Source organism: Papaver somniferum, chromosome 7, assembly GCF_003573695.1.
Source record: "Papaver somniferum cultivar HN1 chromosome 7, ASM357369v1, whole genome shotgun sequence".
NCBI classification, from domain to species: Eukaryota; Viridiplantae; Streptophyta; class Magnoliopsida; order Ranunculales; family Papaveraceae; genus Papaver; species Papaver somniferum.
In genome coordinates this window covers 158,811,963-158,884,051 of record NC_039364.1, presented here as the reverse complement: position 1 = coordinate 158,884,051, position 72,089 = coordinate 158,811,963, and the positions used below count along the sequence as shown (strand labels likewise).

Here is a 72,089-nt window from a genome sequence, read left to right as displayed (position 1 = left end):
TCCTCCCATTAGAAGTCCCGATGCATCTCCACCGGGGGGTGATCCGTCTAGATCTTCGCAGCCAGATCTTCATTCCTATAGAACCTCTTCGTCGTCTGGTCCTAAAGCTTCTTCTTATAAGAAAGGGTAACAACCAAGGGGTTCTCGTTATGCGGTTAATCGTCCTGTCGATAAATTTTGCTCCCAGCGTTCAGAGCCGTTGGATGTTCAACCCATCCGTTTAGTGGCTCCTCCTACTCAAAAACCTAAGGCTTCGCTGAGGACTTCCAATTTGAAAGAAACTCCTCTTCAAAATCCTTCATCTACAGGGATAAATATGACGAGAAATTTATCGACGAAGAGTAAGGCTTCGATATAAGTCCGCCGAAGAAATTGTCGTTAAACAAGGATGCGTCTATGGGGGCTGCCTCTTCTGTGCGAACCACTCCTGCTTCGAAGAAGAAGAAAATTTCCTCCAAAAAAATTAACCTTGAAGATTTTAAGGTGAGACATGGCCTTGAGTGCTTCGACGTTCGTTTCTATGATCAAGGTGATGATCTTACTTATGATATGGTCTCGAATTATAAATACGATGCGTTTCATCTTCTGAAAACGGTGGGGGCCTTCGAGGCTGGTCTAATGCTGCCATTGTATAAATCGGGGGATTCCTTTTATTATGACGTCTTGGCTTGTCGTGAGGGTTCTACTTCTCATACTCACAGTCGTTCTGTAGCACAGCTGAGTGGAAATTACCTTCGAACTCTTCGAGAAAGCTATCTTCGGAGTAAGGGTGATACGCTGATGACGTGTTACATTTCCAATCCCGAAGAGAAGAGTCTATATACGCCTGCGAACTTTAATGCTTCCTTCGGGGATTACGTTAATGGAAGGAACCGAAAGCCGTGGAGTGTTGGTCTTCGTACGATGGCTGCTTCTCAAGGTGAAGTTCGTCTCTTGAGTGAGGTGAGTGATTCGAAGCTTCAGTTCGTCTCTGGTACCGAAGGTACAGAAAATACAGAATTTTTTTCCCTCCAAGGAGCGTCTCAAACGTGATCACGACTATAAGTGGCATGATACTCCCATTAAAGTCATTGGTCCTTGGGCTCATGGTTGAGTCCCTGGTCCAGATGGATGAAAACCCACTGCCGATAGCAAGGCTCGTGAAGGTGCTCTGTCTCGCTATGAAGATTTCTGCCCTTGGAAGTTAAATTTTGAAGGCATGAACTTTGATTATACTGTCGATGTTGCTGATGCTGAGGACGGTGAGGGTTCTGATGCCACTCTTCCTTCGAAGGGTATTGCTACTATTAAGGTATGATTCCTTGTGAGATTGTAGTATATGTATGCTTTCCCCTGTAATCATAGATTAATTGTCATACCTTTTAGGTTTCGAAGAAAAAAAAGATTGGACCGGTTCAGTCCTCTACTGCCGTTGTTGAGGAAGCAGAAATTCCCGATGAGGTCACTAGTCCGGTAAACGATGAGTATGTTGAAGAAGAAGAAGATACTGATGATGAGGAGCGTACAGAGACTTCGCCTCACCTTCATGGAGACGGTGAAGATATTGGTGGTGAAGCTAATGGAGGAAGGGTTGCCCCTGGGGGTCAAAGAGACGTTCCCGTTACCGACCCTGAGCATTCTCCTTCCCCACGCCGGAGGAACGAAGATGTTGATCTTCAATCAACAATCCCCTCTGAATCGGTTTAGGTGTTCTCTTTCGGCAATATATATTCATCTGGTGGGCAGGTTGATATAGGTGCTGGTGAGGTTTTAAAAGAACCTACAACTACACCTGCAAGTATACAGGGTTGTTGTAGATAGGTGGAGTAAGAAAGGGTTTGTCCTCAGACACAAGGTGGGTGCATGGTGTTGTTTTCCTAATCAATTTTCTAAAGTTTTCCTCGAGATTTCTAAATGACAGTGATATGGGAAAGGTCTAGGACATTGAATCCACCCTAACCTATGCTAAGTCATTCTTATATCAATACTCTTCTTGTCCCTGGCTTAGATAACAGCAAGCTTCTAGGCTTGCTGACTATCTAGATGACAATTGAGGTTCTAGCCTGCTGTGCATCTGAGGGTGTTTATAGGAGAATCAATTAGGGTCACTAAGCTGATTCTAATCTTAGTAATAATTACTTTCTCACAAGGTAAATATCCTAATGATAAGCTACTTAGGTGAACTAATAAATCCTAAAGGATGTTATAATTGCAACTAAAGTGTCTCTCATAAGCACTAATTGTCTAGTTAAAGTACAACTAGTCTAAGGATAAAACAACAAGCATTTACACATGAGTTGGAGCATGATTAACATGGTGTTTTCCTAACTACAGTGGGTACATGATACACACTGTGAGAGTAAGATGTTAATCTACTCAATATTATATATATCCATGAATTTATAGCATAACAAGAAGATTATTAATACTTGAATCAAACTCAGTAGTGAGGTAAGGGTTTCATCAACATCCTAGTGATGAACTAAAACATGCGAAACATCAATGTTGGAACAAAAGAAAAGGAATAAACATCACTGTGAATTGAAGTTGGAATCACAATACAAAGTGAGAACCTAAAATTAACCTACAGACGCACTGGCTAGCCCAGGCATGCCTTATACAACAACCCAAGGTCTCAATTTATAGTTACACAAACTAACCCTAAAAATCCCCAATTTCAGAATTAGGGTTTCATAAAAAATAAAATTAACTCTTACCTAATCTCTGAAAACACTCAATCATCTTCACCCATGCTTCTATTGCTTCTTGTCGTCCAATTGCTGCTCCAATTGCGTGCTATTTCTCAACCTAATTTACTAATCTCACACGCCTAGGGTTTCTGAGAAGAGGCGTGAAAAATTAGTGAATTAGGTTGCTGAAATGGTTGAGGAAGTAGGTAATGATGGTGGTAGTGATGGGTTATAGTGGTTGATGGATTTGATGGCTTTGGTGGTGGTTGGAGAAGTGGCAGGAGGAGTTGGTGGCGGAGGCGTGGGTTTCTGCAGAGAAGAGATGGGATGAAGAAGAAGAACCCGATGAGTTTTAGGGGTTGTTTGTTTTGGGTGAAATAGATTTGGGTGTTGTGGTGTTGAGCGGGATCATCAAGTTTTGATGATTGGTGAGGGGAATCCGTAGGATGAGAAGATGATGGATTGATCCAACGGCGCGATGGAAATGGGTTTGGGGCGACTGTTGGATGTGATATACATCAAAACTGACGGTCCAAGATGTAGTTAGGTACTATGATGTTAGATAGGAACTTCAAAGCTCGATGTACTCTGATGAAGCGACCGTTAGATGATGGAATGGATCCAATCTGACGGTTAAGAAGGGAAACGGGTTTGTGTTTTGAATTTAGGCTTAGGAAATGGATTTGAGTTTGGGAAATGAGTTTGGGCTTGTGATAAGCTGATCCCACTTCTTCTTTAAGAACAATTTCTTCCTTTTTAATCCCATTTTTATCCTTGAGTCTTCCATAACACATTCTTCACTTCTTTTCCGCTAGAGTTTCCACCGGCTTTCTCCCGTGTCTTTGCTCTTTTGGCTCCGTAACTCATCTAGTCTTTATTTATCACCTAAAAATACAAAATTAAACAATATTAAGTAATTATCCTTGAGGAGAGTAAAATACAGAATTCCTTATAAACGGCTAATTAATGGTATGCAAAATGGGATAAGTGCCAATAAAATGATAAGAAATAATGCAATATTTGGCACCTATCAAATACCCCTAAACCTGAATTTTACTTGTCCTCAAGTAAAACAGAAACTAAGGAAATCCTAACTATACCACTGTCGCTGGTCTCTCGATTGCATTTAGCGAATGCAATAAGCCTTTTGAACCACTAAGTGTCCCTAGTGGACGAGTTGAAGTCTCGTGGGGGTTTGCTTAGAACATACCCACAAAGTTCTAGGCCAAAATATAAGCTCAGATTCCATCAAATGTGACATGTGCAAGACAGTAGAAGCTCACAGCAAAATGGAGATGTCAATCTAGCTATCAAAGGCACAATCCTAGCACTGATAACAAATAAAGACATGTGATAAGAGTGTAAAGTGTATCTACACATGTGTAAAGAAAGATCGGAAGTTATGACTACTAATCACCAAGAGATAGTTTTTTAGGCTAAGAACCGAGGTCGAAATCTAGCTAGCTGTCCGGCTTTATGAGAATTGTGAATGAGTTGGAGGTATTTCACAATTACTCGCGTTATACATCAATGGCATACACCCTTCCTTGCTTATTACAATAAAACAATAAAAGATGACTCTTTACATGACTCTTATTTACATTGAATACTCTCTTTTATTTTTGGAACAAGAGAGAACTATTGTCTTTACATGACACATATGGAATTGATAAATACTTGATATATTTTTTTATTTTATTTTTTTGATATTTTTATGAATATATACGTCATTTTTTTTTTAACATGGTAACACTTTTGATACATATACAAAAGGAAACAAAAAATTACATGACTCTTAGCAAGAGGTAACCCTTTTTGATGCACCCAGTTAAATTCGATGGTTGTTTTTCTTAACGTAACCTCCACCTTCTATCCCAACCAACCAAAGAACAATCTAGTCAAGTCTCGTTCAGTATTCTAAAGTGATTGGCAACTAAAACTTCCGATAGAACACCTCAAGGTTGAGGCTATACATGTATTGGTAGATCGTGCGTGTGCGAATTTCTTATCACGATGTAAATTGTGCTAGAATCAGGGATGCCTTTATTTCTAGACTAAGATTCCCAATATTACATATTTGCACATGAGTCAACATTTCAAGGTAAATGAGCTCCATTTTTATGTTTTTATCATTTTCTATTTTTTTATTTTCATTTTTCATTTTTTTTTTCAAAAAGAAAGAGTTCTATTTTTCGATTATAGCATGTTATCAAAGTATCTACTTTTCACCCCCAAACCTAAACTAAACATTGTCCTCAATGTTTCAAAAGATAAACATGATTATAACACATACCATGAGAACGATGCTAAGTGTAGAAAAAGGAAAGAGATTACCGAGTATTGGCGAAAGCAAGTTTTGAACTCCATTATTCAAGGCAAAACCCAACAGTAACTCAACTGAATTCACATTAGGTTAGCACAATATATACAAGAAACATATGATTCCACTAAAAATTACCTACCAGATTATATACAAACAATTCACTATATACATACAGTCTAAAGAGTTGAGGATCAACCCAAAAGACAAAGTGTTGAAACATAGACAGTTTCAAACAACTATAGTTGAACTGAAATGCGAGTGAGAGTGAAAAAGCAAATGAGCTACCCCTAAACCTGGATTTTACACTAGATATACTATTGGATACAAAATCTCGCAGTTTTGGGGGTTCATCATGCACAAGGTCTAACTCGAAATGGGCTTTGCTAGGGACGGGCAAACATGCATATTCCAACTGTGGCTCCTTAAAGGTATTGTATTTAGATGCAAAATAGTCCAAGAGGACTTGGGAGGCACACAGTTCCAGGCCTAGATTAGGTATTCTCAGAAAAGTTGGTTTTACAATATTGTTACAAACCAAATCTAGGTTGGGTAGAAGGCTATCAGATTGTGACTTAAGTAGGAAGGTGACATCTAAGTTTCTCACATGCATGAGATCAAGAGTACCAATATTATCAGTCACATCAGCATTTTCTAAGTCATAATCAAGTTGTGTAGCATGCTTATCATCACAAAACAATTGCACAAGTCCAAATTCAGAATCATGGTTATCCGAAATATCCAAATCAGCATCAAAAGAAGCAATATATTGTGGCTTAAGTATGGAATCAGACACATCAACTATATTTTCATGCATAGGATCATTAGTGTCAACAAAAGATTCAACATTACCTAAGTCATGCTCTTCACAGGATAACTGCACAATATCTAAATCAGTAGCCTCATCACATGTATATGGAATACTAGAAGAAACATCATTCATGAAGGTCGGGGTAGAAAAGCCTAATGTATTTCAACCCAAAGGTTCCATAACATTTTCAGCATAGACATGTTCTTCTAACATAACATCATCATCATCATCATCATCATCACAAATACGTGAAAATCCTACTTTGTCAAAACCATTAGTGTTTTTCGTCCATACATCTGCCTCTAAAATAGGTGAATATGGATTGACATTTTCATCAATAAGGTATGAAACACTATATCCAGAATTAAGCTCATTGGGAAAATCAACATCTGACTCATGGTGATTACCCATATCATGTGGCATGGTCCTGGTTTCTCTATAGGTTTCCCACTGATGGGTTTTCTCTGCAACTTCAGCTAGAAATGACCATGCATCATCCACAGTTTTATCAATGAACTCACCATTACACATAGATTCAACCAAGGCTCGAGACTGAAAGTCTAGTCCCTCATAAAGAATGGCAACCAGTCTCCACTTCTCAAGGCCATGGTGAGGACACTCAAACAACAAATCATTAAACCGTTCAAAATAATGAAAAAGTGTCTCTCCATATAACTGGACAAAACAATTAATACTTTGACGAATAGAGATGGTCCTATGATGGGGAAAGAACTTTTTGACAAATTGATTTGTGAGTTGGTCCTAAGTGGTGATTGACTGCGGTCTCAGACTGTAAAACCATGTTTTATCCCTTTCCTTTAAAGAAAATGTAAACAAACGCAATTTCAAAGAGTCTTCAGACATATAGTCAGGTTGTATAGCCCGGACAATTTTTTCAAACTCTCTTACATGATTATAGGGATTCTCAGAATCGAACCCTCGAAATATAGGAAGTATTTGTATCATGCTTGCGTTTAGTTCAAATGGGCCATCAGTCTGGGGTAAGACGATACATGATAACTGACTTATTCTGTTGAGTACATGTATTCATGGAGACTACGGGGTTTATTCACATACTCCATTGTTTTCAGAAAAATTTGGTTTTGATGGGTTTTGAAAATTTTGGATTTGTTGGGTTTTGAAAAGAAAATTTGGTTTGAATGTGGGAAAAAAAATTTGGTTATTGGGAGAAAATTTGGTTTTAAAATTGGGAGCAATCCCACATTGGTGGGAGAATGCACAACCCACTAGAAGTTTGAAAAACAGCCTACAGCTGTGAATTTGGATGAAGTTTGAACAGGCCCAGTTGGTATTTTAACAGGTCCCAAAGCATAGCCCAGTAGTCTTCAGGAGGCCCAACAGGTTATTTGGAAAGTGAGGAGCCCAACAGGAGTTTTTGAAATTGGAAAACTTGATAGATTTTCAAAGATTTTAAGCCCACTGTTCTCAAAGTTCCAAAGTTGCTGTTTTGAGTACAAGGCCCAGTTAATGTTCAAAGTTATAAGCCCACAGTCCAATTAAAATAACAAGCCCAAAAGTCCAAAAACACAAGCCCACTGTTGGGTTTAAAATAATATTACAAGCCCAGAAAAAAATATAAACCCCACAGACAATAAAGAAGGCCCAGTTGGGCTTTTCTAATGGGTTCAGGCTTACTTGTTTTTGGAGGGAAGCCCAGTTGGGCTTTTATCCCCTTTTCTTTTGTTGCACAGCCCAGTTGGGCCTTGTTCAATCTTTCAACTCCAACAGCAGCAGGATCACCTCTTCAGTGGCAGTAAGCTAGCTCACAGCCCACAGCAGCAACAGGTCATGGTCTTTGGCCCAACAGCAGAAGAGAAGGACCAAGATCAGCTTAAGAGTTAAGAATGGAGATGCACTGCTAAGATGGAGTGAAAACAGTGCAAGAACAAGTTGACAGTGCAAATGACAGATGAAGAGTATGTAATGAATGGGATGCAAGATGTAACAGGATGCAAGTAGAGCAAAATGCAACAGCAAAAGAAGATGCAAGCAGTGACAGGAGTGAGATGGAGCAAGTGAGATGAAGGTGAAAGAAACAACAGGTTATGCGGGAATGATGCAAATGTATTTACAAGTTATGCTAAATGAAATGAAATGATTTTTTGTAAACAACAAAGAATATGCTACCAGAATGCAATAGAAGCATGGGATGAATAGATGCAAGAAAATGATGCAGTGAAGACTGCAAGATGATATAATGCAAATAAGATGCAAGAAATAGCAAGACAAGGGAATGTACAACAAGAACAGAACAGTAAAGATCAAGATCAAGAGCAAACAGTGAGCAAAGAGTGAACAACATATGCGCCGCCACCGAGTCCCCGGCAGCGGCGACAAAAACTTGGTGAGGTTTTAAAAGAACCTACAACTACACCGCAAGTATACAGGGTTGTTGTAGATAGGTGGAGTAAGAAAGGGTTTGTCCTCAGGGACAAGGTGGGTGCATGGTGTTGTTTTCCTAATCAATTTTCTAAAGTTTTCCTAGAGATTTCTAAATGACAGTGATATGGGAAAGGTCTAGGACATTGAATCCACCCTAACCTATGCTAAGTCATTCTTATATCAATACTCTTCTTGTCCCTGGCTTAGATAACATCAAGCTTCTAGGCTTGCTGACTATCTAGATGACAGTTGAGGTTCTAGCCTGCTGTGCATTTGAGGGTGTTTATAGGAGAATCAATTAGGGTCACTAAGCTGATTCTAATATTAGTAATAGTTACTTTCTCACAAGGTAACTATCCTAATGATATGCTACTTAGGTGAACTAATAAATCCTAAAGGATGTTATAATTGCAACTAAAGTGTCTCTCCTAAGCACTAATTGTCTAGTTAAAGTACAACTAGTCTAAGGATAAAACAACAAGCATTTACACATGAGTTGGAGCATGATTAACATGGTGTTTTCCTAACTACAGTGGGTACATGATACACACTGTGAGAGTAAGATGTTAATCTACTCAATATTATTTATATCCATGAATTTATAGCATAACAAGAAGATTATTAATACTTGAATCAAACTCAGTAGTGAGGTAAGGGTTTCATCAACATCCTAGTGATGAACTAAAACATGCTAAACATCAATGTTGGAACAAAAGAAAAGGAATAAACATCACTGTGAATTGAAGTTGGAATCACAATACAAAGTGAGAACCTAAAATTAACCTACAGACGCACTGGCTAGCCCAGGCATGCCTTATACAACAACCCAAGGTCTCAATTTATAGTTACACAAACTAACCCTAAAAATCCCCAATTTCAGAATTAGGGTTTCATAAAAAATAAAATTAACTCTTACCTAATCTCTGAAAACACTCAATCATCTTCACCCATGCTTCTATTGCTTCTTGTCGTCCAATTGATGCTCCAATTGCGTGCTATTTCTCAACCTAATTTACTAATCTCACACGCCTAGGGTTTCTGAGAAGAGGCGTGAAAAATTAGTGAATTAGGTTGCTGAAATGGTTGAGGAAGTAGGTAATGATGGTGGTAGTGATGGTTTATAGTGGTTGATGGATTTGATGGCTTTGGTGGTGGTTGGAGAAGCGGCAGGAGGAGTTGGTGGCGGAGGCGTGGGTTTCTGCAGAGAAGAGATAAGATGAAGAAGAAGAACCCGATGGGTTTTAGGGGTTGTTTGTTTTGGGTGAAATAGATTTGGGTGTTGTGGTGTTGATCGGGATCATCAAGTTTTGATGATTGGAGAGAGGAATCCGTAGGATGAGAAGATGATGGATTGATCCAACGGCGCGATGGAAATGGGTTTGGGGGGACCGTTGGATGTGATATACATCAAAAATGACGGTCCAAGATGGAGTTAGGTACTATGATGTTATACCGGAACTTCAAAGATCGATGTACTCTGATGAAGAGACCGTTAGATAATGGAATGGATCCAATCTGACGGTTAAGAAGGGAAACGGGTTTGGGTTTTGAATTTAGGATTAGGAAATGGATTTGAGTTTGGGAAATGAGTTTGGGCTTGGGATAAGCTGAGCCCACTTCTTCTTTAAGAACAATTTCTTCCTTTTTAAGCCCATTTTTATCCTTGAGTCTTCCATAACACATTCTTCACTTCTTTTCCGCTAGAGTTTCCGCCGGCTTTCTCCCGTGTCTTTGCTCTTTTGGCTCTGTAACTCATCTAGTCTTTATTTATCACCTAAAAATACAAAATTAAACAATATTAGGTAATTATCCTTGAGGAGAGTAAAATACAGAATTCCTTATAAACGGCTAATTAATGGTATGAAAAATGGGATAAGTGCCAATAGAATGGTAAGAAACAATGCAATATTTGGCACCTATCAGGTGCTGCCATGGGGATTGCATCCTATTTCTCACTATTTTCTTCTAACGATAATTGGGAAGTCGAGGCCGAGGATGCCGTTGGGCAAGGGATTGAGGAGAATGATAGTTCTGATGGAGAGGATGTTGAACTTCGTGCCAACAGGGAAGCCGAAGGGAGAAAATCTGCCGCTGCTGCTCGTGCCGATGCTGGCAACGAGGCCGATGCTGGTATAGAGACCGAAGCCGGTGAAAGGTCCACTGCTGGTAAGGAGACCACTGCTGGTGCGTCTTCCGAAGGGTTCGTCAATGTTGTACTGCGTGAAGGAGACGAAGAGACCTTTGACTGGTTAAAGAAAATGGTATTAATGAATGTGCCTCATCCCGCCACTTTAATACATGGGGAGAGGGACTCCGATGCTTTTACTCGCCAGCGGATGCAACTATCTTCTCGTGAAAGGGTCGCTGAGATGTGGGAACGAGATTTGAGTCCTTTTACTTCAAATCTTTTGACTAATCTTCCTTCGTCCATTTCTGACATGATGGCAGTGGATGATGGGTTCCAGTATGGCTTTCCTCAGCAGGGCATCCTCGAGGTACTGTGTTTAATTTGTTTTGACAAATTTTAGCCATGCGTTATATTTCTTTAATGGCCTGTTTGCCCCCTGCTGTAATAGTTGGCGACTAGCGAGCATTGCAACCATACTCTGTACCAATTTTTTAGAGCAAAGTTACTGAAGCTAGAGGCAAAGCTTCGCCAAAGGGATGATGAGTTGTTCAACGCCCAAGAATCTCTAGGTGTCAAGGATAAAGAAATACTGGAATTGAAGAACCAATTAAAGGAAAAGGAGCAGGTTGGCGCTACCGAAGAAAAGCTTCGTCTGGAAGTTGCTTCTCTTCGTGGTGAATTGGAGAAGGCTTGTGTCGAGGCTTCGTCTTCTAAAGGTTTGTCTCTCCTCCTCTTATTCCCCTTTCGCCTTCTTTAGTGTGCTGTCTGAGTCTCCCAACCCTGTCTTCAGCGGGCGATGCCAGAGAATTAATATGGCTTCGGGATGAAAGGACTCGTCAAGCTTCCCAGATTAGAGAATTGGTATCGAAGATTAAAGACAAAGCTGAAAAGTGGAACTTCCGGGCCGATGAGCATAATGAATTGACGGCTCGGTATCGAGAGAGACGGGAGCAGATGGTTGATATGCAGAATAATATGAACGCTGATCGTCGTCAGTTCAATGGTGCTTTATTATGGACTCCTGAGAATCTGCGTGAGGCGCGTGAGGATATCTCTCGCTTAGAAATCAAAGTAGCAAACTTGGAAGAAGAGATTCGCCAAGCTCGTTCATCCCATGATCCTTAAGTTCAGGATTATATACAACGGCTCGTTCGGGAGAGGGACAATGCTAGAGCAGAGGCCCATGCCCTTGGTAATGCTTTAAGTGCTTCTCGGTCCGATGTTGATCGTCTGGTGGAATCCGAGAAGGACTTAAAGGTTAATATGTACATGCTCACTAAGGGGATCGAAGGGATGACTAATGAAGTCAATCGCCTCCAACACTTAGATTCTATGAAGCAGGTAGAGTTAGATGAGTGTCAATATGCTTTTGAGAATCTTCAACTTGATTATAAGAAACTTTCTAGTGAATACGATTTTCTCGATGAATCCCGGGACGCAATAGTAAATGAATATGAGATAACTTCGGCTAATATCGAAGGTCTAGCTTCGTTTAGTCGTGGCTGCCCATTTGTTTCAACCTTCTAATGTTTTTTTTTTCTTTTTGTTACAGAGATCGAGGGACAACTTGGCCTTGCAAATGCGAAGCTTGAAGAGGCTCAATCTGACTTAGTAAAGCAGTAGGGACAAACTAAGTATTATGAAGCGCTGGGAGGGTCTCGGGATGAAGCGGCGAAAGCATCATCCAAGGAGATTGATCGACTGAAGACCTTGCTGTCAGAATTCGAGCTCAAGGATGACGTCATTGCTCATAAGGCTCTTTTCCAGCTTGCAGAGGAAGTTAACAAGACTCTGACCGGGGTGGAGAAGAGTCTCTTGAAGAAGCATGGCCTCGTTAAGAAGTACAAGCGTCGTCCTGCCCCTGAGCCCTTTAAGTGCACCTCTGACCCATCTTCTGGGGTAGTGTTCCTTCCTCTCAAAAGGAGCAGCTTACTGGCCACGTCGAGCCTTTGGGGGAGAAGTAGGTCTCTGTGATGGGGTAGAAAGTTGATCTTTGTTGATTACTTGGCTTCGAGTATTTTTGTATTTTTTGCTCAGTTCCCCAAAACGTGTAATCAGCTTTATTGGAATGGATTACTTGCTGTTTTAGTATGTACAACTGTAGTTTTTTTTTCTGCAATGCAAATTTTTCATATTTTAATTTACCTGTTGGAGCGTAGTAATGAAAAAGAAAGTGTTTGGGAAATAACGAAGGCATGTACCTTCGTTACTTATATTGGACCTGTCACCCCGTCGGCCAATCCTTGGCCAGAGGATTACCAAACGGTGGGGGTTGAAGCAGCGTTCTCGGTTATGTGATGCTTTATTGCATTATTTACATGCATCCATCTAGCCGAACCACTGCTTTGAGTTTGATTGGGTATCTCTTTCTGATGGAATCCTTCCCCATGGTCATACACTCATAGACACTGATAGGGGAGTTCGGAGAGATTGTACTTAGGTACTTTCCCCAATGTTAAAGTTTGTGACGGATCGTTTTCTGATTCTTCGCTATCTGTCGATGGATAAGATTAAGACAAAAGATTCCCATTTGATTGATATGGTGAGGTCTGCTATTCCTCTGCCAGAGATAGAAACACATCGAGCGGGTACGCCGTCTTCTTCTTCTTCTGGTACTCTTCATGCAGATGCAGAACCGCATTGCTTCATGGATAGTATGGCTTGAGGTATTTTGCGTTCCAGGGGTGCCTGAGAACTTCTCCTTTTAGATTACGCAGATAGTAGGATCCGTTCCTTGCGATGTCATGTATCACAAATGGCCCTCCCCAAGTTGGTGCTAATTTCCCCCACTTTTTCTCTCGTTGATATTGCGGTATAGTTCTTAGCACATACTGTCCTTCTACAAAATTTCTAAGCTTAACCTTTTTATTGTATTCTCTTGCTAATCTTCGTTGGTAGTTCTCCATTCTTTGTAACGCTGTCTCCCTCCTTTCTTCTATATTATCGAGCCTTTTCCAACATCATATCCGCTGTAAGGTTCTTTTCCCATGCTTCATTCTTCGTGGTTGGCATGATGATCTCTGTCGGGATGACTGCTTCGGCTCCATAAGTGAGGAGGAACGGAGATCACCAGTAGCGGACCCTCAGGTGGTTCGGTATGACCATAATGCATTGTGTAGCTATTCACACCATCGGCCCTTGTGTTCATCCAATGATTTCTTGAAGATAAGAGCGAGAGTCTTATTTATGGCTTCAGCTTGTCAGTTGCTCTGGGGGTAGATGGGAGTCAATTTGTTTTTCCTGATCTTAAAGGTGCCAAAGAGCATATCTATGTTCTTTCCTTGTAATTGCTTTCCGTTGTCGGAGACAATTTCTGTGGGGATGCCAAACCTGCAAATGATATTTTGAAAAATGAAGGTAAATACATCTACATTTATGATTCTTGCTAGAGCTTTGGGTTCCACCCATTTGCTAAAATAATCCGTGGCCACAATCAAGAATCGTCTTTTCCTCGATCCTTTGACCAGGGGTCCGACTATATCTATGCCCAATTTTGCGGATGGTCAGGGACTATCTACTGAGTTTAGCTTCGTTGTTGGGGCATGGATTCTCTTAGCGAAACACTGACATTCTTCGAATCTTCTAGACATCCTGGCCGCGTCTTGTATCATCTTTGGCCAGTAATATCCTTGCATCTTAGCTTTATCGGCTAATGATCTCATCCCGCTGTGGTTGTTTGCGTCTCCGTAGTGGATGTCCTTCAGAATACGATGACATTCCTCTCTAGATAAGCAACGTAACAAGGGACCGAGGAAAGATTTCTTGTAAAGAACTCTGTCTCGAAGATCGTATCTCCCTGCCTTTGATTGTATTTTTCGAGCTTGCTTCAGGTCTGCGGGCTGCGTTCCTTCTTTAAGAAAAAGATGAACTTCGGTTATCCAGTCCTCTTCGTTGCTGAAATCTTCGTTCTCGTTTGCTCTTGATAAGATATCATCTTCGACAAAGTCATCGGTGATATCTTCCCCTACATCATCGTCAACAATGTCCTCCCCTACATCGTATTCACGATTTGTAGCGAAGGATTGTTGTGGAGTGACCGAAGGCTCATATACTCTTGTTATCTTGATGGCCTTAACGCTCATCCTTTAGCATAGACGATATGTATGGTAAGGCATCAGCATGCCTGAGGTCTTTTCTACATAGATGTCGGAACTTGATGTTAGGTACTTGTGATGCTAGGGTTTGGACCAAAGCCATATATGCTGAGAGGGTCTCATCATAAACATTATATTCTAGTTCTACTTGCCGAATGAATAGTTGTGAATCACTTGTTAGGCGTACATATGTTATTCCCATTTATATTATCAAACGAAGGGCATGTAGTACGACTTCGTATTCCACGATGTTGTTGGTGTGCCCCTTGAATTCCAATCTTAGTGCATGCACGATCCTATCTCCAGTTGGGGTGGTAATTACGATACATATGCTTGCACCTTCTCTATTCCTTGATCCATAGACGAAGACCTCCCATCTTCTTTGGCTTGAGGGTTCGAGCACATCGACTGGATCTTTTCCGTCCTCTTCTGCTTCTGGTATGTCCTTCACTTCTTCGTCATTATCCAGAGGTAAGTCCTCTAAAAAATCAGCCAAGACTTGTGACTTTTGGGCAGTTTGGATCTCGTGGATAATATTGAATTGGTCAAGATGAGTATTCCATTTCGCTATCCTTCATACTTTCGCAGCATTTTTGAGGATAACTTCCAGCGGCGTTTTACATGGAACACGAACATAATGAGTCAAGAAATAGGTTCTCAGCTTTTGGGTTGCCCATACTAATGCCAGTACGAGTTATTCAATTTTCGTGTAGTTTCTTTCTGCCGGGTTGAGAGTCTAGCTGACGTAGTAGATTGGTTGTTCGACCTTCGTGTTGGTTTTGACCAGTTTTGCACTGACTGCGTCCTCAGTCGCTGCTATGTAAAGGGCCAGCACCTCATCGGGATCGGGCTTCTGGAGGATCGGGATCGTGGCCAGGTACTCTATAATCTTCTGGAAGGCTTCTTCGCATTCAACGATCCATGCAAACTTACTCCCTTTCTTGAGGATGTTGAAGAAGTGCTTGCATTTGTCCGACGATCTAGCGATGAATCTTCCCACTGCTGCCAGGGATCCGTTAAGCTTTTGGACTTCTTTCAAGTTCTTTGGGAACGACATTTCCACAATGTCTTGGATCTTAGCAGGATCGACTTTGATGCCCCTCTTTGTCACTAAATATACGAGGAACTTCCCTGACGTGACGCTGAATGTACATTTTTTCGGATTCACTTTCATGTTGTATTTCCTCATGGCATCGAAGATATCTTTCAGGTGTTGATGGTGTTATTTGCGCAGCTTACTCTTGAAGAGCATATCATCAACGTAGACTTCTAAAGTTTTCCCAATCCATGGTTTGAAAGAAGTATAGTAAGAAGACAACAATTGCTCATCATTCAGTTCCATTCGTTTGAACGTATCATAAAACAGAACGTTGACTGAACTCCCTCCGTCAATCAGAATCTTCTTGACGTTGCACCCTGCTACTGGTAATGTGAGAACCAAAGGATCGTTGTGGTCCTCCATGTCTTCCTCGACATCTTCAGCATCAAATGTCATTGGTGCATTCATCCATTATTCATGTTCATCAACTTCGAATCCATCGATTTTGTACAGATCGCAATAGTCCTCAAATTGCTTTCTCAATCTTTTTCCTATCTGGACAGTCAGTGAGAGACCGTTAGTTTCGGAGAACAAAATAGTATTAAGCGTTCGATTACCGTCAGGTAGTTGGACTTGCTTGCTTCGTTTTGTCCTATCATCGGTTTCTGCCTTCTGAACATATTGCTTGAGGTCGCCGACGTCAATCAACTTTTGGATCATTATTTTGAGGTTCTTGCACTTTTCGGTTTGATGCCCGTTGAAGCAGTGGTACTCATAGTAATATCTTGATTTCTCAGACCTGGGTGGCTGCTTTTCTTTGCACCAAGGCCATTCTAGGTTTTCTCGATCCTTAATCTCCCTTAAAATGCGAGTGTAGTTGGTGTTCAGCTTCGTAAAAACTTGATCTTCGAATTTCCGATCATCACGCCGACGATCATCCCTTTGTCCTCTCTTATCTTCATTGGAACGTTCGGCCGAGTTGTCTCTTTTGGATCCGCTGGCTTGTTCGACCGAATTAGTCCGATGAGATCTTTGCGTCTGGGCCATAGGATTTTCCCGCTGGATTTCCTCCAATTTGGCATGCTTTTCGATGATTACTTGATGGTCTCCTTCGGTCGTGGGGACACTTCCATGAATCAACAAACAGTGGGCTCATCCTATCCAATACCCACTTGTAGCAATTGATACTAACCACCAGATCCACATTCCCTATCGCTTGACAGATTTTGCGCCACCTATCGGTATATTCCCTGATGGTTTCTTTGTATGCAACCGCTAACGAGAAGAGCTTATTCATTCCTGCGTTGACGACCTTGTTGTACATGTAAGTTCTTAAGAATTTCTCAGTGAGCTGGTTGTAGGAGTCGATGGAATTGGGTGGTAGGTTATCGAACCAAGATAAAGCCGATCCTTTCAAGGTTGAAGGGAAGTATCTGCAGAGGACCACGTCATCTTTATCCTATCGGGCTAAAGTACGATTGTAATACCGAAGATGGGACGCAGGGTCGCTGGATCCATTGTAACATTCGAACGCTGGGATGGGACACTTTTGGGGAATAAGAGCTTTGGCCAAACGTGCAGTCAGTAGCGTGGTGGAGGCTTCTCTCATCACTTCTTCTAGCCTTCCTCCCCCTTGCCTTGTTTTCAGTTGCTGGATTTCAGCACCAAGGTTCTCCATTGCGAGCTGATGGTCCTCTCTGACCGTAGATCGTCCTGATCTTCGGTTCTCGCTATCGAAATAGTATGAGTCCTCATGAACATAATATGGATCGGATAGTCTGTTTCCTCTGGCCGCCATTTGATTTAACGGTTCAGGATTGTTAACGTTGGCCACTACCATCCTTCGGTCCTGATTAGGCGGCGGTGCCTTGAAATTAACTTCATCGTACAGATTTTCTACTTCGGCACTATGGGCGATCCTATCTTTGAGTTGCTGGTTTTCCTGTGCGAGTAAGGCCACAACATCCGCGTATACCTTCTGGATTCTATTCAACTCTTCAAGCTCTGCCATCATTTGGATGGAATGGTTCGATCCTTGGTTTGGAGTTCCCACTTGTGCTTGTCCTCCGACGGCTACAGTGTGATCTTCATCAACAGTCTGTATTAAAGAGACCGGTGGATCGACGTGCGATACTTGAAGCTCCATTGGTCATTGTGCTGGTTGGTTTGCCATCAGAAGAGGTTGATTGGTTAGCAGCGGTTGATTCTGCTCGTTGGTGAGCGGTATCCCATAAATGGGTTGTTGTATCATTGATTATGCCATCCCTTCTCGTTGTTCGTTTGCTCGAGTTGTCGCTGCTACTTTGGAGGCACCGGCTTTGGTTGCTGCGGATTTCAACGCTGCTGCTGCTATTGCACTAGCATCCAATGGCGTCGTTCTTTCCGCTCCATCCTGTTTCTTGTTGTCTGCTTTAAGCTTTTCACCCTTTTGTTTGCTACGTGTCATAACTGGAGTTGTCCTCGGTGTTTCTTTTGACGATGCCTTGGATTTTCCCGCATCCTTTATTTTATCCATCTTCGATTTTTCTGCAAAAACAAAACATTGTCGAAGAAACAATATCCACGTGGGTTTTGTTAGCAAAGTTAATCCAAAGAAAGAGCAAATACCACAAAGTACATTTAAATATTTTCAAGGAAAACATGGCTCGAGGAATAGATCCAAAAACTTTTTCAAGGGAAAATGTAGATCCAACAATCATAAACATAGATCTACTCACGGGTCTAAAAATACTTCGTGAAAATAGGCAGATCCAAGGGTTTTTATGCATGAAAACATAGATTCGATGTACATTTTTTAGCAAACACATGATATGAATATTTTCTAAAAAAAATGGCTTCGAAGGTACGTCACCCAAAATCCGTATTATAGGACGGTACTGAGTGGCCTAAAAAAGATCTTGGATCCGGAAAATATTTGCGAGGAAAAGCCTGAGCTTAGCTGGGGTTTTTTTCAACAAAAACATAGATCTAAAAGGTTCTTGCGAAAGCGAATGCAAATCTAAAGGGTTTTTGCAATAGAAAACGCGGATCCAAAAAAGTTCTCGAAAAGGAGAACAATGATAAGCTAATCAAAACACTATTATTTGAGGAATAGCGCTGAGAGACAAAATAGTAAAATCACAGGGAAAGATAAATCTTTTACCGGGACAAAAGTCCTTGTTTCTAGAGCCAGATTGTGAACACGGAAATGACGAAGGCATCCTCGTGTACACAATCAATATTCGCATAATGAGTGAAATCAATGAAATAGTTGAAATACGTGTAATACGACATATAATAAATACTTGGTAGACTCGGAGCCTTGGGGATCGTCCTCGTCTTGCATCATAAGGATAACTATGATGCATTATACATTGCATAATGAATAAACTAGAAGATTATAAGTGCGGAATGTAAATAAGACGATGATTTACGTGGTTCAGCACTAAGGCCTACGTCCACGGGGTTGGATTTCCACTATGTATTATGTAAGGTTACAATGGATAGTCGAATGACTCTGAGTAGAGAACGATGCTAGAGGGGTTACCACAAAACTCATACTTACTCTTAAATCTCTCTCTCTCCTGAACTATAGTTCTCTCCCTGAAATTGGTCGACCCCTTCTCCCTTGGTGGAGATGGGTATTTATAGATCTATGGCATGGGACCCTCCTCTCTGAGACAACTTTTTCTTATCGTCTTGGTAAGTATGTCCATCCCGATGGTATCTTCGTTTGTAACCGATGGTCCCTAACGGTATCCTACTGATACGATGACCCGCCCCTGAATCTTCCATGGAAATGTTGACATGTGCCTTAGGTGCGTAGCATTTAATACGGGTGGTTGGGACAGTCTGCACGCCTCAGACAGCTGTTGACGCGTGTGTCGGCTTCATTTCCTCTCATCCGTTCGATCTGGATCTCTCTTGAGATTGTAAAAAGTAATCCCATAAGTCTATGGTACTTCACAGTGGACCTATCATCCAGTGCTCATTGATTTAGCATCATCATATCCGTGTGATGATAGTCACGTGGAGGATGATGAAGATGCATGCCTTTTTGTTGTCACAACGTGTCATAAGTATCTTGATGCTCCTTTCAATTGATGGAGTACACGTATTTTCTTCTTGACATGTGTTCGATCACAGATCATGTGTATACAGTAATGACATAGCTACCATTACGACACACATGCATACTTGCAATGCCATTCTTGAAACACATAATGTATGTCTCATAGTAGATCCGCAACTGAATTCACTTAACACTGGATGAATATACTCCTCCATCCAATGGAGTGGCACCCATTCGCATTAGCGTTGAACCCAAAACTAGACACGCCCCGACAACCGGCTTGATTATACATGGAAATAGTTTGACCGGTGTAAACAAATTGATAAACACCAGACATACTAAATCTTGAGCATCCACATATATCATACCTTGCATCTCCACCGCGGAAACCTGGTCCTCCAAATACTGTCATCGAACTTGTATTTTCCAATTCACTTGCTACAGCCATGAGGACCAAAGCCATGAATAGCATAGAGAGTGAGTTCCTATTAGCTGCCATTGCAAGTGAGGAAACTTAATTAAGATTAGAATGCCTTTTGAAATAGAAAACAAAACTGGAATAATATATTTTTTTCCTCTTTCTTTTAGGTTCTTGAAATGGTGCGTTTTCATCTTAAGTTCGATGCGGTATTTTTAGTTAAAATGTTCAAAGAAAGTGGCAAGCAGGCGGGTTGTCCATCACTGCAACCATGATAGAGAAGCAGTCGTACAATATCAAACAATAAAACAATAACCATGAAAATAACCAGAACAACCTCAATGAAAATAAAAACACAACATCTAGATCTTCAAACAAACCAACCAAACACAAACAGAATTCCCCCAATGTTCAATCAATCAAGCAAACACAATACTCAACTAAGAATCCATGAAAACAGATTTAACAGACTCCAAGATAACTCAAATTTTCAAAAATAAAACCCTCACACTCTAGAGATATCTTTCATTCCTAAGCCAAACCCATTAACTCCTAAGAAGATAACAGTGAAGTTTAAATCTCAAGTCTTCCTGCGCTTTGGAACCACCTTTGTTTTCACCTTCTTCATCCCTGACACTTTGGCCTTCAAACGCTCTGCTCCTGGTTTCTTCTCCTCCTTGATCTCAGTCTCTGATGCTCTAAGATTCACAGGCTCAGTCTCCACGTCTATAACCTCCTGCCTCCTTGCTACTGAAGTTATGAATGTTGACCAAGGAACTGGAAGAATCAACCCATCAGCTCGAGCAATCATCTCTATCTCCTCTACTGGCACCCAAGTCTCAAAAATTGGCACTGAATATTGGGGATTAGATCTGAACTCATATCCTCTCATCTTAATCCTCTTAGTTTCTTTTCCTTATTCTGTCTCTATGCTTTGCTCTGCATTTTATAGGAAAAATCATGAACCATTGATTTTAATTGCATTCATTCTGTTTAGGAATTCTAAGAGTCTTCCTGTAGATTCAATCTTTTCAAGTACTCGTTCTTTAATAACTGAAATGTTATTCAAAATTTTTACTCGGTTTTCTGGACTGACTGTTGATTTTCTTTTGATTACAGCCGTTGAATCATCACCGGAATCCACTTTTCTCCGAGGTCCTTTCTCTTTATCTCCGAGTACCTCCATGGATTTGGACCTAGAGATATGGGTTAGTTGTTGTCATTTTCAACAAAACAAATTATCCAGCAACATACCCATTGTCCCTCTTCTTTAAGTACACACATCTTAAATGCTCAAAAGCAACAAAAAAACTCTTCCAATTCCAGGCCTCCCTTACACTCAGTCAATAGTCTCCTACACCAATCCAAAAGAATTAAATGTCACCAAATACTCTTTGCCAGGAATTCTGCTGCTACAAGCCAACATGGTCTCATAAGACAAATACCAATCAGATTTTATCAAACATGCAAGACCCTCACAAGGAATCTTTGTACTTGGGTGCTCAACAGTCACGAGCTTTATTTTGTCACCACCTATGTTCAGAGTGTCAAACCCATACTCTTACCTAATCACATTTGTCATAATACCTTATATAGGGTGCACATTATTGAAGAAGCTCAGCTCTCTATAAGTGATTTACTCAACCATTCTCAACACATAACCTTAAAGAAGATTCAAATTTTAGCCATGTCTATTACTTATGATTCCTCCTCAGTTGATGAAATCATAGAATCCCTTCAAGCAAGTCAAATAATACATGATCCCTTACGCCATGTGGTCATCCTTAGTAGAGATTCTCTCAAGCCAAAGCCCCCTCAAGATGATAACTGGAGTGTTGTTGGCAAGCTTCATAGCAACATCAATGTTCACTACCAAGAGGCACAAAATTTTGCAAGAAAACACTGGAATCTAAAGAAAGAGGTGACTGTTACACCTTTCCAAAAGAAGAAGAACTTCTTCCACTTCAGATTTGCTCATCCTGCAAATACTGTCAGTAAACTATCCAAAACCTTGGTGGATTTATGATTCTATCCTCTTAATCATACAAATCGTGTTTGAAGGTGTACACAAGATAAAAGAAGAAGAATTTGGAAAAGTCCGCTTAAGCATAACAATGAAGAGAGTTCCAAACGACTACAACACTTATGAATCTTTGAAAGGAATAACTCAACCTGCTGGAGAATTGATTCTGTTCAAAAACCCTTATGGGAGAGATTACTATGAGAATAATGTTGAGATTACGGTGGAGGTTGAAGTTACAAAAATGCTACCATTTGGTTCATCTTGTATGGTGGATGGTGTAAAAACTTGGATTGAGTTCTCCTATGCATTGCATCCATTCAAATTATGTCAATTCTATAGAACTCTAGATCACTCAAAAAGAAATTAATCCCCCAAGAGAAGAGAAATCATGGCTGCCAGGGTGGCTTTAGCTACCAACCAACTTCTTAACCCTGCTTTCAACTCTCCAAACATCACCCTTACTGAGAGTCACCTTTCGAAAACTATAAACACCACAAAATCCCTACCTAATAACATCCATAACACAAAATCTTTCTCGGCTCTCAGGTTGGAATCTGAAGATATGGATTTCTCTCTAGCTAATCAGTATAAAGAAAGGATGGATGACCAACAAACCTCCAAAGGTAATACTCTCAGCCCTGGGGTTTCTAGTATGCAACATCCTAAAGTTACTCTTCATCGTGTCTCCGCCAACAACATATCAGTTACACTTCCAGAGCACAACATTGACAATTTTTCCTATAACCCTTTCAAAGCTAGGGTCAATGAAAAGCAAAACTCAATTAAAACTGTTGGATCGGAACCCACTTACCCACCGGGTTTTGTTCCATACCCGGAATATCAAAAACCCATCGACACAAAATGTCCTCTTCCCCCTTCTAATTCCAAAAAGTGGAAGAGAAACAAAAACTTGAAACCGATCCCTAAAATCCAGACCAACCCTGATGAAACCTCTAACTCTTCTCCTGGTAAACAAAAGATAAGAGATTCCCAGAACCCTCCTTCACCCCAGAAAAAATCTAAATCCATCAATATCGTTGATACCCAGACTGAACCTAGACCTACTTTGAAACCAGTTTTCTCAGATAAACCTCTTCTTAGCTTCCATTGTGGTTCTCTTAGCAAAATCCCTTCCTTTGAAAACATCAAAAAACCTATTAAGTCTCACAAGGCGACCAAGGATGTGAAAGGAAGGAGATTTGTCAGCGATTTTGGAGAAAAAATGGCTAAAAAGGATGGTTCTTCGTCTGAGAATCAATTGGAAATCTATGCAAACCAGGTTTTTCTACAAACTCTCTTTCTGATTTTATATCGCCTTGCCCATGATTTAAACAAAAATTCATATGTGGAAACACAGAAGAAAGTTTTCAGTGAAAGAACTAGCAATTTTTTGAAATTCAGTTATCCAAATACCTCCTTTTTCTGGAAATTTGTTATGATACTATCCTTGAATTGTCAAGGTCTTGGTCAAAAGCATACTAGGAAACAATTTAAAAAACTAATAAATGCCCATAGTCCTAATATCATTTTCTTGTCTGAAACTAAATAACTGCATCACTTTGTTGAAAACACCTTTCATGCTTATTCTTATCATAACATTGTCTGTCAAAATCCTATAGGGAAAGCTGGTGGTTTAGTTGTTGCTTGGGATAGCTCTGTTAGATTAAAGGTCATTCATAAAGATGATAACCAAATAAAATGTGTTGTGTGGGATGAAAATATAAAATGGAATGGATCTTAACCTGTATGTATGGGAGTCCCTACAAAGATGATAAAAAAGATAGGTCTTGGCAACTAGTTAATGATATAGGGCATACTATGAATTCCCCCTGGATTGTGTTAGGAGATCTGAATGTCATTCTTAGTAAAGAGGAGAAAAGAGGGGTAACCCTCCTAATGGAGCTAACATAAGAAAATTCAATAACCTCTTCAATAGAATTGGCCTTAAGGATTTAGGTTATTTTGGATTCCCATTCACCTGGTCTAACCAACAGTCTGGGAATGACCTGATTGAGGAAAGACTTGATAGAGGAGTGGACAATGGTCATTGGATTACCCAATTTCCTAATGCTAGTATTAGGCACTTAAATTATCTAGACTCTGACTAATACTCTATTCTCCTAAACACTGACATCCCCAATCAGGATGGGTTCAAACCTTTTAAATTTTTTGGTCTTTACCAGGAGGAAAAAAACTGTAGAGATTTAATAAAAACCTCATGGGAAACTAGAATTCAGGGCTCCCATGCTTTTGTCTTGGTGAACAGATTGGTTGTGGTGAAAAGAGAAGTTAGTCTATGTAATAAAAATGATTTCGGCAACATTGGGAACAATATTTCTTCCCTAAATAGGAAACTGGATCTCATTCTGAGTAGAACTGATGTTAGATTAAATGATCCTGAGTTGCTAGAAACTAAACTTGAAATCCAAAAACTTCATGATTTTGAAGAAGAACTTTGGAAAATCAAGGGTAGAGAAAACACTATTTCTCTAGGAGATAGAAACACACACTTTTTCACCAAAATGCTGTCATAAGACAAAGACGCAATAGAATCCTAGGTCTTTATGAAAACAAAAACAATTGGATAGAAGGCAGAGACAAAATTGCTAATTGCCTAAACAATAATTTTTAAACCTTGTTAACTACTTCTGCTCCTAGTATAAATTTCAACATTGTTAATCTTGTTCCAACTACTATTACTGATTTTGACAATGAGAAATTGATGGAACCTCCCACTGAATTTGAAATTCATGAAGCTCTTTTTGGAATGTTACCTAAATCTAGACCTGGCCCTGATGGCTTTCCAGCCTGTTTTTTTCAAAAAAACTGGAGCATAGTTAAAATTGATGTCATTGAAACTGTAAAAGCTTTTTTCAAAGTGGTCATATGTTAACCAATTTGAACCAAACTTTTATATCTTTGATTCCAAAGGTTTTACACTCAACTGGTCCAGGAGATTGTAGGCCTATAAGCCTATGTAATATAACTTATACAATAATCTCCAAAGTCATAACCAACATATTAAAACCCCTGCTAGACAGATTGATATCACCTTATTAATCTGCCTTTGTCAACCAAAGGCTTATCTCAGACAATATTCTTGTTGCTCATGAGATAATCCATGCTATGAGAAGAAAAAGAAAAGTAAAACTGATTTCATGGGTCTAAAAATAGACATGTCTAAAGCTTTTGACAGGGTGGAATGGGATTTTCTCATTGCTATTCTTAAAAAGATGGGGTTTTGTGCTAGCTGGTGCAATCTGATTCTTCAATGTATCAGTACCAGTCACTCTTCCATTCTTATCAATGGAGTCCCCTTCAAAGCCTTCAAGCCTTCTCGTGGTTTAAGAAAAGGGGATCTTTATCCCCTTATCTTTTCATTCTTTGTATGGAGTCGTTCTCTAGAACCTTATCTAATGCTGAAAGTAAGGGTCTCATTTCTGGTTTTAAAATTAACAAGAACTGTCCTTCTATAAGTCACTTACTGTTTGCTGATGATTGCTTAATTTTTGCTAAAGCTAACATAAACCAGGGCAAGAACCTTCTGAAACTCTTAGAGGATTATGGTAATACTTCTGGTCAGATGATCAATTTCTTCAAATCTGGTATATTTTTCACCCCTCATATCTCCAATAGTTCTGGTAGAGAAATCATACATATCTTTCATGTGAAAAAGATTAGACTTAATGATAAATATCTTGGTGGCACTCTCTTCACCAAGAAATCTAAAATTGCCTGTTTTGATAACTTAACTGAAAAAATGGGGGTAGACTTAAGGGATGGAAGAGTGAGTCTATGTCTCCACCAGGAAGAGAGATTATGGCTGAAACTGTTTTAGAATCATTTCCTATCTATAGCATGTCTACTTTTATTCTCCCTAAAACTACCACTAAGAGGATAGAAAACACCATACGTGACTTCTGGTGGGGGAAAACTTGGCCCAAAAAAAGGTTCGTATATCAAGGGATGGAGAGGCTTATGCAAAAGTAAGGAGAAAGGTGGCAATGGTATGAAAAAAGTCGATCTAATGAATTTATCCTTAATAGCTAAAAACGGGTGGAGATTATTTAAACAACCTAACTCTATTTTTTCAAGAACTATGAAAGGGAAGTACTTCCCTAACACAAATCCTTTCCATGCAATTTGTAACGATGGGTCTTCTTGGGCCTGGAAGGGGGTCCATAAAGGTCTAACGATTCTCAAAAACTTTAGTATTTGAGAAATTGGTGATGGTAAAATAGTTCACATCTGGAAAGACAAATGGATTCCAGATGAGAATGGTAATCCTATAAGTCTAATTGATATAGAAGTTGTTTGTAACTATAAAATGGTTAGTGATATGATGTCTGGGTCTGGGTGGAATGTAGATGTGTTACACCATCTGTTTGATTAGGATATTGTTGCTAAAATCCTTGCTATAACCCCCAACACTAGTAGAGAGGACACTCTGAGATGGATTGACAACCATCGTGGGATATTCTCTAGCAAATCCCTCTACAATCTCCTTGATAGAAAGGAAATTCAGCCAACTGACCTACTAGCTAAGAAAATCTGGAAGCTCGATGTGCTCCCTAAATCAAAATTTTCATCTGGAAGATGAAAAACAATATTCTGCCTTTCAATGGTCAATTAGCTAGATATAGCACGCACATAAACCCGCTTTGTACTATGTGCAATAATTTTAATGAAACTGGTGAACACTCTCTTATGAATTGTACTTTCACCAGAGCTGTTTGGGCTCATTGTTACGTAAACCTGGATATTGTTTGTAATAGTTTTAATAACTTGTATGATTGTTGCAATAGATGGTTTGTGAATACTAATGAAATACCAAAGTGGGTCTCTTGGGCAATTGTCTGCTCTACTATTTGTTGGTTTGTCTGGAAAGCCAGATGTGATGCTGCTTTTGGCAAAGCTAAACCCTGTCCCTCCCTCACAGCCAAACTGATTCAAAACCATCTGAATAAAGTTCACTCTCACCACCAGTCCACTAGTCCAACTCAAAAGGCCAGAATAACAATAAACCCTAATCAGTTTTCTGATACTCATATTACTTTCTCTTATATGTCTGTGTTAGATAATGTTACAGAGCTAATTGGTGTTTCTATAATAAACTCCTCAGGAGATACCATTGGCAAAAGAACAAGGTGTGCCAGAGTCCATGGAAAAGAAGAAGGAGATGCTCTAGCTGCTCAGGAAGCTATGGATTGGGCCTTTGAACTAAGTTGCAGTACTTTTAACCTTTTAGGTTGCAACCCAAACATCACTAATACTCTGAAAGGCGGAAAAAGAACAACCAGCTGGAAGACAGATCAAAGAATGGACCAGCTTATTTTGAAGTCTAAGTCTTTTGAAATTTTTTATTGTAAAACTATTAATAGTCGAAACTACCCATAACTGTTAAGTCTACCTATAGCAGGAGGGAAAGCCTTAAGTCCTCAATCTTGGGAGGCACCTCTGTTATAAGCTCTTTGTGCTTGATTTGCTTTCTTATCTATAAAAAAAAATGGCAAGCACGACCTTTAATGAGGGAAGGTGCATGGAAAACTAGTGGATATAATTGGAAAGAAAATGAATATGCTTTTTTTCATTGATTGATTGATTAAAAGGATGGTGGTATAGATAAGATGATAATAACTCCAATAAAGTGGGTCAGAAATTGTCTGTTAATAGCAGGCCCGGTCTTTTCCAACCAAAAATCTTACTAATATAAAGAAAAAAGCCATTTTTGGAACGTGGCCACCCTCAATTACTAAACTGTCCCTAACTTATTTCTCCATCCAACTATGAAAGAAAGAGTGAAGTCGTAACTTGATCTCTACGACAAATCTGAGACCTAACATCAGATTTTAACCCAGGTTAGTCAATTTCGTATCCTATTCTTCTTTAATTTTGGGAATTTCAATCTTTTTACTGTTAGGGTACCGACCCTAAACTCGTCATAAGCCCATAGGTAGAACTCAACTCGAAAACCGGTTAACTAGATGAGGGAACCCATTGACTTATAAACTACCAATTAAGCCCCATCTAACCAATGTGGGACTAGGATACCAACATCCCACCATGCTTCCAGACCCAACGTCCTCGTTGGCCCACTCTATCGACACTGACCCGAAGGTAGCCCTTTCTCTTATGGCGGCTTCACTCCCCTATCAGTATTCAATGCTGGTGACAACCACGCCCATACATAGGTGCCCCAACACTTTAATCTAGCCTATAGGTCACCCCTTCCGTGGAGCGGGAATGAGTCGTGGTGGTTGGCTCTGATACCAAATGTTAGGATACCGACTCTAAACTCGTAAAACTCAAATCGAAAATCGGTTGACTAAATGAGGATACCCATTGATTTATAAACTACCAATTAACCCCGTGTAACCAATGTGAGACTAGTATCCCAACATTTACCTTAAAATTTTTGACCTAAAATTTGATTTTTGGCTTCCCAATTTCAGAAATCATTGCAATTGATTTCCGTTTATCATGCTACTGAACATCTGAAACCTTAAAATCAAATTTCCATTACTTTCTTTTCTCTTTGGCGATTCTTCTTTTGATCGTTAGGTTTAAATCAGTAATGGGTTTGTTTATTTTCACACATAGAACGACGTCAAAGAAATCAAAGTGAACAACTGCGAGGTACATGTTAGTGACTTTATCTTGAATGTTTTTTCATGAAATTCAACCTTTAATTTTGAATGGTTTTTCTTGAAAACAGATAGTTAAAATCTAATTCATTTAAATTTGGGTGAATTCAAATCATGTAAATTAGGTACCAAAATTGAGATTCAGGTTACTCAAGTGTTTTGCGAATTTTACTTGATGATGAACTTAACTTTGCTTGCATTTAGGGTCAAGGTTGAGCATCCTGATCAAGCCAAGTTTGAACAACTCAGTAAAGAAATTGTTGAATCTGCTGCTGCATTTTCCATCTCTTCACCAACACACATCAGTAGCCCCAAAACCACAGGTAAGTACTAAACTGAATATTTACTTTAGATGTTGATATTATTTTATTACCACATTGTTTTCATGGGATTAGTTAGAGTTGAATTTTGCCTCTGCATTAGGAAAACACAAATGTCTTCCCAGCTTGCATTTATTTCTTGAAGAGCATGTTCAAAGTGTACAAATGTCTGAATAGTTTTTCGTCATGTATCATGGACTTCTTGCTTTTTACTCTAGCTAGGCTTTTGGGAGTTGATGACTTTATCCACAGTCACACACCGAGTCCTGAAAGTCTAACCTTCCATGAAAGAGGAGAAGAAAATGAGGCGCTGATAACACATTTTACGTTCAAACATAAAGTTGATAGTACTGTTATAGGATTACATAATGGACTGTCGTTACCCGTCTCAGTGACGGCCCTGTTGGTTTGTGATTTCCATAGCAAGTTTCAGAAATGTTGCCCTATAATAACCCGCTCTCCCCTGTCATGATAGATAAAAAACATGAATAGCAGCATCTACATTTGCCGGTGGGTTGACACTGCAGCACTGCCACAACACCTTCCTAGCCATATATTAATATGATGTTTTCAGTTGTGAAGCATATATGATGTTAGACTGATTGGAATAGTAACTCTAGAACTGTAAGTAAGTGGCCGGGGGGTGTAAAGTAAGATCAGTTGTAGCTGTAAGGACATGGGAATTGGACCCGACTTATAGTACTCCTATACTCTGCCATGTTCACGCTCCACATTTCAGAAAATAAGAGAAAAGTATAGGGTAATGTTTACAAGAGAGTAAAAAACATTTTCGGATTGACACGTGTTCACACTCCACATTTCTATTTGCAGGGGAAAGTGATGGAAAAGATTATTCAACAAGCTGGACACAAACAAACTGAATTTCATCTCAGAGAACCTATGTCGGGCCTCACAATCGTGGTTGATGGCAGTTTAATATCACAACCGAAAGGAGGTGATCTTGACTTAAAAAATGGTGTTTATGAACGTGCAAAGAAACGGATAACTTATTTATATTTTGCAGTTGGATAACCCCCACTTTTACTTTAGTGATATTTCAATGTCATTTTGCAGGTTGCATAATTAATTTTGAAGTCCTATCCTACCCAAATTTTAAGTGAATGAGAAAATAGTTTGAAGGTAAGTAGGTAACAACCAATTTAGAATATTAAAAATATCAATTTTATAGATTCCTATACAATGTAGATGCAGGTCTAGAAAACTAATCCTGAAAAGAAAAAGGGTTGTTACACTAGCTTTACAGAAGGGAAACCTCAATTGAAGGCTGCTGATGGGGAAACAAAGATCTTGACCCCTGAAGCGTGTTGGATATTTCATTATATGATTTTTTCTGTAAATTTATTGTGTTGCCTTTTAGATACTATTCAGAACTTGAGTGCCTCTTTTTTCTATTTTTTCTATTGAACCGACTAATCAATGTTGCTGCCGCAGATTGCAGGATGGTTGCATGATCATGTAGTACCTGATGGGTCGAGGGAGAGACTGATTTGATTGTCACATTACATTTCTTTGTCAATCCTTCAGAAATTTGAGCAATGGAGAATCTTGGAATCATCGAGCAAGGTCGACTATGGCAGTAGATTGATACCACAGTCAACAATCCTTGCTCTACTTTGACAGATGATTGATACCACAACGGATGCAGTTAACAATCCACTCTCTGTTGAAGTCGTACAATTATTTATGTAAAATGACTACTTTGAATTGAGAAGTTACTGAAAGAAAATTTTAGTTCTTACTTCTTGAATTTTGATGTTTATCAGTCCGGAACAGAATGCAATGAAATTGTGGGTTTTATTTAAAACTGTTCATATGCATGGCATGTTGTGATTATTACAAGTCTTCAAGCGGAACAACAGGAAGCAATGCGCAATCTTGGGTTCAGGAGGCAGGTTCATCGCACATGCGTGTTATACTAGTGGAAGAGAAAAAAAGAGAGATTTGACCAATCACATTCACTGCTCAGACATGTACCAGTTTTGAGACAACAATACAAATGAGTAACAGACAAAACACCCTCAGAAAGAAGAACAGAAACGGGATTTGATACATTCATCCATTATTTACAAAGATAACAAACAATGCTAACCATACAAATTTCCTAAATATATGTACATTTTCTTCAAAATTCGTAAAAATCTTATAACAACATTTTAACTACAACTATCTCTCTCTACGGTTATCACCGTAGGTCTAGACTAGACAGCACAGGGAAAGAGAGCATAGATTTTTTTTAAAGAATATTATTATAAGAAACTAGTTGGAAGCCTAACCAGCTAAGCTTCAACAACGTATTACTACATTAGTTGAACAGGTTGCCGTGCTTGCTTACCAGTGAGCCTCGTGAGTGTAGAAAATCTGATACCAAAGACTTGATGAAAACAAAACTTAACTCAAACAATTCTCTCTACGGATGTAAATAATCTCATGGCTCAACAACCTATTTATAGTTTAACAAGCTTGACTCTCAAGCAAGGACACTTTCCTAATTAACATATCAAACTCTAAATCAAAGACACTTCTAGAACATTCTAAACTCTATACGTAAATACTATACGTAACCAAACTCTAATACTGACAAACTTGTTTCCCAAGTTTACTACACGTTCACAATAACGCGTGACAACTTGTACTGGTTGTTTCCATAAATCGCATCAACTCCTGCTGGTTGCTTTCACTTGTTACTTCATCAGACAGCAGCAACTCCACCTAGTTGCTTCCATATAACAACATGAACTTCTAGTAGTTTCTTCCACCAACTATATCTTGGTTTAATCTTCAACTTTGAGGAACCATCCAAAGAAGCCGAAGCGGATAGGGGGCTGATTATGTCGCAAGGGGGCAAGCTAACTCTACTTTCCATGTCATAGGGGGTAGATTATGTCGAAGGGAGGCAAGCTAACTCTTTCCATGTCATAGGGGGAAGATTATGTCGCAAGGGAGGCAAGCTAACTCTACTTTCCATGTCATAGGGGGCAAATTATGTCGCAAGGGAGGCAAGCCAACTCTAATTTCCATGTCAAACTCTGCAACATTGCGCCATTCAAACTCTGCAATATTGCGCCATCGAGGACTCGAACCTGGGACCTCGTGGAACGCATCAAACCTTTGAGGAACGTGGATGACCAGCTGAGCTAGATACCCGTTTTTTTTTTTAAATTAAACTTGTGAATCTTGTTAGAAAAAAATTTGGAAAAAAAATTGGTTTTTAAGATTTTTGTAAAGAAAATGAATTACTCTAGTCAAACACTTCTCGAGACGGAATTGAACAGGTTTTTGTTAGTTTAATTATTCAAATGTCTGAAGGAAATCAGAGTTTTATAACTCAAGTTATGAAAAGTATTCATGCTTGACTGCACAACAACATACCGACCAGGCATGATCGTCATGATCGTATAATAATAAATGACGACTTTTAATAGTCATAAATATTATCATGTTGTATTTATTCCAACCATGCCGACTAACTATTACCATACGTCGTCATGGTTATAGTTTCAAAAATATGACGACTAAAAGCAAAAAAGGACACAAGAAAATTGGTGTTTTGGTAGTTGTTGGTCGTTAGGGCCGAAAATATGTCAAAGTTAGGTGTTGAAAACTCCAACGACTAATTATAAAATTGGAACATAGGAAAAACACGTTTTTGAAAGTATTATTCGGCAAGATTTAGATTTTCACAATATGACGACTAATCGTATCCATCAACTAGTTATCAAGGTTTGGGATGAATATCATGACGACCTTGTGAATGTTACTTTCAGAGATGAAAATCCGTCACGATATTCATCCCAAGAAGATGATGACCAAAATAAACCTGACGACTATATCACTGCAGATCAATAATTTCATTTTCCTGATCTCTTTTGACATTCAAGCAACAAAATAAAGTAGTGGCCATTAGGTTGGGAAGGAGAATGAATTCATTTGAGTTTGATAAAAACAAGAGCTACTTTTAATCGATGAGTTTTTCTAGGGACGAAATGATGGAAAAAGAGAAGAAAACTATGGAGAAAGAGAAGTAGTGGTTGTCATCTTGGGAGGGAGAATGAATTGACTTGACGTTGGGAAGAAAAAAATTTTGCTAGGGTAATTAGGTAATTTTATTCTGTTTGGCATTGCTTGGTTGAACTCCCCAATCATTGGTGTGTCAAGAATAGTTGGCTAGTTCCAAAACTCAAGGTCACTTGATTATACTAGAGTTAGCTTCGTTGGGTTAGACTAGAAAGTCTAGAAATATTGAGACATACAAGTATTACTCTAACAAACACATCATCCTTCTGCTCGAGGTTAGTAATATAAGACTTGACTTGTTTCCATTTCTATCTACTCTACTTTCAAGTCTTTTATATTGAAAACATAACATGCGAAGTTATATATATGAAACTCTAGTATTAGAGACTTGATCATCTTATTGTGATCAAAGTATCAAGGAAGAATATACAAGTTGTATCACAACTTTGGTATATTGAATTTCCAAGTATAACGCTTATCTTTTGAACTTCGCAATTGCGACATAAACACTATCTTTGTAACTTGTTACTAGATTGTGTATTCAACTTATGATTGATTATGTACCTAGAAAACTATGTTTAATTACATGAGTTTAATTAAGGAAGTAGACTTACGGAACTTGTTTCGTATTTGAAAGGAATGAATGAGATTGGTGGCCCGATTCCTATTGGGGATATATCAGGACCTAGATATGGTTGTCTTTATAATCTAGATCTTAGTAGATCTTACCAAACATAGGAGTATATTAAATTAAGCGTAAGAGCCTTTGTTTGACTCAACAAAGAACTCTGAATATTTACTTCTTGAGATTGAGAGAGAAGTTACCGAATACAGTTTAGTCCTTTGTTGTTTCAGAATAAGATACAAAGGAGTTGAATGCAAGAATTAGTCTTCACGGCTAATGAAGCAACTTAAGGTAGTGAACTCTATTTTAGGATTCACATGTGTTGGCCAGATTGGTGGTAGGAACAGGGATACTGAGGAAACTAGGTTACTAGGGTAGATTATTTTGTCTCAACTATACGAAGTTGGTAGTGGTCTTTGTATATCGGCTTATTTCTGAGAGTTTTCAAATCTGAACTAGGTCCCGGGGTTTTTCCGCATTTACGGTTTCCTTGTTAACAAAATCTTATTGTGTGCCTTTACTTTCCGCATTGTAATTATTGTTCTCGTTATAATAAAGTAATTGCACTCGTACGTTAATCAAACACTTGAGGTTGATCCATATAGTTAAGGTTCGGTTTCGACATTGTATTATATACCAAGTGATACCTTGTTGTCGACATCTTCTTGACAGTCTCTGTCTATATTAGATCACGCAAGGTATCGATCTTATAGGTTGATATTGAAAAGATTGTGGTGTACTTGGTACCCTCGTCATTTCATTAGCCTTTCAAATAAGTTCACTAAGATTTTATATACCACAATCCGGAGAGTCTTTTATTTAGAATAATTTTTTTCTTTTTTTTCTTTGTTTTTGAACTTGGTGTAAATGAAAATTTTGGACCACGCAAAAACCTAGATGCAAAAAGTTGGGGAAAAAAAGGTGAATGGGCGTGTCTATGGATACTATGGTATCTATCTTTTCAAGGACTCCCCGTTGTGAATGAGATGATGAGTACCATTGTATTCACTAGTCCAAAATCAGATTTTTAGGACACTTGATGTTCGCGAATAATGACAAATTCCGTGTGTCGTTGAATATTTTACAGTTTGGATTCGTCAAATAATTATAATTATATAAACTACACTAAGAAACTGTCATTTTATTCAGTTTTTATTTGCCCCCATCACCTGTAAGTTCCGCCCAGCAGATAAAAATCAATAAGAAAAAAAATTCTTTCCTACCAAAATAATTTAGATATTTCTACCAAAAGATAAAATTTCTTCCACAATAATTTCCAATTAACTTTCGAGGGATTTATATGTCATTGATAATTTAAGATGTGTCGGTCAATATTTGGGGTTGGAAAATTTTTGGAATCCGAATGAATTTGTGTAGGCTAATTAAAACTAATTAAAATTTTAATTCATTTTAGACCATTGATAAAAGTGATCCTACGACCAACTCCTAAAACCTAACTCCTAGCTTAAAAACCTCAAAACTACTCGAGTGAGGACTCGAATAAGATTGAGAAATAACGACCTCCGTGAATATTCAGCGAGTCCTGTAGTTGTTGAATATTGTTGCAGCCTCTGTGATTGGTTGCTTCAGTGTGAAAGAAGGTGGTGTTGTTGTCGCCTAATTAGAGCCATTGAATTCTGGATATTTACTGCCAATATTGTGTGACATTGTTGTATCAGGGTCTAATGTTGATTTCTTATTTGTTTTTCCTAGAGTAACTAGTATTCCAATCCGTTTCTACTTTGAAAAACACATTGATGATGTGGTAGTTTGATCTTAGCCGTTAATTTCCTGATCATTGTAGCTAGAGTGGTGGCCAAAAGTTTTGTTGTTCCATTCAACGAGCGTCTGACTGGTTGTGACTAGTTTTAGTTGAATGTCTAGGATAGGTTCAACGTCGTTATGTTGTATCCAAGAGGATTCCACTACTTGTTTAAAATGTGGATGGGTGAGCCATAAATGCTTAAATTGTAATACTTGGTTTCCTGCCATTCGATGGCTTCTGTTTGCAGCATGATTAGGGCATGATCAGATGTCATCCGCGGGAGATGAGTAACCGAGGCATGAGTATTAGAAATGCGCCAATGTTGAGTTGCTACGATTTTATCTAATCGCTCTGAGATATTGTCTTGGCCTAGTTGATTGTTGGTCCAAGTAAAAGGATTACCTGGTAATCCCATATCTATAAAATCCATCTGATATATTATTGTGATGAACGGTTGAGACTGAGAATATGTTATTTGCCTTTCTATTATTTATTGTTTTTCGAATTGATCCATAATGTCATTGAAGTAACCTAAAAAAAAACCTAAGAAGTAGTTGGGTTAATATTGGGAAAGATTGTTGGAAAGTCTTGACGTAGGTTTTTCCTTGCATCTAGGTGAGGTGGCCCATAAATGCCCGTGTAAACCCTAGGTTGCCTGGGGGTGGTAGGGTCACAACTTTTGATTATAATATTAATTGCTTTTGATACAAGTTCTGATTGGATTATTATTGGGTCTTTTATTTGAAACAAAAGTGGAGACAATATGTCTTCAAGAGAGGTTCTTCTCTCTTTTATTTCAAATTTTGGTTGTTTGATGATGTATAGAAATTTCAAGCAATGGAGATAAAGAAGGCTAGGAGAGAATAAGAAAAAAGAAGAAATAATGGAGTTTTAGTAAATTGTATTATGAAATAGTGTTCTTCAAAGGGATTTTTCATGGGAGTTGACTTGAGTCAAAATTAGGGTTTCTTCATTGCTTCTCTTAGTGATTTTAGTTTGGGGTTACGATTCAGTTGGGGTTCTTCTTTGTGATTGTTCGATTGAGTGATATTTTTCCTTGGTTGTTGGGGTAGAGAGGTTCTATATCGATCAGGTAAGTGATCCCTTATTTTTATTTGATTTGTACCTTACTGGTTTGGTAGAGTGGTTGGTTGTGTGATTTAAAAGTTATTATGAGGAATCATTCAAGATATCATTTGGGTGATTGTGTTCTTTCGTCTGGGTTTAGTTTTCGTTCACGTTTCCTTCTCTGATTTCTTCCTTGTTTTGGGTTTGTAACCCCTTTTGCGATTGCTGATTGATTTTCAACTCCTGGTTTCTTAATCTCGGTTTATTTCCAGTTTGATTCCCTTTGTGTTTGCTGTTCTGGTTATTTTTTATTTCTCTATCCTCTGGTTTGGTATCTTTTAGTTCATGTCCATGCCTTTAGATACTATTATGGATTTTAAAGCCATCACCAAATTTCACCTAATCCTGATTTTATTCCAATGGTTGTGTATCAACATAGTAGGTATCATGGTTGTTTGGGGTACAAAATTTTTCAAGTATAAATATTTGTTAAAACATGAGGTATAATCACAAAACTCTCTTCCTGCATATGGCTTCCACCCCCTATCTCCTTAAATAATCTTAGTCAAAATCCTGAGTCTCCTTCTGATATTGTGGATACGCTTTAGCTGTCAATATGAAGAATAACCCGAATTTAGAAAGTGTTATTGAGCCAATTGTCTATTTAGATAAGCATATGGTGTTAGAAAAAGAAAAAGAAGATTACAGTTTAAGTATGTTAGGCAGAATCTGATGTCCTTTTACTATCTCAACAAGCAGAGTGAAGAAACTGGTTAGAGATACTTGGCCAATGTTTAGAGAAGTTGATATTAAGAAATTTGGAGCAAGGTTAAATGTTCACCTCCATAAGTTTGGGTCTGAAATTGATATTATGAGAATCAAAGATGATGGGACCATGGGTGTTGGATGGTTATCTAGTGGTGCTGATTGAAATTCCGGAGATGGACTTCCAATTTGGTGCAACTATTAATATGGATTATGAGTTATTCATCGTGTTTATGTGTAGAATTCCAAATGGTCAGTTTTTAACTACAACATCCTATAGAGTCATGGCTTCAGCCGTTGGTGAATTATGTGGTTTTGTTGAGCCAATGGGTCTCTTATCGGAGCATAAAACAGTTAAAATCTTAATCAAGATAAATGTCACAGGATCGCTTCCAAGGAGGGTCTTGGTGAGAGCTCAAGAAGAGGAAGCATGGGTCTCAGTTAATTATAATGTTATGCCTTGGAGGATTTCTGAGCTGTGTAGAGTTTTGGATCATCGATTTGAACCTTGTGTTGAAGGTCAGGTAATAGCGGTGAATGATACACCTTCTGGCAGTGAAGATAGAGCTGAAAACTTGATGGATGTTGATCATGTTGGTCATAGTGGTCATGTTGACATGAGTAAGCATGGGGTAATCAAAGCAACAATTTCAGAGCTAGTTCTAGAGGAGGCTAGGGGTTCGATAGAAAGATTGGAGGAAGAGTTATTGGCTGTTGTGAATGAGGTAGGTGGGGAAGAGAATCCTATTGCTGTTGAGGAACAAAATTCAGGGGAACTCAATCTGGTGGCTGATCAAATTGCAAGGGATGATAACAGAAGAAGGGAGGATAAGAAAATAGTAGATGAGAGGAACAAAATTAAAGAAAAGCAAAAGTGAGTGAAACTTCAGTGGGAGTTATGATATCACCTTCTTTTGTGGATGGAATTTCAACGAGAACTTTAGTGATAAGGGAAGGTGGTCAAACAGTGGATTTAGAGGAAGCGATCAAGCCTCTATATGAGGCTAAAAAGTATCAATTAAAAGCAGGTACTCTATTAGATTTTTCAGTAAATGTTTTGGAACCCGAAAGAAATAAGAGGAAGTACAAAAGGAAGACAGCTGTGGTTGATGAAAATGCTAAGAAAACGAAGGTGGATCAGAGGGATGAGATTTCTGGTGAGATCATTTTAGGAAAAAATATTTGCAAAAATGAATTTATTTCCCCTTCAAAATCTTTTGTTGAGGTTTGCAACATTTCTGATTCTACTCTCAATATGCTTTTTCCTATTCCTTCTTCGTGTTTCTTTGGTGAAGGTGATACCAATATAATTCTGGCTAATCCTCAAATGATTAGCATTCCTGTTCCGTACCATGATGACACTTATGATATGTTTAATGAATACATCATTTATACGCCTGTTAGTCCATGCTCGAACCAAGCTGATGGAATCAGTAACGAGATATTGCTCTTTGCTCACACAAACAATCAGGTACACTCTCAGATTAATCTTTACTTAGTTAATGTCATTTGCAAAAACAAGAACATGAGTGATAACAAAAATATTGAATGCAAGCATGGTTTAAATTTCTGGAGCTTTGTTCAAATTTGGAATGTGAAGTATGAATTTGGTAGAATTCTGATTGGTATAAAGGTAATTATGCATGAATATAAGAATAGAGGGAAACATGTTTATTTGATTGATATTGGTGTGTTAAATATGCATATATGTATGGTATAAAGAATGTATTCAGTTTGGAAGTATGAAAATGATGTCATGGAATGTCAATGGTGTGGGAAAAATTATACAAGGGATCACTTTAAAGATTTGGTTAAGTATGTTCAACCGGATATAATATTTCTTAGTGAAACTAAACAAACCAGAGCTAAAGTAGAGAGTTTGTTCAGGTCAGTCAAATACGAAAATATGCATGTTATGGACCCGATAGGTAAATCATGGGGAGTTGCTTTAGCTTGGTTGGATACGGTTAAACTAGATGTCATTCAGGTGTCAAGTTTCTCATCAATGCTTGTATAACATATCAGATTACTAGGAAGGATTAGATTCTTAGCTGTCTTTATGGAAGCCCTAAAAAAAATAACTTGGGATTTTATAAATCAAATGTCTTCAGTTATCACTCTTCCCTGAATGGTAATTGGAGATTTAAATTTCACTTTGCATAAGGAGTAATCTAAGGGAGCTTGTAGAATAAACATAGTAGATATGGAAAAATCAGTCGAGGCTGTTAATCAAGCAAGACTAGTAGATGTGGGGTTCTATGGTTATCCTTTTTGAAAAAGCGGGGGTATAACAACCACACCCAATATTTCGATTAGCAATCTGTATGGACTAACTCCAATATACTTTCTAGAGAATCAACTAGACAGTCAGACTCAATCTAGAGAAAAGTATATCGAGGAGTTAATATCTCTCTCACTTGATTTGATCTTTACTCAAGCAAATAGAAATCTGCGAGTCTTTATCAAATACAAGGATAATAACTTGGATGGTACCAAAGACCAATATCCAAGTGTCAGTCAATTTAAATCAACAACCAAAGGTTGGATATTCTAATTGATTTATCTTTACGCACAACCTGTGATATTTCAATTATATAACAAAATGTAATGCGGAATGTAAATAACACAGACACCAGAAAATTTGTTAACGAGGAAACCGCAAATGCAGAAAAACCCCGGGACCTAGTCTAGATTGAACACCACACTGTATTAAGCCGCTACAGACACTATCCTACTACAAACTAACTTCGGTCTGGACTGTAGTTGAACCCTAATCAATCTCACACTGATTCAAGATACATTTGCGTTCCTTACGTCTCTGATCCCAGCACGATACTACGCACTTGATTCCCTTAGCTGATCTCACCCACAACCGAGAGTTGCTACGACCCAAAGTCGAAGACTTGATAGACAAATCTGTCTCACACAGAAAAGTCTATAGGATTGAATAAATCTGTCTCCCACAGAAATACCCAAGAGTTTTTGTTCCGTCTTATATTCCCGAAGAACAACCTAGTATTATCAATCACCTCACAATAATCTAAATCGTATGGCGAAACTAGATATTGTGGAATCACAAACGATGAGACGAAGATGTTTGTGATTTTTTTTTATCTTTCCCCATCGGAGATATAATCTCAAATCAATTATTCAACTGAACTCGTACGATAGAAAATGATAAGATCAGATCGCTCAACTACAAGAAAGCAGTTTCGCCTGGCTTCACAATCCCAATGAATTATTTCAGTCGTTAACCTACAAGGTCTCGGGAAGAAACCTAAGGTTAAAGGAGAATCGACTCTAGCAAAACCAACTAGTATCACACAGGAGGTGTGGGGATTAGTTTTTCCAATTGTTAGATGTCTCATTTATATAGTTTTCAAATCAGGGTTTGCAATCCAAGTTACCTTGGTAACAAAGCATTCAATATTCACCGTTAGATGAAAAACCTGATTCAACCAAGCTAATATTTTTCAACCTTTAGATCGAAACTTAGCTTGTCACACACAAATGAAATGTATTCATTTAGATTTGAGTAACCATACCTAAACGTGTACACTTAGTTGGTTCACAAATAGTTAAAAAATGGTTAGCCATATGAGCACTTTCATATCAACCATATTCATCTTTCTCATAACTAGTTCAAATGACTCATAAGAACTAGTTCAAGAGTTGTTCAATTGCTTAGGTCTTTATTCATAGGCACAATTGAAACAAAATCGGTTTGATTCACTTGAATCAATTCATGAAAAATATAGCCACGGTTTGCAAAGATTGCATTCCCTATAATTTATTGTTTTAAGCTCATGAACTACCGATTTGAGAAATAACAAGCTTGGGTACGCGTACGGGTATGCGTACCTTAGCTACCGGATTTGAGTTTACAAACTCAGCAGAAATTTTCGGTTCGAAAACTTCCGCAGGTACGCGTACTCAACTTGTCTCCTTCACCAACACCGCATGATCACATATGCACGCACTTGGTTTCCGGCACATGGATTTATACACTAATGTGCGAACACACTATATATGCTTATATCCATAGTTAGTAATCTCAACTCTACATTTCAATCACTGAAACATTCTTCTATAATGTTATAACAATCGTTATTCACGACTATCGTCATCAAAGCTATTTTCAAGATTGAAACGTCATCATGAATTTCGTCACTGGTAAAGATGAAAGTGGTTAAAGCAAAAGCTCACCAACACATATTTCGAGAAAAAGATAGGCGAGTAAACTCGGCTCGAAATAACAAATGTTATGTATGAAAACTATCATACTTATACGACTTTGTCTCAAGAGTAGGAGATATGATAGACTTTTGAGTGATATATAAGTTCAAGTCTCCACATACCTTTTTGTCGGATGAATTTACACTTATTCCTTGATTAGTTCTTCGTATTCGTAAGATGATCGCCATGGAGTCTGGAGCTCAACTGCACTTAACTATCCTAGACCGAGACTTAGTCATAAGTAAACTAGAAACCAAGACATATAGTTTTGATCACTAATATTAACAAACATGCTTGAGATAGCAACACATGCGAGTTCGACCGAGCAGTGCTCTAACACTTTTACATGGTCGAATCACAGAAATGATACTAGGTTAATTGAGAAAAGATTGGATAGGAGGTTAGCAAATAAAGATTGGTTGGACTTATTTCCAGATGCTAAGGTGGTTCATCTAAGTGCTATTGTTTTTGATCATAGTCCGATTATTCTAAGCACCAAACAAGTTATGAATGATGGGGCTAAGCCATTTAAGTGTTTTGGTACTTGGTTAGAAAATGAGTCTTGTATTGATGTCATTAATGATTCCTGGCTAACTCATAATGATAGCTCTCCAGCCTTTAAAGTGGTTAAAAAACTTGTTGTTGCTAAGAAAAAAATTTAGTTAGGTGGAATAAAACCCAGTTTGGTAACATAAAATTAAAACTTGAACAAGCCAAAAATGATCCAGAATGCGCTAGTAATAATCCGAGTTTATCCAATAAGTCTGAAATTTTGAAAAATCTGAGTTTTCAGGTGGAAAAATGGTATGCTTTAAATGAGTCTTTTTTGAAAATTAAAAGTGGTGACAAAATGTTGAACCTAGGTGACGAAAATTCTGGTTATTTCCATGGTCTGGTAAGAACCAGAACTATTAGGAACTCTATTTGTGCTCTTAAAGACGGAAGGTAGAGTTGAAATTAATGAAGTGATTTACAAGCATTTCTCTAATATGGCTTCTACTTCTAATCCAATAGTTGATGTTGACTTAATCTCTAACGTCCTTTCTATGGTGTCTGATGAGGATAATAGTATCCTAAGGTTACGATGAAATTAAAAATGTGGTTTTTTATATGGCTCCTAATTCTTCACCTGGACCGGATGGTTTTGCAGCGATATTTATTCAAAAGAAATTGGGGTTTAGTGTCCTTGGATACTATAAATATGGTTCAAAGATTTTTTTATTCTGGTTTCATGCTCAAAGAACTAAACAACAATTTTGTATCTCTCATTCCGAAATTTTTTTCCGGATGAAGCTTCTCATTTCAGACCTATAAGCTTGTGTAATACTCCTTCCGTTCCATTTTGGATGATGTTTTAGGGTTAGTTTTTTGTTCCACAATACTTGAAGGTTTTCATATTTTTCCAAAAAATTTCCAATAACATCCTAACATTTTGTCTTGGAACTATAAGTTTATTTTTAAGCGTCCTAATAGCAATTAATGTTTGAAGACTTTTTTTAAGGACATAAATGGAAAATTTTAATATCTCTCTCCATTTCTTAATCTGCGTGAAAACTCCAAAAACATCATCTAAAGTGGAACGGAGGGAGTACGACGTATAAAATTATTTCTAAACTGCTTGCTAATCGTATGAAACCCTTGTTAGATAAACTGATCTCTCCTTTCCAGTCGGCTTATGTCCCCAATAGACAGATTTCTGACAACATAGTGGTTGCTCACGAAATCATTCATACTATGAAAAAGAAAAAGGGAAAAAAGGTTATACGGGTTTAAAGATAGATATGTCTAAGGCGTTTGATAGGGTTGAATAGAATTTTTTGTTAGTTGTTTTGAAAAAAATGGGTTTTGGGAATGACTGGTGCAATCTAATTAAACAATGCATAGAAACCACTAGCTCTACAGTGCTTCTGAATGTTTCTCCAGGTAAAATATTCTTCCCCACAAGAAGAATCAGGCAAAGAGACCCACTATCTCCTTACCTATTCATTTTGTGTATGAAAGCGCTCTCTCGCTATCTCATGCTTGCTCAACAGAAGGGGTTAATCCATGGTATTAAAATTACCAAGAATGCTCTTCCTATCAATCATCTATTGTTTGTGGATGATTGCCTAATTTTTTGCAATGCTGACCTGGCTGAGAGCAAAAATATCCTAAACATTTTCACCAAATTTTGTGCGGGTTCAGGGCAACTCATTAATTTTCAGAAATTTGGAATTTTTTTCAGTAGTAAGTCCCCCAACAAGTTTCAAAGGATAATGATAAAAATTCTTAAAGTTCAATAAATAAAAATGAATGATAAATACCTTGGATCTCCGTTGTTTACCAATACTTCTAAAATTATCTGTTTTGAACCAATTGTGGAAAAAATAGCTAGTAGATTGAAAGGCTGGAAATGTATTAATTTGTCTGCTGCTGGTAGAGGTGTTTTAGCGAAAACTGTGATTGAAGCTATTTCCAATTACCAAATGAACTGTTTTCGGATTTCAAAATATACGTTAAAAAAAATCTACTCTTCAGCGTGAATTTTTCTGGGGTAAAAGGAAGGGTAAATATAAAGGTTTGTATTTGAAAGGTTGGCAACCGATTTGTAAAACCAAACTAGAAGGGGGGTTAGGATTGAGAAACATTAGGATAATGAACGAAGCTATGATAACAAGGATTGGGTGGAGGCTGGTGTCTTACCCTGAGTCTATGTGGGCTATCATATTTAAACTCAAATATCTTCAAAATGGTGATATTCTTGATAATAATTTTAAAACAAAAGTGACGGATTCCTGGCTGTGGAAGGGAATAGAGAAAAGTTTTCAACATCTTAGGAAATACAGTTACTGGGAAGTTAACAATGGGAGGGATATTTATATCCGTATTCATAAGTGGATCCTAGGAAAATAGAATATTGTACAAACTTTAGATTCTTTTGGGGAACAAGGTTTAATTAAAGTCTATGACCTCTTCAATGAAGATGCTACTGACTGGATGCAAAAAGCTTAAAATGTATTTTGAGGATGAAACTATACAAAAAAAAAAAATCCAGATTAATGTTAACAAAAAGGACAGACTCAGATGGAGTCTGACTGCTGATGGGGAATTTTCTGTTAAGTCCCTGTACAAACAACTGAGTGTGGACTCTGAACAGAGGACAATCACTTCTAGTGTTAGGTCTAGTACTTGGAAGAGAATGTGGAAAATGGGAGTGATGCCTAGAATTAAAGTTTTCTTGTGGAAATGTTTACATGATATTCTCCCTGTGGGAGAAAGAATCAGTAAAATTTTTCCTGATATAAAAACTACTTGTGTTCTTTGTAATGAGTCAGTTGAAAGTTTAGATAACATATTCATGACCTGTGAGTTTGTTTAAAAGGTCTGGGATCACTTGCCTTATAACACTAATAGAATGAAAACCAACAGTACCACCTTGCATAACTGGATCAAAACTTGGTTTCAAAACAAAAACAAAAAAGAAGGTTTTCATGATGATGTTAGCTGGGAGACATTTGTGTTATCACTATGTAGTTTGTTTGGAAATCCAGGTGTGAAATTGTGTTTAATGGTAGTAAACCAAACTACAAGTATACAACTTTTCAGATTATGACACATGTAATGGCAGTTAAGAAGTTGGAAGTTCCTAAGAAGACTGGGTTTGAAGAAGGAAAACAAGGAAAGACTTATTTTATTGTGTTTCGCAACAGCACTGATACTAATGATTACATAATAATGTTTGTCACAGATCATATAAGGAGGTTCAAAGGAGCAAGGTGCATCAGTGCACCCCAAGGTGTAGACAACAAGGATAGGAATAACACCATGATTACTGTGATGCAGTGGTTGAATGATGTAAAATGCAAAAATGTCGCAGTGTCTTGGCAGATGAATGAGTCCTCTGGTGACTCTACTCAGATGGAAGAAAAAGTGAACATGGAGAACTATATGTTAGACAAGAATTTCAGTAGGTTTTTAACTATTTTAGATCTTTTGAAGTAAATATAAGTAATAATCTAGAAGTAAATGCAATTCTGTTGGGAATGTTTAGATTTAGGTTTGTTTTTGAGAAGGGTTGGTCGTGGTCTGATAAAGAGGAGAGAAACATGAAGAATTGGCTTGAAACATTAGATAAGATGGATCTGTCTAGGGGAAAAACAAGTTCTGCATCAAGTTTCTCTCAAGATAATGATGGATGTACTAATAGAGAAGACATAAATAGTGATAATGGTTTCAGCAGGGGGGGTTTGGAAGGATCTTATTATGAAGTTCTCGATAATGTTGGCACTTTCAGTAGAGACGGAAGAGATATACATAATCTAACTGTAAGAGGAAGGAAGGAAAGCGTGGCCAGAAATGCTGCAAAGGATGGCGCAAAAAGGGGATTTTTCAAGAATGCTGTATATGTAAAATGGGGCTTGAGAAAAACTCTGGGGAACACGAATTCTATGAATACCAACAATGTTAACACTAGGTATAATCCTCAAGATAATAACCAATTTGAACACGTAACTATCATGTCAAAAAATCAGTCCAAAAGTACAGTTTAGTCCAGCGCGAGTTAACTAGGTACAAATTAGTCCAAAATATAAAAAGTACACTAATAACCCTTATTATTTACAATTTAGTCCAAATATTTGCATTTTAGTCCTCAGTGACTCATGATGATGTCAGCAATTTTAAATAATATATAAATAATTAAAAAACAATATATTTTTCGAACCGCTTGTCCAAAATTCACAAAATTTATATATTCAGAAAGCTCTTTCCGATATCTACAAAAAGAGTACCCATATGACTATATAATTTTCATTTTTTTAGAATTTTAATTTACACTTGTTGTGTACAACTATGTACACCGCTGCAAAAATCAAGAAAATCGAACATCCATACCCATATAACAAACAATATATCCATGAGGGGTTCCAAAAAAATGTGCCAAAACGTCATTAACGTTATCCATCTTATGCACGACTCGATCTGACAAAAGAAAAAATGGAAAAAAAAAATGAGGGGTTCCGAACAAATGGGAAAGAAAATAAGTAAACCAACAAAGGAAAATCCATAATGCCGAACGATAAATGTTATATGCATAGTTTTATTAATCAGTATGAATCTGGTAAAAAAGATCGTCGCAAACCTAAGTTATTTCAAATCTCCCATATATTTATTACATAGGAGCAACAATTTTAAATAGTGGTTTATGTGGTCATGACAAGAAATACAAAATTAGAAATTCTACTTTAAAAGTTGAGGAGGAATGTATTTCGTAGGAAATTGAACTCACTTGACAAAAACTCAGTAAACTTTCATCACATGACAAACTCAAAATACCTTGGAAAGATGATCCAGATGGAATTGCATCCTGCAAAGTTAAAAAATTGTTAGTTATGGAAAGAGCACCAACATCACTGTCTCTGCTCTCAGCATCATTGGATTTCCATGCAGCTGGAGTAGCTTGTAGACCCTATTTTTACGCAAGCATAAGCTTATGGAGTGAATTTTTTTACACGCGTACCCGTTTGTACACCCTAGTTATTTAGGCAACATTATCTTATGGAGTCATTTTTTCACACATACACCCTAGTTATTGATGCATGCATAAGCTTATGGAGTCAATCCTCGTACATGTGTAGCAGTTTGTACATCCAATTTATTTACCCTAGGATAAGCTAATAGTCATTTTTTTCCACATGTGTACCAGTTTGTACACCCTAGTTTTATGCAAGCATAAACTTATGGAGTCAATGTTTTACATATGTACCAGTTTGTACACCTTAGTCATCTACGCAAAGCATAAGCTTATAGACTCTTCTATATCACAGGTTGCACACATATCAAATTAACTCTATGGGGAAATGCAAAACTAAGAGCAACAATAACCCGAAATCTATGCAAAATGAGAATATACTCGTAACATATTACTTATCATAAAGTCGTCACATTAAGCATATGGTAGTCACAATCTCAAAACTATATTGATTATAGTGTGTAACTTCAGTTTATTCCCTCAAATTTTATATTTTAAACATGTTGGACCGTACTGTCTTTTGTGTGTAATAATTCTAAAGAAATGCATGCAGATAGGAGAACTTCTAGTTTGTGTGTATCCCATATGACAAAATCTCAAAACCTACATTACTAGCAGCAGTTTTAGATCTAATATGCATACCAATGATAAAAAGAGCAGTTTTCCAAACACCAGTAGTGGCTCAGGAAAAAAATCCAACATTTGGAAGTGAAGAATTGAATTTTACTAACCTGTATCCGCTATTTTCCTTTTCACCCATGTTTTATCGAATCTGTATAAGTACAATACTGAAGACTGCAATTCAACGAACACCATCTACTACACATTTCTAAGCAAGTCTTTACCGCCCAATTAAACTGCAACAAAGACAACAAGTAAGTGAATGCAGAAACTATCCAAAGTACAATATTAGATAGAATGATGATCAAAGAAGAGATTGCAGTCGCCGACATTAGTAGGCTATTAAAAAAGTAAATGAAATTCAAAATATTTGGCCAGTTGGTCACCTCTTGGATGAGATAAAATTAACAAAAAGACCACTGAAGCTCCATCCGAAGTACACTAAACAAATGATTCTTACAAACTCGCTAACCATAAATTTTAATCGTGACTGTCCAATTAAAGGATTCAAAGCAAAATTTGATGTACGACAATATAAGCGAACATGTATCTACCCACAAAAATCTATCATCTATACCCACAAAACATGCATATATTATTGAGATAGCATAGTGGTGTAAAACTATGTACACACCTATGAAAAATCTAAAATATCCATCCATACCCAAAAATTTTAATCTAATAAAGAAGCAAGAAAATCAACATGTACATTCATCAACAATTAACAGGTTTACGATTATGTGCACATCAACGGTCAACAGGTGTACAACTATGTGCAATTAACAATAAACAGGTGTACAATTATGTACACATCAAAAATCAGTATGTGTATAATTATGTACACACTAAAAATCAGTATGGGTACAACTATGTGCACATTAAAAACCTTAGCATCAACTATGGAATTCATTTCAAAATTTAAAGTTCCTAAAAATGTAAGAACAATCGAAAGGAAAGGAATCAATCTAAAATTTTGTTGAAGATTTCATGGTTGCTAAAAGAGGGTACCAATATTAGCAGGTACCAATATTGCAAATAATTTGGCGGAAATCCATAATTAACATGAGAGACTGAGAGTCACGAGTCTGCTTACTAACCAATCCCCGGAATAAGCCCATTGCCTATGAATATTAAACGACCGAACATGGAGTCATTTTACCTGCAAAGAGGTACTCCAGTAGTCATTAGAACTACATCAACAGATGGACAAAAAGTGACAAAAGCTTTAAAGCATCTTGAGACCACCAATATTAAATAGGAGGTAAAACTAAGAGAGTCACAGGAGGTATGCATCAAATTTTGTCATGAAAATGAGGAAGTTGTAGCTATTCCACATGATATTACATCCCTGCAAATGGCAACATGTAAAAACGATCAAAAAAAAAAAACAGATGAAAAATACACTTGACGGTATTCTTAAAGGTATACATGATACGTACGTGAATTCGCGAGAGCATGAGTTGGCTTCATGGTTAGGATGGATAAAGAGGAGAGACATTCCCTAATACCTTGGCTATAATAAGGAAAATTTGCCACCATATTTGTAACCGTCCAAGGTCTTAAGGGGCAGTCAAGAAACAATTTCACAACTACTGTTTCTTTTTTAACATGTATCTTTGCAATTTCCTTATTAGTAGAAAATGACCTTCCAAAATGCAATACTAGCTGCTAAGACTCATAGTTCCCAATTGGAACACTAAAGTCTTTGCATTCATAAGATTAGAATGACCGGGTAGATAGTTTAAATTTGCTCCCAAAAATTTGGACTAAACAGTTGTGTTCCGGAATCAACAAAGACATTTGTTTCTATATATCAAATCAGGTCGAAAATGATCACATGGACCTGTAGTTAAGGATAAACCAAATTCCCAAAGCATATTTTAGAGAATTTTAATTTTGGATTCACAATAAAGAGTTTGAAATCAAATACATCAATTTAAGATTAAGTATGTTTCAAATAATTCATACTCTATTTTACCCTAAACAGTCTCATAGGATTTTTCACGGAGATAAAAAATCGTACAAGCACCTAACATATTGTTTAAACAATGAGATCACAGATCAAAACAGACCTATAATAGTATATAATCAAAAACTGAATAAAAGGAAGAAGAAATCAGTAAGCATGCATCAAATCGAGAAATAGTTCAAACCTAAAATTGAAGAAGAGGAAATCAATGAAATAAACATAAAATGAAAAGCTCAAACGCTAACATGAAGTACGAATCTCTGGTAAACAAAAATGGCACAGAATCGCGTCCATCTCTCTTGCGTCCGTCTCTCTTTTTCTCCAATCTTTTTTTCTAAGATCTGAAAAATGAATACGGAAGCATGAAAAGGGTAACGAGGATAATAAGAAAAGAATGGATTTTCTAAATCGGTTGAAATTTGGTCTAACCCGTCTGAATTTGCATTAAACCGTACACACGTTGGAAAATAAGGATTAAAGAGTACCGGGCTTGAGGGGGTAGGACTAGACTGTCTAAAGCCCAACTAATATGGGATTAAATGTTAGTTTCTACATTTGGTTTCACGAAGGGTTGCGTCCTTTCCCTACGAAAGGTTCTTCTGTTTTTAGGCGTCTGTTAGTTTGGAAGTGAAACTTCCGTGAAACTAACTTCCAAGACCGAAATCATATAAGGCCCATCTCCCAAATCCACTAAGGCACTTAACCTAGATTTTTCATTCATATGTAAATTGATTTCCAATTTTCCAACATATATATTACAAATTACTGACAATGGTACATTACAAACTGCAGCTAATATGTAAGCTACCATTCAACATAACCAAAATTAGAGCTATCTATAAATTCAGTGCTTGGAACTCATTAAACATTGAGCTTCTCCAGAGTTAACACCACTCTTCAGTCTTCCTTTTTGATATTTTTTTGCTTATGAAAAATACTAGGACCATAGGTAGAAAGAATTATGTCAACAAAGAGAGGAAATTGTAAGAAACCAAATAAGAGAACTGGTACACTTGCCAACATAGTCACCGGAACGTAAGCCCAAGTAACATTCCCATGAAGAATAATAACAAGGGTTGCTCCAAAAGTTGTCATCATGGCTGCTATAGAGATGAAGAGAGAGGCAAGGCCAAGAATTAACTTTTGGGGTAAAGACCTCAAGAAATCTTGTTCAGGATAGCCCGCTGTTAATATTGCGAAGAACATCAGAATAGACGTGCATGAAGCGAAGAGTGCAATTGCATCTGATATGATAAAGACATAGAAAGCCAAGGGGTTATTTTTCAAGAAAATGGGTAAACCAGTATCTTGATTATTCCCACCTGGTACCGTAAAAGCAGCTGTGAACATAACTGTTGCAATGAGAGTTGAAACAACCATGCATGCTTGGGATGTTTCTTTCATCCAAGCCTCTCCTTCTTTTACCAACGCTTTATGTTCATTTCTAAACACCTCACTAGGTTTCAGCATATCCTTGTTCAAAATGTCTTTGAACTTTGGTTGCACCATTTTCTCCACCTCCTACATATGCGTTTTTGTTTTGTAAGTAAAAATAATTAAGTAGCCATTAGTAAACACTAACAGATGACTAAATAAACAAACTATTGAGCTCCATAAGCGTAAGAAAGCAGAATTGATTCAAGTATAGCTATTGTTTTTGTCTTAAAGGCGAACAACGAATTCATAAAGCTAGTGATCAGACCTGAAACCACTGTATCTCCCTTTGCATCTGAAGAGCAGCGCCAGACACTTTATCAAGTTGAGATGGTGGTGCCAAAAATCCAGCAAGATGCAACATGTTGTTTCCGGAATCAGTTATGACATGTGCCCTATTATTCTTTTGACCCATCTTCGATATGAAGTTATGTATTTTGTCTTGCCCATTTAAAACAGCTACTTGAAATAGTCCTACGTTACTGTTGCTTGCATCAATACTATATATCAAATGAGGAGATGAGTCAATGAGCTCCTTGAAATACTCAATAATCCCAAACTTTGCAGTGCGAATTATTGCATTATATGCTCTGGCCTCTTTAAGCTGCTCGACATTCAACTTTGAAATTTGCAGACAAACAACTCTGAGTAGCTCAAGGGCTTGGACATGTATCACCTTCTTTTCATATATTTTCTTTACACCTGGAACTAGTAGTATGAGAGCTTTCCAAACCAGCCCATGTTGTCGAACTGATATAGAGTTAAAAAGTAGAAATTAGAGGATTGCCAGAGCCATAGCGCGATTTATATGGGAGGGTAAATCATTTGGAAAAATAAATAAATAGAGGTTATTCATTAAGTGCACCTTTGCTAATTGTCTGCACCTTGGGTTGGGAGCTTATTTGTATACTGTGCCCACTTGGGTCTGCATCTCGGGATAAATGATCGAGCTCAACAGGGATAGCTAATAACCAAAATGTAAGATTAGCATGAGATCGCTGTCATTGATCAGCTAAATGTGCTCTAGTTCCATCAGCTAAGTATAGAGAGAGAGCTAAGGATAGCTAATAACACGTTGATAACATTATTTCCATCCGAGTCCGGAGCAATCGCCAATTGGGGGTAACGTTGTAGTACTTCCAAAGAAACATCTATGTAATGAGCATTAGAAAAAAAAAAGAAAAAGTATTAACTATGTGCAACGATCCAAGCTCCAATAAACGCTTTTCCTCATTATTGTAGTGTGCATTTCCACTAGTGTAAGTCTTACCATATATGTCGGCCGTAGCGGCAGCTGTAAGAAAAGTAGCTCCATTTTTACCAGATTTGGGTCTAGTTCATCCTTGGGGGTCACCGAGTATAAATATCGCAACATACCCTCGTTTCCGTTGGTTGCGGCCAATACGAGTGGAATGCTGCCTTTTCCATCTTGAAGTCTGGGAATAACACCGGTAAAGACGAAAACTATTCGTTCGCAGGATTCATGGACAATCTTATATAGACACTATCCGTACAAGATTGGACCAATTTTTTTTAGAGAGTGAATGACAGAGAATTTAAATTTAATATTTTAATGATATGTTCCTATTAAAAAAAAAAAACTCGATGTATAAACATCCACATCTTAAGCATAATCCTTATAAATAGGGATGGTCAGAGACTTGCAAATATTTTTTCCACTATGGAAAATTTAGATAGATACCCAAAAATTTGGAACGGCATTATCTTTTCTATTTTTTTTACTTTTTTAACATATCATTATATTATCGGAAAATGGGTCATTTGTCCAAAAAAATTTAAAATTTGGTTCAAATGGACGAGTAAAAATTAGTATGGGCGAAATGGACACAAAAAAATAGCAAGAATGAAACTGGATTCATCCTGGCTTAAACTTAAAAAATAGCAAGGATGAAACTGGATGCATCTTGATATAAATTAAAAATAAGAAAAAATATTTGAAAATGGGTAGGATGAAACTGGTTACATCCAGACTATTTTTATATTTTTGTCCATTTAAACAGTATCAAAATCTAAGTGTCTTTTTCACCCAAAAATTATTAATTTTGGTCTTTTTAACTAATTTTGTGAAAATTTATTATAAAAGAAACGAAAAACAAAAACAAAAACAAAATGAGGACTTAAAGGAAGGACGTCCATGAAGAAAGAAGCAAGAAAGAATCAGTGAATAAATCTCATATTTGTTGTATACACGTCATAAATGGCCCACCATTAATCGAGCAGGCATCGAGAGAAATCCGGGAAAATTAGCCGCTTCTTAACTGATAAGGATCAATTGAGGAGCCTTAATCTTTAAGTTTTCTAAACATTTCTAGACACATACGTGTCATTTGTCTTACCGACTTACTGGATATAAATAGCCAGTTCTCAACCATGGATGTACTACTTTTAAGAAACAAAGTAATAAGAAATGAAATGTGGAATTTAATTCCCATCTTCTCCTCCCATCTTTCTTCTTCTATAATTTCAGTTACATACCAACACCAACAATGTTTAATTGTATCGGCATAGTACATACATGAAAGTCGCATGAGAACACAACACGTTATCAGCACAAATTGCTCGTCGATAAATTTTATTACACGTAAATACCGATGGAAAATGACTATGGCATGGTCACATGCTGCTACTGACGATCCTCAGTTTGCGCTAAAACAAATTACTTACTTCACATGATCAGTGAAGTTGATGAGATCGACATGATGGGCTAAGATTTCCTTTTAACTTTCAGTTTAATTTTTTTTATTAACAATTGGATACAGCCTTGCACTTACATAATTATTTTGTTTGTATGGCCAGGATACTAATTGAAAAATGTTACTCTAAATGCGAGTAACTAATCAAAGGTGTCAAATACGAGCGATTTACTTACCTCCGTATACATAGTAGGGGTAATGTTTGGTAAGTTCATGATAACGTGCGATAGAGGTGAGTATGAAATTGGGAATGGATATCCCAGTGGTAAATTGCGTTCGCATCTTTTTATTTAATTATTGTACCAACGGTTTTAATATCGGAGAAGCGAGAATTATCGCATCCCTGAAGAACAGCGTAAATTCGATTTTTTTTTTCTTGCTCTAATAATCTCCAGAAAACTAACTCCACCAGAAGCTGGAATATCGTGTAGCATAATATGGATGCAAAGGCGCTTTCCGCAGCAGGCCGGTCCTAGAAGTGACCTGTGACTGATATTGAGGAATTTTCCTATAAAGCATGTATCCATTTGCACACTTGTAAATTAATATTCCGTCGATCCCGAGGGACGAAAATGGAGATTTATTATGTTGGTACCATATTTGTACTTATGTTTTCTTTGTTTTGAGTTTTGTTTATTTTATTTACTTGTTTTGGAAACGGTGGATTCCCGAAGCAATCCATGAAACGTTGCCGACTCCATAAGCAGTCCAACATGCAATTTGTGGTTTCCTATAGTAATCCATATTAGGCTCCAGAAGTGGTCCATGGATTCTAGGAATAAGCCATAAAATTTTGGGTTCTAGAAGTATCCAATGGTCACCAAATGTTTTTGTTGATGACTCCATTATTTTTTCTCTTGTCTATCTGCACTAAAGGATATGGATTCCAAAAGTAATCAATCCAGTGTAGATATGGACGACAGAGATACTTGTCTCAAATTTAAGCGGAACAACAATCACATATTTTCGAACCATTTTATAACCTTTGTAGAGGTTTGAGAAATGTGAAATACCATTTCGGGTTCGGTTAATATGATAGACGACTTCGGAAGAGCGTGTATCATTCTGGTGGTATAAAGGCTAGTATTATTAACGCCTTGTAGTATCGTGTAGCATAATATGGATGCAAAGGCGCTTTCCGCAGCAGGCCGGTCCTAGAAGTGACCTGTGACTGATATTGAGGAATTTTCCTATAAAGCATGTATCCATTTGCACACTTGTAAATTAATATTCCGTCGATCCCGAGGGACGAAAATGGAGATTTATTATGTTGGTACCATATTTGTACTTATGTTTTCTTTGTTTTGAGTTTTGTTTATTTTATTTACTTGTTTTGGAAACGGTGGATTCCCGAAGCAATCCATGAAACGTTGCCGACTCCATAAGCAGTCCAACATGCAATTTGTGGTTTCCTATAGTAATCCATATTAGGCTCCAGAAGTGGTCCATGGATTCTAGGAATAAGCCATAAAATTTTGGGTTCTAGAAGTATCCAATGGTCACCAAATGTTTTTGTTGATGACTCCATTATTTTTTCTCTTGTCTATCTGCACTAAAGGATATGGATTCCAAAAGTAATCAATCCAGTGTAGATATGGACGACAGAGATACTTGTCTCAAATTTAAGCGGAACAACAATCACATATTTTCGAACCATTTTATAACCTTTGTAGAGGTTTGAGAAATGTGAAATACCATTTCGGGTTCGGTTAATATGATAGACGACTTCGGAAGAGCGTGTATCATTCTGGTGGTATAAAGGCTAGTATTATTAACGCCTTGTAGTATTCTGGATTCCTGAAGAATCCGTTGAGTCTTGAAAATATTTGGCATTACCACCATCAAATGGTAAATGAGCATTTTTGTGGAGTACTTATTACTTCATTTGTTTTTGTGTCAAAAGCACGTTTAGAGAAGCTTGAGGCTCTCTATTTTATGGGTGTGCCATATGAAAATTCTATCAGTAGAATCTCACAGTGTCATTAGCCAGAAGTTTAATGACCTCGATTTTTCATGCCTAGGCATGGTCCATATGGACACCAAAGTTCTACCAAGATGAGTAGACAATTAAAAATGCTCATGGACATCCTTTACAGAACCTGAAGCTTTTATTATATGAGGATGTAAATTGTGTTGTTTGGTCCCAGAGACAATTAGTTATTAAATTCCATTAACATTAACATTATGGTAACCCGTTGCTGAATCATCAACATTAATCCTAAGAAAGGATTCAAGGTGGCATTTGCAGGACTTATTCATCCTGCAGTATGGACAATTATTTCAACAATTTACTACACTGATACACGCATCTATTGGATGGTCTCTTGTTATATTAACACGTGATATTAGATTTTTCCAAACTGTTTGTGCAAATCTTGTGGTTGCGTATCCATTTTTGGACTTTCCATCTAAGTCCATTTATTTTGGTGGTAAATTTATAGGCTTTTGATGTTTGCCTTCAGTTGGTATTATATCGAGCATATAGTTAGCACATGTGCGCACTCGACATGGTCTAGTTGAGTTCTTTGCTTAAGCATCTTTAGTTTATTGCTCGACCAACTATTTACCATCAATTATATCTTGGGAAGCAACCTTACAACTTACCTGTTTGTTTCATAACATCACCTAGCTATATATGTTGGTTTCGATTCATAAGACATTTAAAACCATGTGTTGGTAATGTCTTATTGAAGATGAGACTGTATTCCCGCCGTTAGGGGGAGGAAGTAAGCCGTCAAAAAGGAACGGCGTGAAATGTATCATCTCTTGTCGAGCCTGCGGCTGTTTTTGGGATACTTATTGTGTGGTTTTAATTAACACCCATAAACTATCATGAGCAGAATTGTCTTCGAAAATCAGGCAATTATGGAACCAGAAGTTTTCGGAAATGAGATAGTAATATTTCCGCCATGATCAGAAAGACGAAGATGCCACCAGAAGTTGGCATGACAACCCGCCACCAGAAGTTGGCGTGACCAAGGTTGATAACCTTTAAGGTTCTCCCACTTTAATCATGGGTAGAAAAGTCACCACAAGAGAAAGCTGTGAATTATGTTGATAACCTAAAAGGGTTCTCCCGCCTTAATCAGGGGGAGAAAGACTACCACCTGAAGATGGCATGTATTATGTCGACAAATTTAAGGGTTTTCCCTTAACGTCATAGAGATGACAGAAATCGCTTAAAGGTTGCAGTAAGAGATGTCGACAATCAAATAGGTTATCTGATTAAGCTTTATCCTGATCAAAGAAAGTTTGGCTGCCACTAATGGCGTGAAATATCTCATTTGTTTTCTCGCCAAGATATTGGATGTAATTGAGGTGTTGGAGATTACTCATGATTAAAACAAATAACTGCAATAACTCTTGGAAACTTTTGTTTGTCACTTGCTTGAGGATGCAGACACAAGAAGTTGTCACAGCAGGTTAAATCATGCATCTCGCAATGACCAAGTCGTGTATTCAAACACGCTTGAGGCCTGAATAACTGCCTCATATATATGCCTCTCAAAAGAGAGTCCAATCACTTTTCTAATATGTAGTGCTCTTGAAGAGAGACTACAGATAGTGCTCGTGGAGACTATCGGAATATGATCCACATTCTCTAAGTTTGGAACTCTTTATTAAAAATGAGGAGATGATAATGCCCCTGAAGTGGTGCTGGTACCAGTATGTGAAACTTTTATTGAGAGTGCATGCACTAGAGAAATGTGTGGGATCTATATGATTGTCGATTATTTATTCACAATGGTGGTTATGTACCCCTCTGCAGAGGAACATCGACATCGTGATTGGTGGGAATATAGTCTATTCCCCTCAAAATAAGGTAGAGGATGGAATCTCTCCAAAAAGCGCAAAAGATCGGATCCGACTCACACTGTAAAAATCATGAGGCCTGAATATTACAGGTTGGTGTTTGAGATAAAGCGCATAGAGAGTACTATTATTGCTTTAAGCACGATACAGGGTTTCCTGCTGAACCCCAGGATTGGTTCTGTAAAACTAAAGTATTCCCCTAATATTGATGCACTTTAGCGTGGTAGTCATTCAAGGACTCTGATTGCATCTTGCTACGACTTATTATTGGTGATTATATTTGAATCTTTGAAGGATTCGATTTTCTGAATCAGGCAGCCACCTGACTTTGTGAATTATGTCAGGCTTGAAATCAAGTCATAATCACCAGTTAGAAATGGAGAATTTTGTGAAAAATACTTTGTGTGTTTTGAGTTGTTGAATAATGACTAAATTCCGGATAAGTTGATGATATCATCGTTGGCCTCTTAACGAGCACTTAATAGCGCTAAAATCCACGCTTGAACTAAATTTTGAGATCTCGTCGAAATTGAAATATTTCTCGGCCAGAAGTTCGAGAGTATGCTAGCACAAACTAAAGTATCTAATTTTTGATACTGGTAATACTTATTGTGCTACTAACATTAGCACCATTACTATGTGATTCCCAAAAGTGGAAAGTGATTGATCCATCTGATACGTACGTAGAAATAATACTTTATGGTCTAGAAGTGCCATATACGAATATAATGTATACATTATCTTGTTGTGTTTTAACTTTTGTTTTGCAGGTTACACTTTTAGAGGCTGAAATTGATTCTACGGTGTTTATGAGTTTATAAAAGGCCTTTCATTGTTATGCCTGAAGTTGAAGCGGAAAAATGAATTTGGTGTGCAATGATGGAGGATTTAAATGCGAGGTGTACAATGGCGATTGTTCACCCGGCGCAAAATCTGGAAGTCAATCCTCCATAAACTGAACTTAGTAAAGCAGTTTTTCTAAAGGCTGTAAAATGTCCACACCACCAACCGCTTTAAGAAGTCATGCTTCAGGGGGAGTAGACTCGTAGAATCATAGGCTGGACTTAAACGCGTTGTACTCTTTTTCCTTCATCAAGGTTTTGTCCCCAGGGGTTTTTCTTGTCAAGGTTTTAACGAGGCAGCATATGCGTATCCAGCACTGTCATTGGGCGACGTCCGTTGTACTCTTTTCCTTTGGTCTGGTTTTGTCCCACGTGGTTTTACAGACAAGGTTTTTAACGAGGCAACATGCTCTTCGACGTCGGCATTATTCTGAATTTTGGTGGTCAGGTTTTGTACCAAGCGGTTTTCCTGGCACAAGCGTTCAGGTTTTGTCCCCAAGTGGTTTTCCTGACGCGGGCGTTCAGATATTGTCCCAAGTGGTTTTCCTAACACAATTTTTTATGGTGGAAGTATTTCTCGGCGCTAAGGTTTTATCCCAAGTGGTTTTCCTGGCGTAAACCTTGTCAAAGAACATATTTCGTGGCGGCGACCAACCTCACTCTAAGCTCAGGTTTTTTTTTTCTAAATGGTTTTCCTGAAACAGCTTCGACAAAGGAGGAGATTCATTGAGGAGACCAACCTCATTTGGAGTTTAAAGTGTTTAGCTTTTCCCCGTTTTTTCCTGGCAAATTAAGTTTTGACGAAGCAACAATTTTTTGCTCGATTTTGTCCCACTATGTTTTTCCAGCAAAGCCTTAACAACGGAACATTATTAGAATGATGGTCCAAGGGGGAGTGTTGTATACACGTCATAAATGGCCCACCATTAATCGAGCAGGCATCGAGAGAAATCCAGACAAATTAGCCGCTTCTTAACTGATAAGGATCAACTGAGGAGCCTTAATCTTTAAGTTTTCTAAACATTTCTAGACACATACGTGTCATTTGTCTTACCGACTTACTGGATATAAATAGCCAGTTCTCAACCATGGACGTACTACTTTTAAGAAACAGAGTAATAAGAAATGAAATGGGGAATTTAATTCCCATCTTCTCCTCCCATCTTTCTTCTTCTATAATTTCAGTTACATACCAACACCAACAATGTTTAATTGTATCGGCATAGTACATACATGAGAGTCGCATGAGAACACAACAATATTCCTTTTATAAGATATAAATTTTACTAACTCTAGCTTTTCCTTCAAAGAACCACGATTCGAGAAAAGAGCAAATTACTACCAAGACTAGTAATAGTAAGTGGGCTTTCACCTTCAACAACATCATAAACTTCTATCGCAATTTGCTCAATAACTTTTCTTAGAGCTTGAATAGCTATTTACTCAAAAATTTCACGTTAAACACTATTTACATCAAGCTTATTATGGGGCGGCATGGGTTATTAGAGGGGGCATTGTGATAGTAATGTCCCTTTAGTTGGTTAGGGGATGTCCTAAAGAGGATGTAAATTGACTAGATTATCCTTTTCACCTTAAATCGACCAAAATCAAATCAATCTTTTTAAACCTAATGAATCAGAAAAAATCAAATCAGTTTTTTTCATCTTCTTCTTCATCTTTTCTTCTCCTCCATCAACCGTAACCTCCATTAAAACTGAAAATTTCATCGTCTTCGATTAATCGGCGATTTGAAAAAACCCAGTTAGGGTTTAGTTTATCGTGTTGGATTTAAGTTAATTTTGTATCAAAAATTAGGATTTTATATGAAAATTGAAATTGAAATTTCTGGTTGCATGTGAGTTACAGTTGGTAATAACTCAAATATGAACCGTAACTATAGATTGGGTTGATGTTACAGTTGGTTTTAACTCAAATACCAACCATAAGTTCTTAGTTTTGAGAAATATGATCAGTTATGGTTTGTATTTGCATCATATTTATCAAGCGTAATTGAGTTACGGTTTGTTACTCAAACAACCATACCAACCGTAAATAATCATGTGTCTTAAGAATTTATCAAATAATGATTTATGGTTCAAAAGTTAAGTTGACACACCAATCGTAGGGTAGTTACGGTTGGTCTCGATTGATTAGTTACCAACAATAATTAAGTTACGGTTATTGTCCAAATTTAATTACCAACCGTAACTGGTTTTACGATTGGATCTTTCCCAAATTTAACCAGTTACGGTTGATATTCGATAACTTATTAACCGTAATTAAGAGTTACGATTGGTCACGAGCAAAATTGCAACTGTAAGTTCTTCTGAAAATTTAAAATTTTTGATTTTGTTACATACTTTAGATAATTTTGAGCGAGAAAAAGCTAAAGGGAACTAATTTAGAAGTATACCGGGTCACTGGAATCACTCATTTTGGTTGAGTGAATCAAAATTTAGGGTTTCACAAATATCACAAAAAATTTTCTTTTTCTTCTCCACTGAACTTTTTTTTAACTCTAAAAATCTTTAATCATTAACACTAAACTTGATTATCATCACTAAACTAGGTTATCAATAATGAGGGTTAATTTATCATTTCCAGTTTTTTTTGATAAGGGACACTTTGAATGATCATGTAATGATCCTTTTTGTCCTATTAGAATGCCGCCCCTCTAATAAACCATGCCGCCCCTATAATAAGCTTGATTTACATTGACATTTTTTTCCTTTCGCATTAGCAATTTCACGTCCAACTAATGCACTGAATATAAGAAATTAATGAGCTAGAAACTACTAAATGGTTTTCTTGACGCTAACCATCTATCAGGGACGGAAGTGGGGGTGGCTTACCTAGGTTGTAGGTCCCCCAAATCCAATAAAACCTCATTTATGTTGTAGTAGTAATTGTCTCAAAAATATGAAATAGCCTAGGTAGTAGTTAAGATAGCCCATCAGTATTAAATTGATGGAATTTGGAAGAATATCTAACAGCACCAGCATATGTAGTTTACGGCTAATTTACAGAAGAGTAAGGACATGTTTCTCAAATTACGTGATTGTCCCATGTACATTATTTTAGTAGGAATACTAGATCTATATTAACCTCATTTAATTAATTGTTTATCCTAGAAATATTTTCTTTTTCAGCTAACTAGATTTTATGAATCCGTTCACGAAACTGATTGTCATTGTTTTTATTACAAATAAAAATATTATTATGCACCTTAGTTATGGAGTAAAAGAAAATCTCAGAATTTACTATTTTTTCAATATTTTTGAGTATCAGAAATAACAGGCTTGTTTTAGAACACTAAATTGGGGATATATGGAATAATTGAGGGATATATGCCGGCATGGTTTTTTAACCTGGCTAAATTGGGGCCTATGCCACTTAATTGGGGCCTATGGATTTCTTCATCCACCCAATTGAGAATGATAAGGGGTGTCTAAACATTGTAAAAATACTAAACTAACCCTTAAATAAACCTTTTATTCTAACACAAATACAAATACAAAATCATAACTTAATTAACAAATACAAAAATCATTAATCAAAACTCAATTTATTTTTCAATTTCCATCAAAACCAAAACTAAGTCCTAATCAATCACAAACAACAATTAAAGTCTTCTTTTGTTGTTTGTAAAAAGAAAACCCAAAAACAGACAATTCAAGTGATCGAGTTAAATCCCTTCAAACCATTCCTCTAAGAGATACTCTACAATGATTTACCTCTAAATCTTAAAAATTCACTCATCAAGTTTTCTGAAAATCCACCCAGAATCGGTTTATATGTTAAGCACGGTAACCCGATTGTAATCTTAATCGGTTTTTTAATGTGAACCTACATAAACCGATTCTGGGTTGATGTGATGAACATCAACTGTAATCGGATTACATTAGTAAACATATAAATCGATTGAGACTACAATCGGTTTACTATTGACCACGTTTAATCCGATTGTTTAGTTAAAAAACTCTGTAGTCTTTCTTCCAATAATCGGATTACATTATCCTCCATATAAACCGATTCTGAAAAAGCTGCAACAAACTAACTCCAGAATCGGACTCTATAAATGAATAAGAAGTACGATTTTGTTACAAATTTCTATAAATGAGTCCAAGTTACCCAAAAAAAGAAAACCACTTTCATTCATTAAGCTTGGTTCAAGTTTGCAAAATATAATATAAGAAAGCGAAAAAATATAAAGCATCCGATAGATCAAGTTTTTAACATAAGGAAAATACTCATTCCAACAAATGGAGACCATTGAATTGATCCGGATCGATCAATTCCTCCCATCGCCTCATGTTGGGATCGTATTTTTTAGCCACTTCTTGGTGAGCTCCGTGACCTCATTTAACTTATCTACCGGTGGTAATGGACAATCATCACGTACTCTAAGACCGATATAATGTATGTTGTTATGGTTGAGTAAAACAATTCTCCGATCCTTAAGCGATTCATCCCAAATGGTGTATTTTGGTGCGTATGTATAGCATGATCCCTTACCAAATATATGAACAATGCAACTCCACGTTTCTGCCAAGAGATGACCACATATAGGAATTTGCATCTAATGCTCTCGGATAATTGGTCCATTCCCCTTTGGCCCTTGTACTCTAACAACCATTTCTTAAAAAATCACTTCTTTGTCTTCTCTTTTTCTTCCTTCCTTCATCATCGATATGTAAACTTCTTGTAGGCGCAATGCCATCATATTTCTAAAATATTGACATTGGGTTAGGTTCTCATCGTCCGCCAAACCTATATGGCCTATTTGTTCCGATGCAACGCGATAACCACAATTCCCATCTGCATCCACGTCGTCGGTGGATAACACATAGGGGTTAATGATTTCAGGAAGCTTCGAGTAATACTCCTCGAATATGGTGTAACAAGTTCGATGGGGTCTACCTCGTTCATCCCTAGGAGTGCTTCCATGACCAAGAGCGTACCTTAGAGTCACCATAAAACACTTTTGTCTTGCTTCTCCCTTTCATTCACGTAACCTTGATACTCGTGTTGTACTCGCTTGACTCTCTTGAGAAGGAACGAATAGATTGTTTGGCGCTTGAGTCTCTTGAGAAGGATCGATTGGATCCACATGTTGCGAAGGAGCGCTACTTGTCCCACTTTCTCCCTTCTTTGGTCGACCCCTTTTCCTCTTAGCCGGCGCCTATTCATTATCAATTTGTGAAGGAACGTTTGAAACATTTGTGTTGACTTGTGCGCTATTTTTCCCACTTTCTCCCTTCTTTGGTCGACCCCTTTTCTTTGGAACCTTCGCCTCTTCATATTTAGCGTCTTCATTCTCATGTCTACAAAGGATTCTTTTATGACTCAACAACGGGTTTTTTCCGGTACTCATTGCAGCCTTAAACTCTTTCCTTTCTTCCTTCCAATCCATGTTGGTAAGTGGTCTTCCCTTCGGCGGTAGCACCGTTGGTTCTCCGACCGGTACCATATGGGGGTTTGCGACTAGTTTTAAGTCGTACATCAAAACTTTTTTTCCCAAGCCATCCTTTTTTGCGAATTTCTCGATGATTTCCCTTCCAATATCCGTGTCCACAAAGGATTCAAGTGGTTCTTCAGTTGGGGTGGTTTGAAAGTAAGTTTCCTCCAAAACGGATCAATGATTTCAAAAGTAATTCCTTGTTGGTACTTCGCGATCATGTGACGACACGGAAATACAAACGTCGTCATCGTCATACATTTGCATTCAATTCTTCTTCTCCCCTTCTCCTTATCCACATAATATTTGTAATCCTTCATCATAGAAATGATTGCCCAGTGAGACACCCTATAATATAAATTTCTAATCAACCGATGGTGTTCCTTGTAGCTTGTGATGATTTTCATCCTACTCTCTTCCATTTGAGTGGTTATCTTGATAATATCGGCCTTGGTATATTCATGGATGGCTTCTTGTAATGTAACCACGGTGTTTTGGCTCCCTTGGAGCAAGCTTTTCAAACGTCCATGAGATCCTTCCGCGATACTTTTCGCCTCATTCTTGTAATGCATGTGTTGGTATGTGTAAGCATACACAAATTTTTCCTTGTACGGATCCAACAATTCCTTCAAGCAATAAACCACACACTTCTCGTAATCTTTCTTCCATAGCCCAATAAAACTCTCCAAGTAGAATTCGAACTCGGCCACGGACATTGAGTGTACCATTAAATCCCAATGATGTTGAAAATCCTTCCATAGTAACCCATTCGCTTCATACTACGATTGCGTTTTCTTCTTGTCCTTCTCTCTTTGTTACGAAGTTAGTTTTTGAAGACGCCCTTCTTCGGCCTTTTCACGAGCTGTACCTTTTTGTGGCTTTGGCTTTTGGATATGACCCCTCAAATTACTTCTAATATTGCATTGTATATTCCATGTGAAAATAAAATGCTTAGCGTCCGGAAAAACCACTCCAATGACATTCATTAGTGCTTGGTCCTTATCCTTTACTATGATCCTCGGAGTTTGATCGCCACGGTATATCTCCTTCAAGGTCTATAGCATCCAAATAAAACTCACATCATTCTCCCGATCCATAAACCCCCATGCTACCGTGAAATTTTGCTTGTCGAAAGTATGGAAAGCAATGTTTAACAACGGCATATTGTACTTGTTGGTCTTGTATGTACAATATATTAACTAAACTTGATAGAAGCATTGTGCCAACTTGATCATCTCCGGATCCGCCAAGAAAATACGAGTCACTTTACCTTCCAATACTTGCTTCCTCATTGTGTATCCGTGTTGATAGGCTAACCATTGAGATTGTTCCATAACCGCTCTACCATCCCATGACCTCCTCCTAAAGGCTGCTCTTGCCGTGTAAATTTGCCTAAAAGTGGACAAGTTATCCTTATCATCCTCCTTAATCTTCCTAAGGATGTCACTTGGTTTACACACTTTAGAGAAATTGTATACCTTACTTCCATTGGGTCTCTTGGGTCTATTAACTATAATCTTAAACGGACAACCATACATCTTTGATTCAGTAATGTATTCCCTTGTCGTCTTCTTCACGTACAGTCTTTCCTTTGCCCAGTGACTTTCTTGCTTTCCACCTCTCTCACAAACAATTTCCAAACGATCTTCACTTGAATGACGACCTAAAACTAAGGCGCATTTGATCTCTATTCCCTTGTCTATAAACCATTGTTTTGCATCATTCCTTTCTTTCCATTCCAAATCGGTGTAATAGTGGGCAGAGGTATCAACACCTACGGGTTTGGGCTGATCTTCGTCGAACGCCGCAACAATCTACAACAAATATCAACAAGTTGATGATTCAAAATCGGTTTATATGTTACAGTCGAATAAACCGATTTTCCACAATCGGTTTATATGTGCAACTATAAAGACCGGTTAAAGATTTGTGTAAAAAATTTCGAAGTCCAAAATCGGTTCACGTCTCGTATCATATAACCTGATTGTTGTTCACCTTTCTCCTGGAACTTTAAGAATCGGATTACATATACACGAAAATAAACCGATCGTCGACTTACGTGATTACTCAAGTGAAGAAATCGGGTTATGAACATCACCAACAAAAACCGATTCTGGTCACGTACCCATCAGGCCAAAAAATTACTACAATCGGTTCATATGGTGATGAACAAAGACCGATTTCTGTACCCAATTTGGGGATTTTTTCCAGAATCGGTTTATGTGGTGATATCGAATAAACCGATTCTGGAAAACGATTTTGAATTTTTTTTGTTGTTTGGGCGATTGGGACATGCAAATACATGTTTGTAGATCGTTACAACTCATACCTGTTTATTAGAAGCATTATCACCTTCTTCTTCCCGACGAATTTGTTGTTGTGCTTGAATAATATCCTCAAGCATTCTTTGGTTGACATCCTCTTCTTCTTTCAACAAATTATCCAACTCGGTAGTATCGAAATCATGATAATCTGATGCACCCACTTCTTCATCATTACTAGAGTCTTCATCATCACTATAAAGTTTCATTTTTGCTAAGAAAATCACAAACCCTAGTTTTTTCTTTTTTCCCTCTACTTCTTCTTTCCCTCCAAATCTTAAAAGAGGAAATGAATTTCTACTCTAATCCTAACACTATAATCAAACTCAAACACTAATTAATCTAATTAATTTAATTCATACTAACTTAATTAATCATCACTAATTTAATAAGGGTATATTAGGTATTAACAAAAATAGTGGTTAAGGGGTTTGTAGAAATTACTTGTTAGTGACCCTATTTTGTCATGTAGCTATAGGCCCCAATTAAGTGGCATAGGCCCCAATTTAGCCAGGTTTTTTAATGTTGCCGGCATGGTTGATCGATTGACGACATTGAAAAACCATGCCGGTAGTATCCCCCAATTTGGCCATCTTGTTTTATGTGTTATTTGCCTCTTTTTTTTAACTAAACCGAGGTAGTAAACTTATAAAACCCGAAAAAAAATTAGCGGCCTTAGGCCGCCGAGTAAAATCAACACAAATATTTTCATTATACAAATTTACCCCCTTAATGTTAGTTATATGGTGAACACATTTGATCCAAATCTCAATGTTTCAAGGGGGACACACACGCGTTGCGCATCTTGATCACTTTAGGTATTTTGCTGCACTCATCTTAATCGCAGTTGAGAAAAATCAAATAAAGAGCTCACGAAAAAAAATATTAGCCCATCCCAACACGAATTCCTGGTTCCATCGCTGATCTATATTATCCAATTTTTTCTTAGCATCAACCACTTCGTTGATGTCATCTGTTAATATATTAACAATAAGTGTAGATGACAAATTACCAGACATATTAGTGCTTTTAATAGAAACTTCATGCACATGCTTTCCTAACATATTGCATATTATCTTTCTTTTTTCTTATCTTGCTTGTCATTTTTCCCGTTAAGTTGTCTAAAGTGTGATCCATAGGAGAATTGAAAAAGAAAAAGGTAATTACTTTTTTTTTTAATTAGGAATGGTTTCATAAACAAGAAGAAGCTCTGTTGCGTCACCTAGACGTATGCCTCCTTGTTCTTCCTACCTTTCATGAGTTCTGTTCATCAATCCATCACCATTTGTTTTGCCTGTTTTGTTAGCTACATATCTTACATTTACCAGTTCCTTACTATCAAAGAGCCTAATACAAGTCTATTCTTCTATAGTCTCACCAGTCTCATACAAAAACTCAAGTTGTTCACAAGTTTATCAGGAAATAACTACAATAATACTACTAAAGTTAACACTGAACCATCCCAGAGCTCAGTGTTTCATTACAAGAGTTAAAACATTCAAAACCCTGATTGCCCAAATCCCCGACATTCAAAGCTAAATTGCATTCATCAAAATATCAAAATTCTAACACAAATTACCACAGAATTACCAATTGTTCATCAAAAAACATGCAAGACTACCTCTTGCTCAACCCTTAACAGTTACAACTATAAAAGCACACAAATTCAAAGAACTGCAAACAAAGTCGACCTCTCTTCAAGAAGGAACAAGAAACTTACCATCATCAACAACAACAGATTTAAGAAGATTGGGATAAAAGGAAGTTACCAGAAAAGCCATTTCATAAAAAACCTGCTAACTGTTTTCAGGCTTTATGCACAACCTGAAAATCTGGCTTCTTCTAGTAACCTTGTAGTGTTCACCACAATTCATCCCATTCATCCCCTTCACAACATTCACTATCTTCATTTTCTGATGAAGCAGGCGAAGTCCCACTGGAGTATGAATCATCATCCCTATCCTCTTCATCTTCACCATCTGAATCAGGCACATTCAAACTTACCTTCAATCTTTCTGGTTCACCCTCATTCATAGTCCTTGAGAAGATCTTGGGGTTGGCAATTTCATACTCAAACCGGCTCGTTAAATGCTTTTCATTATATCCTCCCATGATTGTTCCTTTCATAACTCTTAGAAGCATCTGAATCCAAATCATTGGTCTCCATCTCTCTCTCGGACTCAAACCCATCAGTTGCTTCAGAATCAATTTCAGTTACACTTCCATATTTGGGTGCCTTTGCTTGCTTCTCTTCCCATTCCTCATCTTTTCTCTCTCGCCTATCAAAATACTTTGGTAGCCATGCATCATACAATCTCTCAAGTCTTCTCTTTTCTCGCTCTCGCGCAACCTTCTCTTCCTCCCTTTGTCGGATTTGAATTTTTAACTGCCGATCAATCTCAGAACGCACATCTTCCTGCAGTTTCTGTAATTTTTCAATCTTTATTGAAGAAAGAAGAGCCTTGGCTTGTGTATATTCTGGTGAATCTGGTGATGCATCAAATGATGGCAAAGGAGAATCTCCAAGAATTCTCCCACCCCTTCCACTGTGAGAAGACTCGCCGACCATTTCTTAGACTTTCTAAATTCTCCCTAAACCTTTCCTTTTTTGGTGAAAGAAAGTTAATTTTTCACTCTGAATATGCTAATTACCCTCAAAAACCACCTTTTAAATCCCGCACCATACCTATTCATTACCATTTAAGGCGCTTGGTTAAGCGTCATGTCGCTTTGTTTACCACGCCTCTTCAAAGCCATGCGTCTGATTTTACCCATCCAAACCATAATTACCCTATCAAGACCTATATTCAACACCTAATCTTCATTAAGACCTTCACTTTCTTTGGAACTGCCATTAAGGGAGTATTTGGTGGGTTACCAAACTTTGATATTTATCTTTGGGGTCTAATTAACACTTTATGTTTTATGCATACTAGGAGATGGCAGCACCAGTTGGGAGGCATCATCGCAACCTGGGGAATATTAGACAGAAACGTCTCTAGCCTATCTATCAAACCTAACCACCCAGCAAGCATAAAAAAACTTCCCCCTCACCACCAATCCAAACAAAGAAATTTCCCCCTCTTTTCTACCACTATTACGTTTGGCAGTTTACATCATCACCTAAATGTCATCATGAATAATGACAAACCAAATAAATGTTCAACAACCCATATCCATGTCACTTATCCTCAATCCAATCTGTCTCAAATGTTACAACAAGGTACTATTAGAACCGTCTTCTTGTGTCTCTCTCCTAACAATATTCACGTGAATACCTTAGTCCAAAGCCAAACTCAAAAGCATGGAAATGATAGCGACATTCCATATGTCAACCCTCTTCCCCAAAGCATAATCTGCAGCTATCCTACAACAACCTTATACCAAAACTCTCCTGACATTTTCTCTTACTATGGTCAAGAACTTTCTCATTCCTTTTTTAAGGTTCAAATTCAAAAAACAACAAACTTCTCCTGCATTTCCCTCTTCCACATCGTCTGCTACCTTTTTAAAAACAGTATCAATAAGATATTCTTTTCTCTATCTCTACATTTTTTATTAGTTACTTGTAACTCTGATCTCAATCAAATTATATTTTTATATACCCATTGTTCTTATACTATGAAAATCCCCTCTTCTTCAGATAATTCCCAAAACTTGAATCTTGAAATTCAAACACTCTCAAACCAAATGTCTGAAAAATTAAACCTACCTTCTTCTCTAACTAAACCAGTCTTCATTGATAAGAAAGTTGTCCTAGCAGAAGCTGATACTAACTGGAAATGGTGTATGGCAGGATATGTTTGTTGTGAAACTCTGATCCCAACCTCCTCAATCAGATATTACATCTGCAACAATTGGCATCTAGCTCAACACCCTACTGTCACTACTTTCAATGGTCAGAGGAACAAAGTTCTCATCCGTTACTTATCTGAAGAGGATTTTAACAGAATTAATTCTCAAAAACCTTGGTTTGTCTGTGGTTATCTAATGGTGCTAAAAGTTGTTCCAATTGAAGGTTACCAAATCACCAACTCTTCTTTGATGAAGAAATTATGTGGTTCATCTTGTGTAACATTCCCAATGAATGCACAGAGTTTGAAGATCTTAAGCTCCTCACTCTAAATATGGAAGAACTCATAGAAGCTCAGAACCCGTTTGGTAAACATCCTTTTAAGAAGAATGTCAAAGTCTGCATTAGAATTCCAGTCCAGAAAGCACTACCAACAGGCATTCCGCTTTTCACAAATAGTAGGAATGAACCTTTCCTTATTGAATGTAGACACATCAAAGTTCCAAGATATTTCTGTACCTCCTGTCGCATCCTTGGTCACAAAGATCAAAACTGCCCTGCTTGGAAACTAAAGTAAAAGAAGATTAAATATCTGGATGCTCGCTGCAGTGATTACACTCTTCAAAGTGTCTCAAAGTTAATGATTCCTTCAGCAATCAAACAAGTAACTTCTTCTTCTGATGGTGACACTGAAACCAACATGCAACACTCTGAGGTTATACCAGATAATCAAATGGAATCAACTGCAACTGAAGTGAGTGTTAAAGGCAAGACTGTAGCTGTTGATCAAAGAATGGAAAACACTACTCAGAAAAGTTTGTCAAACATTTTTCAAATGGGCCCCTTCGTCAACAGATCCACTACCCTGAAAATCTTTGATGTTGGCCCTGTTCCAAAACACCCAACTCAGTTAGAAAATGACTTGCAAATTATCTTAAAGAAAGTTACTACTCAAAATGTTACTGTTGCTGCTTCTATTACTGGTTCTTAATCTACTCCAAGTGGACCGATTCGTACTACTAATTCTTCAAGAAGGTTCAAAACTGCTGCTACCCTAAACACCAGCTCTATAATCACTAGAGGAGCAGGAAATTCTGCTGAACAAGAAGCAATAACAAATCTCAAAAGGAAGATTAATCCAAGGTCGGATTTTAAGAAAACGCACCAGAGCTAACTCAATTGTTTCCATCCTAGCGGTTGTCTCTGAAGAACAAACATCTAATGAGCCTGATTATGCTCAAATGTGCACTCCAATTACCAATTTGGGTGAATTACCAGATATAGATCTCTCAACTTGCTCCCTCAGTACCCAACCTTTCTTCAACTCCTTTGGAAGCTATAACGTTCCTGCTGATAACACCCCAGGAAGCAATGATGTCCGCAATAATTCCCCTCTAAATGCTGCCAGTTCTAGTCTCAATTCCGCCCAAAGTTTTTCTCAAAGTGGTGATGGTTCCAATGCTTCTCTTGGTGGTGGATCCGAATCTACTACTCAGGTAAATCATATACCCCACAATCCTATTCTTGATAATTCAAACCCTGCATTTAACCAATTCCCTGTCAACAACATAAACTTAATAGCATGGAACATTAGAGGCTTTGGAAAAAAAATCTGCAAACAAAGAACTTAGTATGCTTTGTAGGAATGTTAACCCTGATATCATTTTCCTCTCTGAGACTAAAATGGGGAAAGATATGGCAGCCAGGAAACTTAAAAATATGGGCTTCCCCTGCACTTTCAATGTACCTAGTGTTGGTAGAAGTGGTGGTCTGGTTTTGGCCTGGAAAAAAGAAATTCATCTGAATGTTGTTTCTTCCAGCTTGAGGGGCATCTATGTGACTTCAAATGATATTATCCATTCTAAAACTTGTCATATTCATTTTGTGTATGGTGAACCTAATAATACCCTCATACCCTCCTTTTGGGAACAACAGTGTCAACAAATTATTGCCCCCATAGATGAACCTGTCTTTGTCATTGGTGACTTTAATACTCTTTTAGGAACAGAAGATAAAAATGGTGGCCTTGAAGTTAATGACTCTGATTTTGAACATCTAAGAAATTTTTGTTATGTTTTCAACTTGCATGATCCTGGTTTTTCTGGTCCAAGATTCACTTGGTCCAATATGCAACATGGTCCTGATTTAATTCAAGAAAGGCTTGATAGATGTCTTTTAAACCAAATTGCTGAGGATCTTTG

At 37.6% G+C, this 72,089-nt stretch overlaps 1 protein-coding gene, 2 long non-coding RNA genes and 1 pseudogene across 3 annotated transcripts; 1 reads left to right on the top strand and 3 right to left on the bottom strand.

The window, feature by feature from the left end:
* Positions 1 to 3,528: 3,528 nt before the first annotated feature.
* LOC113293115 lies at positions 3,529 to 9,421 on the bottom strand. The gene is made up of 3 exons (XR_003332055.1): positions 9,120 to 9,421; positions 7,457 to 7,614; positions 3,529 to 3,554 (listed from the first exon to the last, which is right to left on the bottom strand). It is a non-coding gene; the product is annotated as an uncharacterized LOC113293115 (long non-coding RNA).
* A 4,178-nt stretch (positions 9,422 to 13,599) lies between these two features.
* LOC113295438 lies at positions 13,600 to 14,413 on the bottom strand. The gene is made up of 2 exons (XM_026543778.1): positions 13,900 to 14,413; positions 13,600 to 13,661 (listed from the first exon to the last, which is right to left on the bottom strand). The coding sequence occupies exons 1-2, from the start codon at positions 14,411 to 14,413 to the stop codon at positions 13,600 to 13,602; spliced, it is 576 nt and encodes a 191-aa protein (XP_026399563.1).
* A 13,933-nt stretch (positions 14,414 to 28,346) lies between these two features.
* Positions 28,347 to 30,727, top strand: LOC113293114. The gene is made up of 5 exons (XR_003332054.1): positions 28,347 to 28,592; positions 28,805 to 28,923; positions 29,752 to 29,875; positions 29,995 to 30,060; positions 30,373 to 30,727. It is a non-coding gene; the product is annotated as an uncharacterized LOC113293114 (long non-coding RNA).
* Positions 30,728 to 50,410: 19,683 nt separating this feature from the next.
* On the bottom strand, positions 50,411 to 54,507 carry LOC113295437 (annotated as a pseudogene).
* Positions 54,508 to 72,089: the final 17,582 nt, after the last annotated feature.

Excerpts from the sequence above, each read along its gene's own strand:
- LOC113295438 (XM_026543778.1), bottom strand. The coding sequence starts at position 14,413 with ATGAGCGTTAAGGCCATCAAGATAACAAGAGTATATGAGCCTTCGGTC. Across the intron at positions 13,662-13,899 it reads GTCTAGAAGATTCGAAGAAT|GTTTGGCATCCCCACAGAAA; the intron begins GTCAGTGTTTCG and ends TATCATTTGCAG.